General features: G+C 43.4%; 1 protein-coding gene across 2 annotated transcripts; it reads left to right on the top strand.

The window, feature by feature from the left end:
• The first annotated feature begins 19,647 nt into the window (after window positions 1–19,647).
• Window positions 19,648–46,672, top strand: HDHD5 (haloacid dehalogenase like hydrolase domain containing 5). 2 transcript variants are annotated; one of them, XM_087814393.1, is made up of 8 exons: window positions 19,648–19,764; window positions 36,062–36,265; window positions 37,868–37,980; window positions 39,787–39,880; window positions 41,420–41,453; window positions 43,098–43,272; window positions 45,438–45,626; window positions 45,818–46,672. In XM_087814393.1, the coding sequence occupies exons 1-8, from the start codon at window positions 19,648–19,650 to the stop codon at window positions 46,149–46,151; spliced, it is 1,260 nt and encodes a 419-aa protein (XP_087670519.1). In that variant the 3' UTR covers window positions 46,152–46,672. The 2 variants fall into 2 exon arrangements, with proteins under 2 accessions (XP_087670519.1, XP_016069289.2); XM_016213803.2 differs by lacking the exon at window positions 19,648–19,764 and adding an exon at window positions 33,888–34,198.
• The last annotated feature ends 5,582 nt before the right edge of the window (window positions 46,673–52,254 follow it).

Here is a 52,254-nt window from a genome sequence, read left to right as displayed (position 1 = left end):
GAGTTCTCAGTAGGAACCCCCCACAGCTGAGATATCCCTCTGGACTTTCATCTGCTGCCTGTGGGAACCCAGCCAGCCCTCTCTCACCTCTGCACTTCCTACCAGTCTCTGTGTGGTCTCCACTTTAGGTCCTGGGTTATGAGGGTGCTCTCCGGCTAGTCTTCAGTTGATTATTCAGGCTGGTTTTTCTATATTTTAGTTGTAATTCCAGTTTGGTCCTGGGAGAGTGTCAGTGTAGCTTCCACTAAATCTGCCGCCATCTTGAAATCTCTTCTTAACTGAGTTTTTGTAAACAAAATTGTGCTACACTTGGGGAGTTACTTCTTATTTAAGGACATCTGCAGTCAAGCCCTCTGTCAACAACGTCTTTTTGTCATTTTAATTCATGTACTTTATATTTATCTATTTATTTATTTTCTTTTTCTTTCTTTGTCAGATGAATTGTGTGGGCTGGAAAAACCTAAAGGCCAGGGACACCGAGAGTCCCTTACTTGTCAGGCTTATTGTACAGCGAGTCCCCATAATCTGGCCCATGATGGATGCCCTGGCTGGGCTCCTGCTCCTGGGTCCTTGAGCTTTTGCTTCAGTCTGCACAGCTCCTGTGGAATGTTCGGGCCTTCTGGAAATTCAGACTAAGGGAATGTTGTTGCAGATGCGAGTCATCCTGTTTCCCAGCAAGTTAGAAGTTGGGATCCAACCTCAGGGAAAACTATGAAATATTTATCTTATTATCTTGAATTAATGTGAAACCATCAGAGAATTTGCAAGAATAGTACAAAGAACTGTCTGCCCAGGTTACCCAGTTGCTAACCCTTTGAGCTTGCTATATCATTTTCTCTCTCTCTTTCTATATCTGTATATCTATATCTCAATGTCTCAAAGCCTATATCTATATATCCTATTTTTTCTAACCAATGAGACTTAAGATGCAGACATTATGCCCCATTACTCATAAACACTCCAGTGTACGTTGCCTAAAGATACTGCCAGTCTTCTATGTAACCACAGTACAACCTTCCAAATCAGGAAATTAACATTGTTAAGATACTATCAGCACCCGGCCGGGCGTGGCTCAGGGGTTGAGCATCGACCCAGAATCCAGGCAATTGGGGTTCGATTCCCGGTCAGGGCACATGCCTGATGTGTGGGCTCGATCAATGACTCTCTCATCATTGATGTTTCTATCTCTTTCTCCCTCTCCTTTCCTCTCTCTGAAATCAATAAAGATATATTAAAAAAAAAAAAAAAAAAGATACCATCATCTAGCCCTGGCCTTTCGAAGCATTTTTCTTTTCTTGTCCAGAACCCATCCAGATCACCCGTTACGGTTAGTTGTCATCTCTCGTTGTCTCTTTCAGCTTGGAAGAGTTCCTCAGTCTTTTCTTGTATTTTGTGACCTTGACATTTTTGAAGAGTATGGGCCAGTTATTTTGTAGAGTGTCCTTCATTTCGAGTTTTTTTGATATTTCCTTGTGAAGGGACTCCAGTGATGCATTTTTGAGAGGAATGCCTCAGAGCAATGCTTTATCTTTCTCAGTGCAGCACATGGGTGGCTGCACCAGCAAGCAACAGCTCATCTTCAGAATCTCAGCCTATTCTTAAACCAGTGGTAGTCTGAAATTGGTCATTGTGGGAGTTTTTACACAACAAAAATCAGCAAATGTTACAAATCAGTGCCCTCCCTGCCAGCCAGTTATTAAGCATTTATCAGCATATGATGTCTATTTGTCCCATTATGATGTTAACTTTGATCACTTTGTTAAGGTGATGTCTGCCAGGATTTGCCACTGTGATGGTTTTCCCTTTGTGATTAATAAATATTTAGTGGGGAAATTCTATGTAAACATCTTATTCCTCACCAAACCTTTACCCATTAGTTTTTGCATCCATTGAGGGCTAGTGTCTGAATTTACCATTACTAGAATGGTTGCTGTCCCAGTTACCTACTGCTATGTAACAAATTATCCTGAAACTTAGTGGCTTAAAACAATAATAAAAATGTATTATCTCTCACAGTTTCTGTGGGTCAGAGATTTAGGAAGGGCCCAACTAAGCAGTCTGGTTTTGGGTTTCTCATGAGGCTGCAGTTAAAGTGGTAATTTGAACTGGAGCAGCGGGGGCTGGCAACGTCCTTTTAGTAGAGAATAATATTTAGAAGCCTTGATTCGGACATTGGATATGCCCATTGCTACTGGTGTATGTATATATACACACAAATAAATATATTTTATATGTATATACATATAAATATAATTTACACATTAAAATACAAATATATATTTATATATATATTACTATCTATTTCCAAATTTTTCTATGTATATTTTAAATTTTTATTTTGCACACATACATCCAATTCCATTCAATACCATATGGTTTATTCTAGCCTCTGCCCTTCCCATATCTGTCACTCTGTCCCCAACAGTGAGAAATCTAGCTCCCACTATCCTCAATGCATCTTCATAATTTGCTGATTCCCTTTGTATATAGTCCATCTTCAACCTCCCCTTGCCACCTCTTTAGCTTCCCCCACAGGTCCCACTGGTCCTAGATGCCTCAAAGGAAGAGAAGGGAAGCAATAAAGAAAAGGGAAGGGAATGGAAGAGGAAAATATTTGGAAAAAGAGAAACTCATGCACTTTCTAGAGCTTGAAGTGACCTCTAGAATGGGAATAAACTTACTGGTGTTACTGAAGCTTCTCTTTTAGAGGCTTGCGCATGCATGTACCTCTTCTAAGAGAAATTGTGTATTAGTGATTTTGAACTCTTTTTTTTTTTTCTTTAAAAGAGGGCCCTTGCCCAGCCGGGCGTGGCTCAGCGGTTGAGCGTCGACCTAGGATCTAGGCGATCGGGGTTTGACTCCCGGTGAGGCCATGTGCCCGGGTTGCGGGCTCGATCCCCAGTCGAGGGTGTGCAGGAGGCAGCCAATCAATGACTCTCTCATCATTGATGTTTCTATCTCTCTCTCTCCCTCTTCTTTCTTCTCTCTGAAATCAATAAAGATATATTAAAAAAAAAAAAAAAAGAGGGTCCTTCAACTATGTGTAGCCTCAGAGGCCCAGAAAATCTGGATCTGGCCCTGCTCTAGTTTCGGTCTCTATTTGGAATAAGGAAAACAAACAGGAGGTACATTGGGTTGAAAAGACTAAGTGATATAAACATTATAGGGTCCTCGGCTAGAAGGCATCTTGAAAGCCTATCTAAACCATCTCTCACTTTCTGGAGGATCTGCCTGAAACTTCCTCAGGAAGATGTGCCTGTTGAATTTTTAAAGTTCACCAAAACAGGATTCTGAATCCCAGAATTTCCTTTTCCCAAGGCCAGGAGTTAGAAAGACTGATGTTGTCCTTGCCTCCTCACAAGAATTGATCACTTGAGGATTGGATACATACAAATGTATCTATAGACCAAAATTAAGTTAGCATATATGTTATAAATATTATTTTCACGTAATATATTTCACATAATATATGTTACTTTAAATAGCAATCAGCCTAAAAACAACATAATCTTCTTTGTCCTTTCTTCTGTCAGGGAAGGTGGGGCTGGAAGACTTCCTGAGGTATCTGGGAGGACGTTGGGGACTGGGAGTAATTTTGGATTGGCTTTGCCCTATGCAATATCTCTTTGCTTCAATGTTCACCTGTAACAAGCTGCCAGGGCAGAGCTGTCGATTTCATTGTGTCCAGGTTTTCTAGCCTCTTCATCCTCCACCTTCAGGGTGGCCTGGATTCAACCTTCCAAAAGGTCTTTTCCTAGGGACTGTCCACAGACCACACGTGAGGAGCATGAGGTCTGTTCTGGTCCAGCCAGAACTTCCTTGAGCTAAGCTCCTCTGGGGTGGGGAAGGGTGAGAGGACAGGAATTTTTAGATTCATAGGATACCAGAGTTGGAAGAGGCCTACAGGTCACCTTATCTAACCTTTTTGTGTTATAGAGGACTAAATTTAAGGCCCAGAGGGGGCAAATCACTTTTGCAGTGTCACACAGTAGATGACAGGTTGTTTCATGAGTGTAGCTCAGTACTCATACTATAACACAGATTCTTTCCTTGTCAGAAGGGCCTCTCCCGGGCCTTATTCAGGAAGGGGTTTCCCCTCCTGGTGGGCCCAGGTCAGAGGGAGGAGTCTGGGCAGCCTCAGTCGTTACCCTACCCTCTGACAATGCCCTCCATGACCTCCTTGCTTCTTCTTCTTCTTTTTTTTTTTTTTTAAATTCTCACCCAAGGATACGTTTAGAGAGAGGAAGGGAGAGAGGGAAAGAGAGAAACATTGATGTGGGAAAGAAACATTGCTTGGTTGCCTCCCATATGTTCCCGGGATTGAACCGGCAACTGAAGTATATGCCATGACTGGGAATGAAACCCACACCTTTTGGTGCAGGGGTGATGCTCCAACTGAACCATCGGGCCAGGGTCCTCTTTGCTTCAACCAGTAAGGCTTCAGCCCTACTGGGAGCAGTGATTTCCCTCCTGGGACAGGCTGACGCGTCCTGTGACCTTTGGGTCTCCTTTGGTGGGCTCCCAGTCCCAAAGCGGCCTCAGTTTCCTGTCCCCTGCCCTCCTTCCTGAGGAATGGATTCTTGGAACCCAGGGCCTCAGCCCAAAAGCTTTCCCTTTGTCCAGGGTCCCTGGGTGGAGCGCAGGTCCGGGGCATCTCCGCCAGCCTCCTGTTCCCCTGCCCCCATTCCTTCCTTCCCGCCTGCAGGTTGCTGTGGCCCTCCAAGACCCCAGTGACTGCCATTTAGTGGGAAATGGCTGGAGACAGAAGCATTTGGAAAGCAAACTGTGATTACTGTGAGACTGAGGATGGCAGGAAAGATCTCTCCCAGAGGGAGCCTCACCTAGTCGGGAGCCTGGCAGGCTGACTGTGCGGTGCTGCTGACTCCTGGTGGCCACTCGCGGTGCCACAGGAATGCCTCTAAGCATCTCCACGTTCTGTTTGCTTCCTGTGTCCTCTGCTGTCGCCTCTTGTCACTCCTGGGAATTACACTTAGTAATACTCTTATTGCAAAACATGTTTGTGCTAGCAAATTTGTAAACTTCAAACAGTGTAGATGAACAAAAAAAATTACCCATAATTTCATTACTGTTGATATTTTGCTTCCCACAGTGAATAGTTCTCAGGTCTCATTCCCGCCCCTTGCTTCTCTGCCTTGTCATTTGTCACTACCTCCCTTTCATGCTTCTGCTGTCACATAGCCCTTCCCAGGTAGAAAGGCCTGTTCTTGACTTTACACCATCTTGTTTGCTGCACAGATTTAGAGTACATGGTACAGGACAGGAGAATAGTGCTACCACAATTTTTAAATTTTACTTTAAAATTTAAATAAATATTTTAATAATATTTAAATACAAATTTTGAATAGCTATATAATCACATTTCAAAAATTAAAAAAAATTTTAAAGAAAAGAAAAGGAACACAATGGACAGTTTTATGTCCAGCCCTACATCCTCCCATCCCCAGTCATGTTTCTTAGTTTCCTGTGTTTCTTTATACAAAATAAACAGATACAAATATAAACATTCTGTTTTCCCCTTTCTGATATAACATACAGCATATTATCCATATTGTTCTGAACTCTGCTTTTTTTATTTAACAATATGCCCTGGGGATCTTTGCATTTTGGTACCAAATTGATAACATTTCACTGTGAACAAACTATAGTTTAATTAACAAGGCCCCTATAGGTTGGTACCTGGATTGTTTTCAAATATCTGTTATTGTAAACATTGTTGGAACTTAAGTGCTTAATTTATTCAGTTAATGAATAAGGGCCAGGTGACTAGAGCCCTGTGGGCGCTTCCCTGGGTTTATAGACTTGCCTCACCCTCACCCATTCTTCCATGACATCAAGGAGGCCTAGAGGAGTTGCTAAATAATCATATGTGTACCAGCTAACAGGAAGCAGGGTCTTTCTTTATAGGTCAAAGACCTGGTCCAGGCAGGTTAGAAGTAGAAATGAAAAAATAAAATAAAATAAATGAACAATATTTTGAAGGAAATAAATAAGAATCAAACATAATTTTCTGTAGTAGAGATGGGATTCCTGCAACATTGTCTGCTCTGAAGCAGGTGGGAGGGTTGAGCAGTCGATGCCTTAGTCTGTGAACTCTGGTAATGGCCTTTCCATGATCTCCCTCTTCCTTGCTTGCTGCAACCATCCCCTGAAACTGGGAGCTATATCTAGGGTACCAGACCTCTTTCAGAGAACCTTTGTTCTTTTTTACGCCTGAATAACTCATCGAAGGCCAAGTTCAACTAAGCAGACTAGAGAAAAGGAAAGCAGAATCTGCTCCCAAGGACGAAATGGCATGGCAGTGAATTCTGCTCCCAGACTGATTTCTACCCAGCTGGCTGGGAGGACCCTCCTAGAGGTAAGGAGTCAGGTGGCATTGGCTTTGGGGAGGCCAGTGTGGACCTAGGAGGTCTGAGCTCTGGCTTTTGCTCTGATACCATTCTTGTCTCTTGTATATTTACAGGGATGGGCAAAAGTAGGTTTATATAATACAAAAATTAATAAATAATTATATAATGCCCAGCCAGTGTGTCTCAGTGGTTGAGTTGACCCATGAACCAGGAGGTCACGGCTCGATTCCTGGTCAGGGCACATGCTCGGGTTGCGGGCTTCATCCCCAGTGGGGGGTGTGCAGAAGGCAGCCAATCACTGATTTTCTCTCATCACTGATGTTTCTATCTCTCTCTTTCTCTCCATCCCTCTTTCTGAAATCAATAAAGATATATATTTTTTAAAAATTACAAGCAATATCATAATTAATAAACTTGTGAGCAATTTAATGTGTTTCTGCCAGTTTACCTTTGGGATAGTCTCAGAAGTGGGATTGATAGACCAAGGAGTAAACACATATGCAGTTTTGTTAAATATTGACAAGTTTCCCTCTCTAGAGAGTCTCTTCCTAGAGTTCAATAATGTATGAGAATGACCATTTCTACCCAGTGTTTCCAACAGAGTATGTTATCAAACTTCTCAATTTTTGACAGAGTAATAACTGGAGAAAGAGTATCTCAGTACTATATTAAATTGCATTTCTCTTCTTATGAGTAAAGTGAATATCTTTTCATATGTTAAAAGGTCATTTTTTTTTCTTTTTCTATGACTTGTCTATATTTTGCACATTTTTTTGTAAGCTTTAGTTTTTGGCTTTTTCCTCTTGCTTTTCAGGAGTATTATAAATTAGAAATAATACCTTTTGAGCTGTGATATAAAGCAAAATAACTTTTCCCAGTTTCTCATTGTCTTTTGACTTTGTAGTGAAAGTGGTTTTGCTTTCCATGCCAAAGATTTTTAATGCTATGTAATTGAATGTATCAATCTTCCTTAAAATAAAAAAAATTCCTTCTAAATCTTGACTCATAGTTAGGAAGTTTCCCTACTCCTAGGTTATAAAGAAATTAAGATTTCCCTCATATACAAATCAGGGTGATATCAAGTGGTAACAAGATATGATTTTAAAGAAAATATAAGCATCTCCACTGCTGGGAAGGGGGTAAGGGTGGAAGGGGAAACCAGAGGGCAGTGTGAAGAGCTCAGCTTCTGCTCATGGGAACTTGTCTTGATTTGTGAAGCCTGGTGTTTAGGAACTGGGAATTCTGGTGCTCTAGTTATTCTCCCCGTCTAACTCAGGAGGTTAGTGGAATGTCTACCCCAGTGGGTCTCAACACCAGTGATTGTGCCCCCCAGGGGACGCTGGGTATGCGTGGAAACATTTTTGGCTGTTCCATCTGCAGGAGGGGGTGCTATTACCAGAAATGCTGCTAAACATCCTACTATGCTCAACAGCAGCCCACAACAAAGATTTGTCCTGCTCAAAATGTCAGTAGTGTAGAGGTGGAGGAATCCTGCTTTACTCTGCCCTTCAGACCCTCCTAGAGCTCTCTAGCAAAGCAGCAAAAGCGATTGGCGAGGGTGGATGTACACGTGGTTCTTTCTTCCCCTCCCTGTGGGACTGCAACCCTGCCTTCCACTTGGGAAGTCTCCACCTGAGCTGCTCACTGTTGCTCTCCAGGTCCTACAGGTGGGCTATGGCTGTAACTTCTAATAATGATAACTGAGTTCTATTTCAACAACACCCCTGGAGCTGTCATTGCTCTTTTTCTTTTTTCTTTTCTTTTCTTTTCTTTTCTTTTCTTTTCTTTTCTTTTCTTTTTTCTTTTCTTTTCTTTTTTCTTTTCTTTCTTTTCTTTTCTTTTCTCTTTTCTTTTCTTTTCTTTTCTTTTCTTTTCTTTTCTTTTCTTTTCTTTTCTTTTCTTTTCTTTTCTTTCTTCCTTCCTTCCTTCCTTCCTTCCTTCCTTCCTTCCTTCCTTCCTTCCTTCCTTCCTTCCTTCCTTCCTTCCTTTCTCTTTCTTTTTCTTCTTTCTTTCTTTCTTTCTTCTTTCTTTCTTTCTTTCTTTCTTTCTTTCTTTCTTTCTTTCTTTCTTTCTTTCTTTCTTTCTTTCTTCTCTCTTTCTCTCTTTTTCTCTTTCTCCCTTTCTTTCTTTCTTAAACATATCTTTATTGATTTCAGAGAGAGGAAAGGAGAGAGAGAGAGAGAGATAGAAACATCAATAATGAGAGAGTCATTGATCGGCTGCAGCCCACAACCCAGGCATGTGCCCTGACTGGGAATCGAACCCCGATCACCTGGATCCTAGGTCGATGTTCAACCACTGAGCCATGCCTGGCTGGGCTTCTTTTGTTTCTTAAAATTTACTTGGAGAAGAAACCAGGTTGGTTGTCAGTAGAGCAACCCCCAGTCTGGAACTCCCTGACTGTATTCTCATGGTATTCTTTAACATACTACTCTAGCCCCTGTATTTCCTGTGAATTGGTGGTTACACTTAAGAGTCTTGATAAGATTTAATCTGATTCTTTTGGCAGGGCTATTTCATAAGTGGTTGTATTTGCATACCAATGAAGAGCAGCTAGTTTAAGGTCTGTGACCTGCTCAGGGCTGAAGGCACATGGCAGAGCTAGATGAGGATCACACTCATCAGGGTGGGTGTCGGGCAGGGCTACACTCTGGAGGACAGTCAGACTTCCCAGGAGCCTTCTCTGCTGCCTGGTCCCCCGGATCCCATTCCCTCCTTGTGAGGGCCTGAGGCCCTCAGGATCTGAGGCCAACACCTGTGTGCTGGTCAGCCAGGTTGGAGCTTGCAGGATGGGCCCATTGGTTCTGTTCAGAGGCTCCCTGGGGGCCAGCAGCAGAGGGTGTTAGGGCTGGGCTTCAGTTCCCACAGGGCTGTGCAGGAGAGGAACTATATTTGAAGTGTGTTGGCACTGCCCTGACCTGGAGGTGTATTCTAGCCTGGGCCCCTGGCCTGGGGAAGCGCTGGTGGCTTAAAATGCCCAGAAGGGCAGGTAGTGGGGAGTTGGGGGAAAGGCTTGATGAAGGAAGAGTACACTACTTGTCCTGGCTAAGCTTCTGGCCCAGGGGTTCACTTGGATATCACCACTTCCAACGTGCTGAGAGCTGTCTTCTGTTGTTTCCTTCCTTCTTTCTCTTCACTCGGCTCTCTGTTGTGTCTTTTGAAATTTCCTTGATGAATCTTCTCTTGTCTCTTCCCTTTCTCTCCTCTCTAGCTTTCTCTCATTTCCTTTTTATTGTCCTTTTCCTCCCTCAGAAATCAATCCATGTTTAACATGGGCACTGACGGAGCAGAAGGCCTGGCAGAGGGAAGTGGGTTGGGTAGACCAGGCTGAGCTGCCAGCTCATTTCCTGAGTTGCCATGTGCAACCTCCTGATCACTTAAACTTGGAGTGCGACCAGCTCTGTCCTTAGGACAGCCAAACCCTCCCATGCCTGGGCCACATGGCTTCTCTCAGGCTGGAGTTCCCTGGAACCAGGTGGTGAGGTGCTGTGGAGCATGGACACTGAAAGGGAAAAGAACTCATGGCAAAGGCAGGAAAAACTGGGTGGGTCGGGGGACTGGAATGAGAGCAGGTGTATGGGGCTGTAAGGAGAGTGCATCAGGTTGACCAGATGGCTCCCTCAGTTCTCTTTTGTTTTAAATTGATTTTAAGGGGTGTGGGGTAGGGGGGGATTTTGTTTTCCACCTATTTATGCATTCATTGGTTAATTCTTGTATGTACCCTGACAGGATTGAACTTGCAACCTTGGCATATTGGGACGATGCTCTAACCAACTGAGCTATTTGGCCAGGGCTTCTTTATATTTTCTACAGATGAGTCAAGATATCAGAAAGTCACCCTCTTCCCACTGAGGTTAAGGAGTGCAAAGGTTGGGGGTGGGGCAGTTCGTGAAAGTACTTTAGCATAGGAGGGTTAAAGTTTTTTTGTTAATGTTACCTGGCTACAAATCAGGGTCACATAATCCATCTGAGACTGAGATACCACTCCAACTTGCTGACCATTCCTACCCCAACTGAATCACTGACCATGAGGAAGACCGGGCAGGTCCTTGAAAGTGCCTTGTCTCCTCCTTTTCCAGACCCTGGGTACAACCAGACTGAGGATTCTGACATTATTTAGGAATCAAACCAGATCCCTCTCAGCCCAGGATTAACATGGCCACATCCCCTGCCTGACTGGCTCTGAGAAGGTGAGACAGGCCTGAAGGAGTGAACTTGTGCAGGTAGCTCTGTTGAGTATTGGTATTCACTGCAGGCCCCCCTCTGGGCTGTGGCTTTGCCCTGGTCCTTAACATCTCCAGCTCTTTCTCTCCTTCCCAGTTGCAAAGCTTGCTTTCAGGATATAGGAGCAAGTGCCAGTTACTTCTACCATGGAGTGAATTATGCATTTCAATATTTTGTGTCCCTGTAGTCCCCTCTTAGGTCAAAGTTCTAATCATGGTATAGAAGATGCAATTCCTTGCTTTCAGAGGGGCTTGAGGGGTTTGGGAGCTGGCCTGGGCCCCTGAAATCTCACTACCACATTGGGGCCAATCATCCCACTATCCTGCAAGGTTTGGGAAGGCATGATGGAGGCTGCTAGTCTGGGGCCAGTGGGGAGGAGGCTGCTGGGGTTTGAAAGGTAAGTCAGTAAGTGCTGCCACTCACTTTTCTGCTTAAATCTAACTTTGTTGAAAAAATAGACATGGGACAGATGGAAATAAAAACACTAGATTTCTTACTGCTAAGCCTTTTGGAGTACATGGCTTATTTGGCAGACAAAATGGGGTTACTAATACAGTACCCTTGAATTACTTATCCAGGCATTATTAGCACAGGTGCAAACCCCAGCTCTCCACACTACTACAGGGACAGACTAGAATACCCAGGTTCACTTGATGGGCTGGCTCCCAGAGCAGGAAAGGAGCAAGTCACATAGGCTCAGTTGTTTCTCACAAGCTCACCTATCCGGTTGGTCACGTGTTGTTTGACATGGGTGGAGAGAGGCCAAAAGTTTTATTAATAGAAGTTTATTTTTTAGGGAAATAGGAGAAGGAGATGTATTCCTCCCCAAAAGAGATGAACTCCACCTTCTTCCCAGGATTCTCCCACAGCAAGACTGTGTGGGGCCTGGGAAAAGTCATGTGTGTGTAATAAACTCCCCTGTAGTCCCTTTACTAACCATCCACTAGGCCCACTCACCTGCCTGTTGTCTGTTACCCATTCTCTACTCTGTTTCTTCCAGCCACAGCATCCCTGCTATTCATCTACTGGCAACCTATGAACTCTGATTTTTTTCCTTTTCTACCTCTTCCTGGTATGATGCATAAAATGCCACTTTACCCCCAGTATTCTTTATTTCCTTCTTATGTGGAAAAGGAACCTCTGATTTTTAGCCAGGCATAAAGCTACATTAAAAAAAATTTTAGTTGATTTTTCGAGAGAGAGGAAGGGAGAGGGGGAGAGAGAAATATCGACGTGAGAGCAAAACATCAATCGGCTGCCTCCTGCACACCCTCCTCCAGGGATTAAGCCTGCAACCCAGGCATGTGCCCTGACTAAGAATCAAACTTTTGGTGCACAGGATGACACCCAACCAACTGAGCCACACTGGCCAGGGCAAGGCTACATTTTTCAGCTTTCCTTGCTGCTAGTTGTGGCCGTGTGAATAAGTTTTGGCCAATGAGGTACAAGCAGAACTGGTGTATGGGATATCTTGGCATTGTACCTATAAGATGATGGCATGCCCTTTTTTTGTCTTATTTCCTGATGACTGGAATGTGAACATAATAGCTGGAGCTTGAGCAGCTATCTTGGACATGAAGTGAAAGCTGTGCAATGAAGATGGCATAGGTACAAAATAGGAGCTTGGGCACCTAATAAGTTTGTGGAGCCATAATACCAAGCCTGTATTGCTCTCTCCCAACTTTGTTTATAGAGAAACAAATCTGTTGCTTTTTTAAGCCACTGGTCTTTGGAGGTTTCTGTTACTTGCAGCCAAACCGAACCCTAACTAATACAAAGTATGTGCACGGATGCAAGCAGTCTTATGCATACATGTGTATACACAAACATGTATAAGCAAATGCATAGGGAACGGAGGAGTATGGATATTCATCCATTTGCCTAGTCATGTTAATTGAGTACCCATCATGTGCAAGTAAGCATGATAGGAACTATGAGGGAGACAAAGATGAATCAGAGAGGGATCCTAGCTTCATGGATTTTTTTAGTTAGGGGATTGTTCTTCTGGTTTAAGAACCTGTATTGAATCTAAGAAAGCCTTATTATTATTTAAACACACAGAGTATTAATTGCAATACTCTTTCCTGAGGGTGTAGGGGGGAGACTCAGCCCATTTCTGATTCCTACCAGAGAAGGCTGCTGTTTTGTGGAGTTCAGTGCACAGCTGAGGCAGATTGAAAGCAAGGCAGACCCAGATAGGGAAAACACCTGACCCTGGCTGACAGCCTTTGGCGACAATTTTGATCACCAAGTGTCTTATCTATTGTTGTATCACAAATTAGCCCCCAAACTTAATGGCTTAAAACAACAAACACTGATTATCTCTCAGCTTCTGAGGGTTAGGAATTCAGAAGTGACTTAGCTGGGTAGTTCCATCCTGGGGTTATTTATGAGGTTTTGGCCAGGGTGTCTGCCAGAGCTGAAGGATCTGCTCCAATATGGTTCTCTCACTTGACTGTTGGCAGGAGGTTTCAGGTCCTCATGTGTGGGCCTCTCTAGAGAGTTGCTTGAGTGTCTTCATGAATACGGCATTTGACTTCCTTAGAATGAGTGATCCGAACTAGGGCAATGTGGAAGCCACAATAACTTTTACGACTTACCCTTAAAAATCACATACCATCACTTCTTTCCTATTTTATTTATTAAAAGTGAGTTATTAACTCCAGTCCACACTCAACAAGAGGGGAATTAAGACTCCACCTTTTAAAAAAAATGTTTTTATTGATGTTTTGAGAGAGAGAGAAAGAGAGAGACACTGATTGGCTGCCTCCTGCATGTCCCCTGCTGGGGATGGAGCCTGCAACCTGGGCATGTGCCCTGACTGGGAATCGAACCAGCAACCTTTTGGTGTATGGGATGACACTCAACCAACTGAGACATATTGGCCAGGGCTAGATGCCACCTTTTTGAGAAGAGGATTGTCAAGTAAATTGTGGATATATTTTAAAACCACAACACCAAGAGATCTGCTAATTACTAAAGCAATTTATAAGTAGCTTGATAGAAGGAAGAAATTAAGAACATTCCAATCCGGGAAAGCTTTACCCCTGGCAGGGTTTATGTATTAGGCTATGGTAGGTATGGCTAATATGAGTCAGTCTTCCTGCTCAACTGTAGGTGACCTGACATAATTAAGATCTTGGTATAATCAGAATCTTTTAAAATTTGTTAAGACTTACCCTGGCTCAGTTGATTGGGTGTCATCTCAGGCACCAAGAGGTTGCTGGTTGGATTCCTGGTCAGGGCACATGCCTGGGTTGCAGACTCGATTCCCAGTAAGGGGCTTGTAGGATTAATGTTTTGCTCTCATGTCAATGTTGCTCTCTCTCTCTCTAAAAAAAAAAAAAAAGCAATAAAAAAATATTTTTAAAAATTGTTAAGACTTGTTTGTGGCTTAACATATGATGTATCCTAGAGAATGTCCATGTGCCCTTGAGAAGAATATGTATTCCATTGCTTTTGGATGGAATGTTCAGTATATATCTGTTAAGTCCATCTGATCTAACATGTCATTTAAGGCTGATATTTCCTTATTGATTTTCTGTTTGGATGATCTATCCACTGATGGAAGAAATTGAAGAAGACACAAATAAATGGAAAGACATTTCATACCCATAGGTTAGAAGAATTAATATTGTTAAAATATCCATACTACCCAAAGCAATCTACAGATTCAATGCAATCCCTATGGAAATTCTGATTGCATTTTTCACAGAAATAGAACAAATGATCCTAAAACTTGTATGAAACAACAAAAGACCCCAATAGGCAAAGCAATCTTGAGAAAGAACAAAGCTGGAGGCATCAGTTCCCTGAGATCAAACTATATCACAAAGCTACAGTAATCAAAACAGTATGGTATTGGCATAAAAACACATAGACCAATGGAATAGAATGGAGAGCCCAGAAATAAACTGACATGTATATGGTGAGTTAATCTATGACATAGGAGCCAAGCATGTACAATGGGGAAAAGACAGTCTTTTCAATAAATGGTGCTTGGAAAATTGGATGGCTATATGCAAAAGGTGAAACTGGACCACTATCTTACACCATACACAAAAATTATCTAAAAATAGATTAAAGACCTGAAACCATAAAACTCCTAGAATAAAATATAGGCAGTAAGCTCCCTGACATTGGTGTTGGTGCTGATTCTTTGGATTTGACACCAAAACCAAAGGCAACAAAAGCAAAAATAAACAAGTGGGACTGCATCAAATGAAAAAGCTTCTGTACAACAAATGAAACCACCAACAAAATAAAAAGGCAACCTACTGAATGGGAGAAAATATTTGCAAATCACATATCTGATAAGGTGTTAATATCCAAAATATATAAAGAACTCATACAACTCAACAGCCCAAACCCAAACAATGTAATTTAAAAATGGGCAGAGGATCTGAATATATATTTTTCCAAAGAAGACATATAGATGGCCAACAGGTACATGAGAAGGTGCTCAATATTACTAATCATCAGGGCAATGCAAATCAAAACCACAATAAGATATCAACTCACATTTGTTAGTGGCTCTGTTATAAAAAAGAAGAGAAATAACATGTGTTGGTGAGCATGTGGAGAAAATAGGGAACACTTGTACATTGTTGGTGGGAATGTAAATTGGCGCTGCCACTATGGAAAATAGTATGAAGGTTTTCAAAAAACTAAATATAGAACTACCATATGATCCAACAATTTCTCTTCTGGGTATTTGTCTGAAGAAAAAGAAAATACTGACCTACCGGAAACAAGATGGTGACGTAGGTCACAGCTGCACCCGCAACCACATCAAAATGACAACTAAAATACAGAACCACCATCACTCAGAGCCTCCTGAAATCTGCCTGAACAGAAGTCCTACAACCAGGGAACTGAAGAATCACCGAGACCGATACAGTAGGAGGGGTGGAGATGCGGGCGGATCGGGCTGAATTGTGGAGTCGCAGCCGCGGTCCCACACCCAGTGCCCCGTTTGAAACCCTGGAGAGAATCTTGGCGGTGGAGGTTTCCTGGAGGAGCAAGGGGTCCCAGCCCCACAGCAGGCCCCAGCCCAGGGCTCCAGGGCTGGGAAGAGAAGTCCCCACAGCTTCAGGCTGTGAAACCAGTGGGGACTGTCCCTGAGGGTCACGGAGGGTGCGGGAGTCCCAGGCAGCTCCTCTTAAAGGGCCCATGCACAGACTCACTCAGACGCGCTCCCTCTGAGCCACAGCACTGGGCAGCAGCCTTAAAGGAACCTGGGACACTTGGGGAGGAACTAACCTGCCTGAAATTGGGGCGAGAGGTGGAGGGGTGGCTTCCTTCGAGGCAGAAGGGCTGACAGAGGCCATTGCTCCTTTGGCAAGTCCTCCCTACACAGCAGGCAGGCAGGTGCCATATTTGAATCGCCAGCACCTGACCCACACCTTTGGCCCCACCCCGTGATTCCCGGAGGCCCCTCCCCTCCCCACCTGCAGGCTCATCCAAGCCATTTCCAGGGGCTTTTCTGTGCAAGTGGCCTCTCGAGCCTCAAACTTAGGACTTCCCTAAAATCTCTCAAACAAGCGGGCCCCATACGGCTTGATAAGTGGCCCCAGGCCTGGCACTAGTGGCAGCCTGCATTGGCTCATAGCTTGGCCTCTCCTGGGCACCTCCAAGCCCAGCACAAATAGCAGCCAACTACAGTTTGCTGTGTAGCCCTGGGCAAGGCACCGGCAGAGGCTAACTTTGCACCTCCTGGGAGGCCCCAGAGACAGTGCACCTGGTGCTCAGACTCAACCACACTGGATTACAACCCTACCACATCCACGAGTGACACATGCAAGGGGTGCACTTGGTGAACACCAAAGGGCCATTGAAGTAAATCCTGTTCTATAGGGGTGTCTCCAGCACAGCAGCGCTTTGGCTATAGTTGCAGTGGGTCCTCACAGCTGATTGGCCAGGGGGCAATTCCTCCCAGTGATGCCACCAGCAACCAAGGCTCAACTACAACAGGACAGTGCACACAGCTCACACAGGGGAGCGCCTAGAGGGCCCAGCTCAGGTGACTGGGGAGGCTGAGTCACTGGACCCTAAAGGGCACCTACTACACAAAGCCACTCTACAAATTCCAGGAGATATAGCAGCTCTACCTAATACATAGAAACAAACACCAGGAAGCAGCCAAAATGTGGAGGCAAAGAAACATGTCACAAAGGAAAGAACAGCAGAAATCTCTAGAAGAGGAACTAGAAATAGATCCAAGCAAGCTAACAGATACAGAGTTCAGAATTTTGCTTATAAGGATGTTTAAGCATATTATTAGGGAAATAACTGAGAAAATCAATAACATAATAAAGTACCAATTTGAAATGAAGGCTACACAAACTGAAATGAAGAATAATTTACAGAGAATCAACAGTAGAGGACACTGAGAATCAAATCAGCAATTTGGAACATGAGGAAACAAAAAACACCCATCCAGAAGAGCAAAAAGTAAAAAGAATCCAGAAATATGAAGGTAGTATAAGGAGCCTCTGGGACAACTTCTGTATTTGTATTATTGGCCCAACGTTCATATTACTGGGATGCCAGAAGGAGAGGAAAGAGAGCAAGAAATTGAAAACCTATTTGAAAAAATAATTACAGAAAACATCACCTACCTGGGGAAAGAAATAGACTTAGAAGTCCAGGAAGCACTGAGGGTCCCAAACAAGAGGAACCCAAAGAGACCCAGAGCAAGAAACATCATAATTAAAATGCCAAAGGTTAAAGACAAAGAGAAAATCTTAAAAGCAAAAAGAGAAAAGCAGTTAGTTACCTACAAGGGAGCCCCCATATGACTGTCAGCTGATTTCTCAACAGAAACTTTGCAGGCCAAAAGGGAGTGGCAAGAAATATTCAAAGTGATGAAAAACATGGAACTACAACCAAGATTGCTCTACCCAGCAAAGCTATTATTTAGAATTGAAGGTCAGATAAAGAGCTTCACAGATAAGAAAAAGCTAAAGGAGTTCATCACAACCAAACTAGTGCTACAGGAAAGTTGAAGGGTCTTCTTTAGGAAGAAGCTAATGAACAAAAGAATGTGACAAACTAGATAGATCCAGAGACATTGACACATGCAACAGACGATCATATTTCAGAGGAAAGAGGGAAGGGGGGTGGAGGGTGAGAAGAGATTAGCTGACGAAGTTATATGCATATATGCATAGCCCATGGACACAGTCAATAACGGGGTGAAGGCCTGGTGAGGGGGTGGGAGTGAAGTGGGGGGAAAAAATGGGACACCTGTAATACTCTCAACAATAAAGATAAATTAAAAAAAGAAAAAGAAAATACTAACTGGAAAAGGTATATGCACTCCCATATTAATTGCAGCATTATTTACAATTGCCAAAATATGGAAACAATTTAAGTGCCAATGCATGGATGAATGGATAAAGAAAATGTGGTATATATACAACGTAATATTATTCAGCAGTAAAAAAGAATGAAATCTTGCCATTTGCAACATGATGGACATTGAGGGCATTATGCTAAGGCAGCAATTTTCAACCCTTTTCATCTCATGGCACACATAAACTAATTCTGTGGCACACCAAAAAATATATATTTTTGCCAATGTGACAAGAAAAATAGGTAAAATTTTGATTCATTCACACTGGACAGCTATTGTTGTGTTGGCTGTTGTTTTTTTAAAAATTTATTTCACAATCAAAGGGGGAAGAGGCCAGTTCCCCTGGCTAGTCAGGTATTGCATGTTTTAAACATTCTTGAGGCTCACTTGTTGAAAATGCTGTATTAGGAGAAACAGGAAATAAGACACAGAAAGATAAATACCATATGAACTCTCTTATATGCGGAATCAAAAACAAACACCCCCTCCAAACCAAGCTCATAGATACAGAGAACAAGAGACCAGATTGGTGGTTGCCAGAAACTGGGGTGGGTGTGAGTGAGATGGTGGAAGGGGGTCAAAAGGTACAAACATGCAGCTATAAATAAATAAATCCTGTGGATGTAAAGTACAGCATGGCGACTATAGTTAAGAGTAGATTGTTTATTTGAAAGTTGCTAAAAGAGTAGATCTTTTTTAAAAAAAAAACTCTTGGTCCCCCGGCCAGGCGTGGCTCAGCAGTTAAGCATCAACCTAGGATCCAGGCGATCGGGGTTCGATTCCCGGTCAGGGCACATGCCCGGGTTGCGGGCTGCGGCTGGTCAATGACACTCTCATCATTGATGTTTCTCTCTCTCTCCCCCTCTCCTTTCCTCTCTCTGAAATCAACAAAGATATATTTAAAAAAAAACAAAAAACTCTTGGTCTTCAAAGCTGAGGACCAAAGGGTATTGCTAACCCCTGAGTTAGCAGCATCCCTGTGTATACCTGATACCCAACTTTCTTCCTCCTCCTAAAGTTAGATACATTGTAGGTTCATCTGTTCTTAATATAACTATATCCATGAACAGATCAAAGGGACTGGAAGGGGGTATCCTACACATTTCAAATGGTGGGAACACACAGCTGTGCTTAGTTATCCAATCCCCTCTCAAGACAGTTACACTCTCAGGATCTTGTATTCTAGTCCTGTCTCAACCACCCTACAAAGTGAGTTTGGAGGGATTACTTAGGTAGTATATAGTTTTCCCAGGCAATAGCACAGGGCCCAGCAGAAAGGAACACTATAGCAAATACAAGAATGAAAAATTGGCATTCCTTGACTGACTGGGGACTTGAACATCAAAAGAAAGTTTTGCTCTTCCACCCCCTCCTCACAATCAAGGTTTAGTTCCCTCCCGCTACGTTCCCTCGCTTAACCTCATCAAGGGTTGAGGGGGCTGGGGCTTCGGCCTGAAACCTACGACCCAGGAAGTCAGCAGGTGCCTAGGCCGTGCCAACCAGGCACACCAGCCGGTGACCCCAAGTGCCCTTTACGAAGAGCAGGACCAGGCGCCTCCTCGCTGCCGCACTTGCTGCCGGGACACTCATGCCAGACTACAACTCCCGAGAGGCCTCGGGCGCCGCGGGCCGCTGATTGGCTGCGCTGCGAGGGTGGCCGCTGGCTGGACAGGCGCAGTGGGCGCAAGCGGCGGTCCGATGGCTGTTTTTGGTTTATTTGCGGCGGTCCGGGCGGCCCCGGGGCTCTGGCGGTGGGCGGCGTGCGGGTTCCGGGGCCGCTGCTCTGGAAAGGGTTACGCTGCGGGCCCAGAGCAGGTGAGAAGCGCGCAGGTGAGCGGGTCCTCAGCGCTTGTGGCGAGGCCGCGAGCGGCGGGAGGGAGGGCGAGCGGGGCGAGCTGCTCCTGCGTTCCCGGCCTCCTGGGAAATGGCCGTGACTAAGGCAACTGACTTCTGGTGCGCTTCGTTCTTGCCTTAAGCACTGATGTCCCCTGCGCGCCCTACCTCCCTCTGACTCGGGCGATTTGGCACGTCTTTGACCGGGCAGAAAAGTTACTCCGGCTAGAGCGTAAACAAAATACCCAAAACGTGCACCAAGATTGTCTCGTGGCCTCTTGCCACTCTTCGTCCCCAAATTTACTCGGCATTTTCCGTCTTCCTAGTTTTCTGGTCAGGGTATGATTCTTGCACTTCCTCTCTGATTTCCATGATCAGAACCTTTACGTTATGATTTTAAACTACATTTTAAAGAAATTCGGAGACTTGTGATAGGGTTCCCTGTGGAGCTGCACCTGTAAGGGAAGAGCCCCAGAGATGAATGTGGTTTTTGTGGGGCCTATTTACTTTTTAGTCCCTTTGGCTTGGTGGGCCTGCTTGTAATAGCAGCTGTTAAGTCGGGGATTGGTAGGTGGGAGTGGGGTTGGGGGAGGGAGGGGAAAACTGGCCAGGTACTTTAGCGATATCTAATTCTCTCAACCTTGGAAGTAGGCATGACCCTGGTGTTAGTTTGGAAGCTGAAGTTTGGAGTCAAGTTTTTAAGAACTTTTTTAAAAGGTTCTTAAAACCTTTTAAAAAACACCTGGTAGACTACCACGCCAGGACTCTAAGCCAGGTAGTCATATCTATCACCCTGAGCCATTTTGCCTTCTAAATTCACAATTTCTGTATGTAATAATGATAATATTTTACATTTATATAATGCCTTCACAGTAACTCTTTGATGTACAGTATTTTAAGTTAACTACTTATTTAAAAAAAGAGTACTTTGTGCCAGGCACTATTCTAAGTACTTCACAAGTATATCATTAATCTGTATAATTTTCATAACAACTCTGTGAGGTAAGTACTATTATTATTCCCACTTTACAGGTGGAGAAACTGAGTCACAGAGAGGTTAAGCGACTTGCCCAAGGGCACACAGCTGGTAAGTGGCAGAATCTGGAACCCAGGGCAGTCTTGTGCCAGAGTTCTAGCTCTTAACAGCTATATTATTGTAATCATTTTGAATACGGAGAAACTAAGATTCAAAGAAGTTAAGTGACTTGGCTAGTGTCATAGAGCTCAAAGTGCCCAAGCTGGAAGTATAGAATGATAATACATTGATAAAAGGACTGTAAACTGTAAAGACATAAGTATAAGGAATATTTGCCATTGTTTATAGTTTATTATATTGATTCTTGCGTCTTCATGGGTCCTAAATTATCCTTGAGTGACTTTTCTGATAGAGTCGAAAAAAGGAAGAAAGGGATGAAGTATGTCATAGAATTTAAGAGTATTAGCATTTGAGTTGAATTCTGCCTCTACTGTTTACTGGCTGTTTGACCTAAGGCAAATTACTCAGCTTTCTAAGCTTCAGTTTCCTAGTATATGTAATGGGTGTCTTGTTTACCATGCAGTGTTTTTTCGGGAATATATATATGGTACCTTTTATGATAAATGTGGAGTACTTTGCGCAGTGACTGGCACATAGTAAGTTATCTCAAATGTGGAAGGGATTGGAGGATACAGTGAAATGGACTGTAGTTGTAATGCTGTTGTTTAAAGCATACGAAACAATTCTAGGTAAGAAGCAAAGACAAAGGAACATCTAAGTAGTCCCTTCATTTCAAATTTACCTTAAACCACACATTTTATCACTGACACAATATGAACTCTAATTAGAGAATATGGCCTAATACCCAGGACTAGTTAAAAAATAAAATCAAGTGATATAGAAGAAAAATCAGAATACAGATTAGAGAATTAAGAGGAAAGTGAAAAGAAAAAAATTTATCCCTTTGTCCTTTTCTCTAGGTACTTTCACTTTTTTTCTTATATTTCTTTCTTTTTTCTTATAAAATAGACTATTTTTTAGAGCAGTTTTAGGTTTATAGAAAGTATAGAAAAGTCTCTCCCCCCAGTTTCTTCTGTTACTGACATCTTGCATTATTAGTGTGGCACTTTTGTTATAGTTGTGTATCTTTCTATGTTGCTCAGTGCCTGGTTCTCTCTACATTCATCATTCACCTGAGGGTTGGAGATGATGATTACTCACTATATAGTTACAGATGAGGGACCCTCAAGGATGTTGCTAAATTGTTCTGAAACCTTTCTGTTCTAAGTAGCAGGGATTGAGAATTCTTTTGTCTAAGAGAGCAAATCTTGTGACTATTTAGAATATGGTCACTAAGACCACTAAAACTGTTTTGTAGCCGTCAGCACAGATGAACTGTTTCATTTTATTTTTTTAAGTATGTAAGTTTTAGAAATCCAAAAACAATAATACAGCAGTTTCTTGAATAGTGTCATTTTGTTATAAGGTTGATGAGGTGCGGTAGGAACTTTTGTTAATATTAATTAGTTTTGGTAAAATTGGCTTCAAGTCATAAAACTTATTGATGATGTTAAGTGAGGACTTACTGTATTATGAAATCCATTGACCCATCTTCCAGATTCAGCAATTATTAACATTTTGCCACACTTGTTTTGCTTATCTCTTCCCCAACTACCCCTTTTTTGTGCCTATAATATTTTAAAACAAGTTTCTGATGGCTTGTCATTTCAACCCTAAATTCTTCTGTGTGTACCCATAAGAAAATAATCACAATGCTATTATCATACCTAACAACATTAGTAATTCCTTAATATTACAGTACTTAAAATCCAGTCCTTTAAAAATTTTCCCTGATTGTCTCAAAATTGTGGGCAAATTAGTTTTATATTTAGAGTTTCAGAACAGTATGCTCTGTGTCCATATGGTACAAGAAGGAGATAGACTGTGTGCTAGAAAGACACAGTCCTTCTAAGAGTCATCAACTCTGCCCTGGGTGGTGTGACTCAGTTGGATGTGCGTCATTCTGTGCACCGCAAGGTTGCTGGTTCGATTCTGGTCACGCCACATGCCTGGGTTGTGGGCTTGATCCCTGGTAGGGTGTGTGCAGGAGGCAGCTGATTGACGTTCCCCTCTCACATCAATGTTTCTTTCTCCCTCTCCTCCTTTCTCTTTCCCTCCTTCCCACTTTCCCCCACTCCTTTCCTCTCTCTAAAAAAAAAAATATATATATATATATTTTAAATTATTTTTATTTTTAATTCTCACCTGAGGATATTTTTCCATTGCTTTTCAGAGAGATTGGAAAAGAGAGGGAGAGAAACATCAATGTGAGAGTGACACATTGAGTGGTTGCCTCCTGCACATGCCTGGACCAGGGCCAGGGATTGAGCCTGCAACCAAGGTACATGTTCTTGGCCAGAATTGAACTCAGGACCCTTCAGTCTGTGGGCCAATGCTCTAACCACTGAGCCAAACTGGCTAGGGCAATAAAAATATTTTTTTTTCAAAAAGTTACCAACTCTTTTCCCTTGAGAGGGTATGGTGTAGTCAGAAAGTGCTTGAGGGGAAAGGTCTGCCTTATTTTGCTCTAATCCTTCATTTTTTGGGACATTGAACATTCAGTCAACCTTGATTGAGTACCTACAAAAGTCTAAGTATTGTGCCAGATTTGGGGGTTTGAAGGCAAATTACATCCTCTTTCCCTTTAGACTTGTGCAGTGATTATCTTTGAAAAGAATAAGGTGATGAAATTTGAAAAGGAGCTATGTTCCTTTTCCCAGGAAAAATCTATAGAATTTTAAGAGGTTTTATGGACATCCTGAAATCTGTCTATGGACCCCAGTTTGGACCCTGATTCTAGTGGGATTTGTTGAGGAAAAGGAAGGGGTTGCAGAGATCCTTGAGGGCCACTGGGTACATGAGTATATTGAGAACAGAGAAGAACTGGAACTCAGTGGCTGGAGGCTGGCAGGAGCTGCTGGATGATCTGGTACCTCCTGGATCCCTTCTTTGCTTAGAGGTGTTGCCGTGTGGGCTGCTGAAGAGCTCTGACTTTGCTGTGAGCTCAGTTTGAGGCTGAATTTTGAATCTAGCACTTGTGAACTGGGTCAATTTAACTATAATTCTCTCTGAATTTGGTTTCTTACTCATTTAGTCAGATTTTCCAGTGAATACATAATGAGCACCATATATAAACCAGGCTACTTTAGCTAAGTAATGTCAGTTGGAGGTAATGACACGCACCCCCAAAGTGTTGATGCAAGGATTCAATAAAAATATATAGCTCAGCCTGGCTGGTGTTGCTTAGTGGTTGAGCGTTGATCTATGGACCAGGAGGTCATGGTTCCATCCCTCCTAAGGGCACATGCCCGGGGTTTTGTGCTCGATCCCCAGTAGGGGACGTGTAGGAGGCAGCCCATCAATGACTCTCTCATCATTGATGTTTCTCTCTCTCCCTCTTCCTTCCTCTCTCTGAAATCAATAAAAACATATATTTTTTAAAAAGAGTAACATATACACACACACACACACATACATACATACATACATACATACATACATACATATATATATATATCAGTACAATCCACAGGTCTGGGGTGTAGGATCAGCCATTGGAATGGAGAGTTAGAGATGCTGTTTGTTCAGGTATTTCCTACATGGCATGTGGGACTTGACAAGTTTCTTCCCTGGCAGCTCTACTTGCTAGTGGTCAGAAGTGCTCTCTTGTTGGTTTGAATTTCTGCCTTCCTATTTTTCTTTTTTTAAAATTTTGTTTTATTTTTTTAAATAATTTTTATTTTTGTTTAAAGTATTACAGATGTCCCTTTTTCTCCCCAGTGACCCTTCCCCCCCCCCCCCCCCGTTCCTTCCCCCTCCCCAGTCACTCTCCCCACCATTGTCCGTGTCCTTGGGTTGTGCATATATGCATATAAATTCTTTGGTTACTCTCTCCCCCTCTACCCCCTCTCCCCCTTCCCTCTGACATTTTGTCAGTCTCAACTATGCTTCCATTGAATCTATTCTGCTCGTCAGTTTATTAAGTTCTTTAGATTCCACGTGTAAGGGAGAGCATGTGATATTTTTCTTTCGCTGCCTGGCTTATTTCACTTAGCATAATATTGTCCAGGACCATCCATACTGTCCCAAAGGGTACGAGATTCTTCTTCTTTATAGCTACGTAGTATTCCACGGTGTAAATGTCCCACAGCTTTTTAATCCACTCATCTACTGATGGGCACTTGGGCTGTTTCCAGATCTTAGCTATTGTAAACTGTGCTGCTATGAACATCAGGGTGCATATATCCTTTCTGATGAATGTTTCAGGATTCTTAGGATACATTCCTAGAAGTGGAATTACTGGGTCAAATGGCAGCTCCATTTTTAATTTTTTGAGGAACCTCCATACTGTTTTCCATAGTGGTTGCACCAGTCTGCATTCCCACCAGCAGTGTACTAGGGTTCCCCTTTCTCCACACCCTTGCCAGCACATGTCGTTTGTTGATTTGTTGATGGCAGCCATTCTGACAGTTGTGAAGTGATACCTCATTGTGGTTTTAATTTGCATCTCTCTGATGATTATCGACGTTGAGCATTTTCTCATGTGTCTCTTGGCCATCCGTATGTCCTCTTTGGAGAAGTGTCTATTTAAGTCCTTTGCCCATTTCTTAATTGGGTTGTTTGTCTTTCTCTTGATGAGTGCTATGAGTTCTTTGTACACTTTGGAAATTAGCCCCTTATCAGATTCATCCTTGGCAACTATGTTTTCTCAGACCGTGGGGTTCCTTTGTATTTTGAGGCTGTTTTCTTTTGCTGTGCAGAAGCTTTTTAGTTTGATGTAGTCCCATATGTTTATTTTCCTTTGTTTCTCTTGCCCTAGGAGTTGTATCAGTGAAAAGTCCACTGCGAAGGATGTCTGTGACGTTACTGCCTATGTTTTCTTCCAGGATTTTTATGGTTTCGTGACTTATATTTAAGTCTTTTATCCATTTTGAGTTTATTTTTGTGTATGGAGAAAGTTGGTGGTCTAGTTTCATTCTTTTGCATGTATCTGTCCAATTTTCCCAGCACCACTTATTGAAGAGACTGTCCTTACTCCATTGGATACTCTTGCCTCCTTTGTCAAATATTAACTGACCATAATGGCGTGGGTCTATTTCTGGGGTCTCTGTTCTGTTCCATTGATCTATATGCCTGTTGTTGTACCAATACCAGGCCGTTTTGATTACAGTAGCTTTGTAATACAGCTTCAAGTCTGGTAATGTGATCTCTCCCACTCCGTTCTTTTTTCTCAAGATGGCTGCAGCTATTCGGGGTCTTTTTTGGTTCCATATAAATTTTCGAAATGCTTGTTCTAGATCTGTGAAATATGCTGTTGGTATTTTCATAGGAATTGCATTAAATTTATAAATTGCTTTGGGTAGTATAGATATTTTAATGATATTAATTCTTCCAATCCATGAGCATGGTATATTCTTCCACCTGTTTAAATCTTCCTCTGCTTCTTTTTTCAGTGTCACGTAGTTTTCCGAGTACAGGTCTTTTACATCCTTGGTTAAGTTTATTCCTAGGTATCTTACTTTTTTAGTTGCATTGGTAAACGGTATTGCTTTTTTAGTTTCTCTCTCTGAAAGTTCATTGTTGGTGTATAAGAATGCCACTGATTTCCGGATGTTGATTTTGTATCCAGCTACCTTGCCAAATTCATTTATCAAATCTAGTAGTACTTTGATGGAGTCTCTGGGGTTTTCTATGTACAGTATCATGTCATCTGCAAATAATGATAGTTTTACTTCCTCCTTTCCAATTTGGATACCTTTTATGTTTTCTTCCTGTCTGATGGCTATGGCAAGGACTTCCAGTACTATGTTGAATAAGAGTGGTGAAAGTGGACATCCCTGTCTTGTTCTGGTTTTTAATGGAAATGGTTTTAGTTTTTGCCCATTGAGTATGATGTTAGCTGTAGGTCTGTCATATATGGCCTTTATTATGTTGAGGTATGATCCCTCTATTCCCACTTTGCTGAGAGTTTTTATCAGAAATGGGTGCTGGATTTTGTCGAATGCTTTTCCTGTGTCTATTGATATGATCATATGATTTTTGTGCTTCATTTTGTTTATGTGATGTATCACATTTATTGATTTGCAGATGTTGTACCAGCCTTGCATCCCTGGAATAAATCCCACTTGGTCATGATGTACGATCTTTTTAATGTATTGCTGGATCCAGTTTGCTAGTATCTTAGTGAGGATTTTAGTATCTATGTTCATCAGGGATATTGGCCTGTAATTTTCTTTCTTTGTAGTATCTTTATCTGGTTTTGGGATTAGGATGATGCTGGCCTCATAAAAAGAGTTTGGGAGTTTTCCCTCCTCTTGAATTTTCTGGAATAGTTTGAATAGAATAGGTGTTAATTCTTCTTTGAATGTTTGGTAGAACTCGCCTGTAAATCCATCTGGTCCAGGACTTTTGTTTACTGGGAGTTTTTTGATTACTGCTTCAATTTCATTAGTTGTTATTGGCCTATTTAGGTTTTCTGCCTCTTCTTGATTCAGCTTTGGAAGGTTGTATGCTTCTAGGAATTTGTCCATTTCCCTCATGTTGTCTAATTTGTTGGCATATAGTTGCTCATAATGTTTTCTTACAATGCTTTGTATTTCTGTTGGGTCAGTTGTTATATCGCCTCTTTCATTTCTGATTTTATTTATTTGGGTCTTCTCTTTTTGTTTCTTAGTGAGTCTGGCTAAAGTTGCATCAATCTTATTTACCTTTTCAAAGAACCAGCTCTTGGTTTCATTGATTTTTTTGTATTGTTTGTTTAGTCTCTATGTCATTAACTTCTGCTCTGATTTTTATTATTTCCTTCCTTCTGCTTCCTTGGGGCTTTTCTTGCTGTTCTCGTTCTGGTTCTTTTAGTTGTTGTGTTAGATGGTTCATTAGATCTTTTTCTTGTTTCTTGAGATGGGCCTGTAATGCTATGAATTTTCCTCTCAGGACTGCTTTCGCTGTGTCCCATAGGTTTTGGGTTGTTGTCTGTTCATTTTTGTTGCTTTCCATGAAGTGTTTGATTTCTTCCTTGATCTCCTTGGTAACCCATTCATTGTTTAATAACATGCTACTTAGCCTCCATGTGTTTGAATATTTTTGAGTTTTTTATTATTAAAATTGGTTGATTTCTAGCTTCATGGCATTGTGATCCGAGAAGATGCTTGATATGATTTCATTCTTCTTATATTTGTAGAGACTTGCGTTGTGCCCTAACATGTGGTCTATTTTTGAGAATGTTCCATGTGCACTTGAGAGGAATGTGTATTCTGTTGCTTTGGGGTGAAATGTTCTGTAAATGTCAATTAAATTCATTAGGTCTAGTGATTCATTTAAGGTCTGTGTTTCCCTGTTGATTTTTTGTCTTGATGATCTGTCCAATGCTGACAGTGGGGTGTTAAAGTCTCCCACTATGATTGTGTTGCTGTCAATTTCCCCTGTAAGGTCCCCCAAGAAATTTTTTATATATTTAGGTGCTCCAATATTGGGTGCATAAATGTTTATAAGGGTTATTTCCTCCTGATGGATTGATCCCTTTAGTAATATGTAGTGACCATCTTTGCCTCTCGTTATGGTCTTTATTTTGAAGTCTGTTTTGTCTGAAATAAGAATTGCTACTCCAGCTTTCCTTTCCTTTCCATTCCATTTGCATGGAATATTTTACTCCATCCCTTCACTTTTAGCCTGTGTGAGTCTTTTGCTCTCAGGTGGGTCTCTTGTTGACAGCATATATTTGGGTCCTGTTTTCTTATCCATTCAGCTACCCTATGTCTTTTGAATGGACCGTTTATTCCGTTTACATTTAAGGTTCCTATTGATATCAATTTATTTAATGCCATTTTTCCCCTTTATGCTGATGTACCTTTCTTTCACTATTCCTTCTTTTTCTTAAAGCAGTCCTTTTAGCATTTCTTGCAATGCTGGTTTCGTGGAACTGAACTCCTTTAGCCTTTTTTTGTCTGGGAAGCCTTTTATTTCACCTTCAAATTTAAATGATAGTCTTGCTGGATAAAGCAATCTTGGTTGCATGTTCCTGCTTTTCATTACTTGCAGAACTTCATGACACTCCCTTCTGGCCTGAAGAGTCTCTGTTGAGAAATCAGCTGTCAGCCTTATGGGGGTTTCCTTGTAGGTCACTGCTTGTCTCTCTCTTGCAGCCCTTAATATTTTCTCTTTGTCCTTGCCATTTGCCATTTTAATTACGATGTGTCTTGGAGTGGGTCTCTTTGGGTCCCTCTTGTTTGGAACCCTCTGTGCTTCCTGAGCTGGTGTGGCTTTCTCCTTCGACAGCCTAGGGAAGTTTTCTATAATTATTTCCTCCACCAAGTTCTCTATCCCTTGTTCTCTTTCCTCCCCCTCTGGTACTCCTATAATGCGAATGTTTTTTCGATTAATGTTATCCCAAAGTTCCCTTAGACTGTCCTCATGTTTTTTAAGTGATTTTGCTTTTTGCTGCTCTGATTGTGGGATTCGTTCTACCTTGTCTTCTAAGTCACTTATTCTATCTTCTGCTTCATTGAGCCTGCTTTTAATTCCTTCCAGTGCATTCTTGATATCAGATACAACATTCTTTATCTCTGTCTGAGTTTTATTTATGGTATGTATCTCCTTTTTCATATTTTCACTAAGGTCCTCGATCTTATCATCTAGTGTCTTCTTAAGTCCCTTGAACATCTTCATCATCCATACTCTGAACTCCGTTTCTGACAGCTTGCTAAACTCCATCTCATCAAAGTCTTTTTCGGGTGATGTTTCTTTGTCTTTAGTTTGGGGGTTGTTTCTTTGACTCCCCATTTTGGTAGGTCTTAGTGTTTGTATCTATATATTAGATATATTTGCTGACCCCCAGTCTTGTGGGGTGGGATTTTGTCTTGTGGGTCCAGTGGAGCCCAGAGGTGTGTTTCCCTTATACCTCTGAGCTTTTTGCTCTAGTCGTGACCCTCTTGTGGGTGCCCCTTTTGTGGTTTCTTTATGTTCTCCTGTTGTGGTTGGATCTAGATTGTTGTTGATCAGTCCTTGGGAGGACTCTTCTCTCAGGCTGGCTAACTGTGTCACAGCCCCAACCTCGACCTGTAAGCTGTTGTACGGGTGCTGCAAGGCAGGCCAATGCACAACTAAAATTCCAGTAAACAAGAGGTATTTTACAAAATATCTTGACAGTAACAATGAAAATAACTCACGTGAAAATAGAACTGGGAGAGTGAAGGGAGAACACAACACACACCCCGCACACACACACATACAGGAAAAAAAAAGAGAGAGAAAAAGAAAAGTATCGCTTAGAGAGAGAAAGATGTATATAGTTGTTGATACTGGTGAAAATTTAGAAACTAATAATAAACTAAAATGTAAAAAATAGAGAAGCTACTGGGAGGTAATAGAAGCAGAGAAAATATTCTGAAAGAAGGGCCAGCAAAGAATTAAGGGAGAGAATAGAAATAGGATAGTAGTTGAAAATGAGAAAACAAAAATACAATAAGGAGAATAGGAGAAACTAACAATCAGACAGGAAGACAGAGGGAGCCTAATGAAAGAATGAAAGAAAAGTAGAAAAAGAAAAAAGAAACGGAAGAAAAACGTTATGCCAATGGATTGAGAGGAGAGAGAGAGATAAAGCCCCTGCAGGGAGGGAGTCCAGTAACAGATTTGAGGGAAACTGTAGAGGGAAGCAGTAAACTTGGATATAATGATAAAGTCCCAGTTGTTGAGCAGGGATATCAAGAAAGTCTTGATATTAGAAGTAAGAATACAAGAAAACAAAGCAACTATCCAAAACAAAACTGAAAAACAAGCAAAGCAAAACAAAATTCTTTTATAAAAAGGTGAAAAGAAAAAAAAAATTAGTTTAAAAAAATGTAGAAAAAAAAATTATTATAAAATTTAAAAAAGAAGAAAAAACAGGTTTTCTCCCCTTTCTTTTCTTCCTAAGGAAAAAAGAGAAAAAATAAACAAGCCCACAAACAAAAAACAAACAAAAAAGTCCCCAAAACCAAAGAAACAAAACCATACAAAAGAAAAAAAAAACCCAGCAGAAAAAAAAAAAGAAAAAAAAAAGGTAGTCAATCAGGTGAGGCTTTTTTTTTCTGGGCAACTTATGTTGTCCGAGGGACACTGTTTTGTGTCCTGATTTCAGTTCTCCTGGTAGGTACTTGTGTATCACCCAGTGTGATGCGTCGTCTAGGTTTGGCTCTGGTGGCCTTAGGTAGATGGTTGATCTGAGTCTCTCCGTGGACCACCTCCTCTTGTCAGCTATTTTGCAATCTTGTAGTTGCCTGGTCTTACTCCAGAGTCTTCTGTAGAGTCTTTAGGGTGCAGGGTGGCTAGTGTAGCTCAGGGTATCACTGCCCCTAGAGGTGTTGCTGTCAGGCGCTCATTCTGCGGGGGTTAGTCTCTGCTTCACCGCCAACTCCTCAGTCCCTATCCTGTCCTCTGATTCTAGTTCCCCAGGCTTTGGTCTGCTGCAGCTTCAGATTGGTTTCAGCCTATTGCCTTTTCTGTCTGGGCCGTTTCAGCAGCCTGGGCTCAGTGGGTCCGATTAAAAACACCTTCTGGTGGGCCCTTTGCCTGCCCAGCCCCCTGCAGGGGTTTTCAGCATTTCCTCCAGTTCCCAAACAGTCCCTGAGAGTCTTATTCTTATAAATTCCTCCTGTTAGCTGCTCTCCCTTCCCCCTCAGGACTGTGCCCTGGGGGATGTCTGGGGCTTCCGTGAGCGGTACCTGTCCCTTTCCTGTTGGGAGGGGGTGCTCCTGACTGCTGAAGAGGTCGGTGGTCTCCACCCCTCCCTGCTCAGCTCTGGTTGGCTGGTTGCACCAGGCCCGCCCCTCAGACCGTCTCCAGTGCAGACTCCCGACCCCAGCCTACACTGGTCTGTCGGTGCAGTGCCAGCGGGGAAGGTGGGAACCGGTTCTGCGATCAAAATTGCAAATGCACAAAACAACACTCAGGCCGAGAGTCCGCTCTGCAGGGTCCCGCCGCCCTCGCTCCAAGGCACCCAGCGGGAGGGGACCCAAAGTCAGCTCCACACAGCTCCCTGCGCTGCTGGTCTCAGCAAAACTGGAGTGGCTTCACGTGCCACCACGGCGCCCCTCAGGGCTGGTCGCAGGTCCCAGCCTCCAGGCACCTTGAGCTCAGGGCGGGGAGGGCTCCTCCCCTCCCCCACACCTCGCAGATTCCGTGCTTCTGGGGCTCAACACAATGCCCCTCAGGGAGGCAGAGGGTCCCCGTGTGTGGCTACTCAGCGCAGTCCTCTGGTTCCTTACCACTTGAGTGCCACAGCCCTTGGGACAGTCTTCCCTATGGTCGGCACCCCGAGCGCCAGACGCTGGTCACAGCCGGGACTAGAGGCTTTGTTTCCTAGGAAGGTGTTATCCCATCTCAGACTCAACGCTCCCCTGAGATCCCCTGCCCTGTGCGCAGGGCGCTCCTTCCCCTCTTTGCTCTGAGTGTGGGGGTCCCCGCTCTTGGATGCCCTCCGCACTCTTGAGGGGAGGGAGCTTTGCAGCCTCCAAGCCTCTGGGCTCGGAGCCCAGCACAGGCTTCAGGGAGTCTCCCCCTTCCTACGCGCCCCCCCTCTTACCGGACTCCGTGATGTGTCTTTAGTGCTCCCCACTCGCACTCTGTCCACTCAGGTGTGTTTCTCTGGTTTTTTCAAGCTGGTTGTGTAGGGTTTTAGGAGTAAATCGAGTCCATGGCTGGGAGCGGGGGCACTCTGCTGCTTCTCACAGTGCCACCATCTTCAGGTCCTGCCCTCCTATTTTTCCAATGTCCCTTCCCACCTTCCAACTTTGCACTGAAGCTGTCATTGTCTAAGGCTGGGAGGCTCTGCTGACGCTAGTGTGAAAGAGCTAGAAGACCCTTCCCTGGGTGGTCTTTCCTGTTCAGAGGAGGGAAGATGGGACCATTGCTTTGCAGTCACTCTGGTTTTGGTAGAAGTGGGGTATCCCTTTCTCCACTGAGTGTTGGGGGTGGAGTTCTTATATCTCGAGAAAAAGAATTTTCTGAGACTCATACGTGGGGGTGGGGAATGAGTGATTTTTATTTGCATGGAATTACATCCCTGAGTTTCCAAAGTCCCATTTCCCTTAGTCCAATTATAGAAGAAGTGTAACTGGGGCTTCAGTAGAGCTAAAATCAAAGCCATTGTCCAGAGTTTCTGTTCCATGTTGCAGCTGGGTCCAGTTCAGCATCAGGCTAGTTACAGTCCATTAGTCCATTGCATGTGTGGGTCCACATGGCCATGGGCCTCACGGGAGAATGCCAGGAAACAGGAGCGATAGCCCCTCAAGCCAGGAATCAACCAAGAGAGCCCAAGAGAAATCAAAAGAGTGAACTTTGCTCAGGGAATTAAGTATCCCAAATCTTCCCACACTTGCAAGTGGCCATCGCCATTCTGGCCAGTGGCCTTTTCCCAGGTGTGACTGACAGGCAAGTACCTTCTCTAGTCCTCCCAACTTGACTGGGTGTGCATCTACCTACCCCCATCCAGTCTCTTTCCCCCGGCCATCTATGGGGAATGGACTGGTGCTCCCTGGAGAGTGTAAAGCTGCAACTTCCTGGTGAAGCTGCTCAAATGACATGCCTATAATATTTGGCTTTCCCTTTACTCCTTTCCTGTTATTAATAACTAGGTTAAATACAACTATATCAACTCCATTTTCTATTTTCCTTGTTCCAAAAACTCATGTCTCAGCTTCCTTGATCCCACACCCTTGTGATTTTCCTCCTCACGCTAATTGCTGCTCCTTGTTCTTTTGCTGGTGGCTCTTACATGGCCTGTCCTTAAATGGTAATGTTCTTCCTTGTTCTCTGTGAGCCGCACTTTTGCTCTCACTCTGCTTGTGCTTCTCAGGCTCTTCTGTTCCCTCCTAAGTTTCAGCTGTTCTCTGAAAACAAAGACCTTCCACATTTTCATCTCCTGGACTTTGTCAAGTGCTGATATCTCTTCTTGCCTGAGCTACAGGTCCAAAGTGGGACATATCTCCTGCCCTTCCTGGCCTCCCAGCTGCAGCTCCTCCAGAGTTCCTTGGGTCAGTGAGTGATACCAGCATCCACCCACCCAGCTTCCCAAGCCAAAAGGAGCATGGAGTGTCTTTGTCTCTGCCCTCCTCCCCTGCATCTGATTGTTACCAGGCCTGGCTGTTCTGCCTTCTATAATCTGCCTCATCCTTTCCATACCTATTGCCACCACCTAGTTAAAACTACCACCATCATCTCTGTCTTAGATTGCAGTGAGTCCCAGCTGGTGTCCTTCAACTTGACTCTCTTCAGCCCACTCATTCATTCTTCACTCTGCAGCCAAGATTTTTCAACAGCATAAGTCTGATGATGCCACTTTCCTGTTTCAGACTCCTTATGTTGGCCAGTCCTGTGATGGCCAATCCTCCCCACCCGCGATGGGTAAGGTACATCTTATGCAGGCTCTCAGGGTCTCTTCTGGGCTCTCAGGGTCTTCTCAGGGTCTCAGAGCTACTTCTGCCTGGTGCTGATGGGCTCTCAATAGATAAATGTTAAATGAATGCATATATTTAAATCTTTTGTTGCCTAGCTCAAAATTCTCTTCTAAGAACCTACCTCTGTTTAATTGTTTACTCAGAACTTAAATACTTAGGATTGATTTGCACTTGTGAAAATGCTTCAGTTTTAGTGAGTTTGTGTTTCCTAGACTAGTTGTTCGTTTTTTCACCCCAGCTAAAGTGAAGGGCCGGAATACAGTATGTCTGCTTTTGATTGATCCTCCCAGAGGAACCCTATGCACAAATAAGAATGGCATAACTTGGCACCAAAAAAAGGAGACTAGCAAACAGGTTAGGTTGGATTTCTTTTGGACAATTGAAAACATGTCATATGTTAACAGTTTATGAAATAAGAAATGAAATGATATTTTTAAGAATCCAAGAAATATAGATTGAGATGAGATACTGTTTTTTTAACTTTTAAATTAAGATGTTTGATAATTAACAAATTCTTTGATACATTTGATAGTCATTATTGGCAAGGGTAAAATGCATTACCAGTGGCCACATAAGTTGATGTATGTTTTTGGAAAACAGTTTGTCAGGATGTGTTACGTTGTTAAAATATTTGCACTTTTTTGACTTACTGCTCCTACTTTTAAGAATCTAGCTCAAGGAAAAGTTGATAATATGGAAAAACCAGTAAGCATAAAGAGGTTCCTTATAGCATTATTTATAGTAGTAAAAATGTAGAAAGCCTTAAATATCCAAAATAGGGGAAACATAGTGTTAGTGGATTATTCACTCAGTGTATTGTAGAGCCAGAAATGATGATTATGAGGTCGAGCTGTGTATTGATATGGAAAGATAACCAAAACATACAAGCTAAAAAAAGGAAAGATAGAAAATACATCATAATGCCATTTGTGCGTTAGTTAAACAATAAGAAATTGTTACTGTATATCCATAAAAAAGTTCCTGGAAAATATACAAGAGAGGGAATAGCAGTAGATGGAAGAAGGAGGCAAGAAATCTTATATCTGTAGTTAAAAAAAAACCTCTGTGTGTTATAATAAAAATTTTAAAAGATGATTATGAAGGCTATTATAATAGGCAAAAATGCTCGTATGTCAAGCAAAAAGAACAAGATGAAAAATTGCACATGTAAAGTATAGTTGTAGCTACATGATAAATAAGAATAGAAAAAGGAGATGAAAAGAAAATATTTGCCTGGCTGCAGTGGTTCATTTGGTTGGAGCATTGTCCTGTGCACTGAAAAGTTGCCAGTTTGACTCCCCGTCAGGGCACATACCTGAGTTGCGGGTTTGATTCCCAGCTGGGACACGTATGGAAGGCAACCAGTGGATGTTTCTCTCTTACATTGATGTCTCTCTCTTTCTGTGTCTCTCCCTCTTTCCCTCCCTCCCTCTTTTTAAGCATGTCCTTGGGTGAAGATTGAAAATAAATAAGTAAATAAAATTTTTAAAAAAAGGAAAATATTAATTAGTTGTGTTTAAAGTGCAAGGATTATGTTTTGAATTTCTATTTTCTAATTTAAAAAGTCCTTTATATTCATTATGGAAAAATACTTTTTAACAAAATAGTTATGTGCTTAAAAATACGTGAAAAAGGGCTACTTCTTTTATTATCGATGGGTTTGCTCTGTCAGAAATTCCATGTCCTCATTTTATGTTTCAGGCCCTGGGCAACCTGAGAATGATGTTGAGTCCCTCTTTTTAAGGGTCTTTTCCTTCCTCCCCTGTGCCTCTTCACTCAGGCAGTGGTGGCTCTCTTTTCCCCTCTGCAGAGCCAGCCTACCTTTGGGTTCCTATTGGACATCGATGGAGTGCTGGTGCGGGGCCATAGAGTGATCCCTGCAGCTCTGAAAGCCTTCCGCAGGCTGGTGAATGCCCAGGGGCAACTGCGGGTGCCTGTGGTCTTTGTCACGAATGCTGGGAACATCTTACAACAAGGTAAAGCCCAGGAGCTATCAGCCCTCCTGGGCTTCAAGGTAAGGAGACAGCTGGAGACATGGAAGCTCAAGGACCTGATTCCCAGTGGAACCTCCTCTCTAGCTCTGACTAAGCCTTTTCTCTTGGGGTGCAGTACACTATTGATAAGTCTAAGGGCATGGCCAGTTGCTTCAGTACAAATCTTTCTACCCTGCTGGAAAAATAACTTGAAGTTCAAGCCCACCCTCTTTAGTAGAGCCTCATCAACAGGGTCATTTTTTACATATACATACATGGTGAGCACAAAAATCCTGCCCATGGAATTGCCAGTTCAGCCTACTGTCTTTGTATCCATTTCTTTTCTTCTGGGCATCAGGGTTGTCTCTTTTGAATTGTTAGCCCCTTGAAAGCAAGGGTCACATTTTTCTTTTTTTTTAAATACGTTTTTTATTGACTTTAGAATAGAGGAAGGGAGAGAGAGAAACATCAATGAGAGAGAACCATTGATCGGCTGCTTCCTGCGTGCTCCCTACTGGGGATTGAGCCCACAACCCTGGGCATGTTCCCTGACCAGGAATTGAACCGGCAACCTCTTGGTGCATGGGATGGTGCTCAACCAACTGAGCCACACTGGCCAGGGTGAGGGTTGCATTTTCTAAATCTCCGTATACCAGGTGGGACTCTGAAGTAACCGCCCTTGTTTCTCATAAATAAGATGCATGCATGTGAATGAGCGCTGTCCCCCAAAAGCAGTCTCTTCACCCACTTGCAACTCCACATGTATCTCACATTGACACTCATTCTTTGTTGAGGGTAGATGTAGTTTTGGGAAAGAGTACTTGGAACCAAGAAAGTAAATAAAGTGGCTGATTGATGATGGGGTGACCCTACTTGAGTATGAATGCAGGGAGTAAAGGCATGAAACTGGTTCCCTTCCGTGGTTTTCAGAGAGGATTTTAAAAACATTCTGAGAAAAGGCTGCATTGTCGTAATTAGTATAAATGTTAAAAGGCTAAGTCTTTAAGTAGAACTGAGAGTTGAAAGTCAAAGTTGGAGGCAGAGCTCTGTGACAATGCTTTTCAAAGGGAAAGTTTAGCAGGACAGGATTGATGAGTGTCAGAACCCACCACTGATGGCATGTCCTGCTTGCTTGTTGTTTGTTGTTGTTAACCCTCACCCAAGGATATTTTTTCTATTGATTTTTAGTGAGAGTGGGAGGGAGGGACGGAGGGGGAGAGCGAGAGCGAGAGAGAGAGAGAGAGAGAGAGAGAGAGAGAGAGAGATCAACATCGATGTGAGAGAGACACACGCCCCAACTGGGCCCAGGGATTGAACCTGCAACCCAGGTACATGCCCTTGACTGGGAATTGCTGGGAATTGAATCGGAGACCCTTTGGTGCATGGGCTGACACTTTACCACTGAGCAACACTGGCCAGGGCACTGCTTGCTTGTTTTGTGTGGCAAGAGCCAAATTAGACTGGTGGTTCTTACATCTGTTTGGATAGATTCTAGGAGCTAGGAAGCGGGGCTTCCACTCCCCCCTACTTTTTCTGGGCAGTTTTTTTCCTTCCTGGGCGAAAGAAGCTGCCATTTATCTCCTATTATTTTCCTTCAACTATGTGTCTTTCTCGTCTCTCCTGTCTCTTGCCTGTCCCTACAGGTGGAGCCAGATCAAGTTATTCTTTCTCACAGCCCCTTGAAGCTCTTCTCAAAATATCATGGAAAGCGGATGCTAGTGTCCGGGCAGGGACCCGTGGTGGAAAATGCCCAAGTGTATCCTTTTGGTGCTTCTCCCTCTGACTGAAGAGGAAGGGGCAGGACTGGGGCCTTTCCTCCCATTGCTGAGGGGGGACCATCATGAGGCTTGCTGGGCCTTGGGTTCCAGGCCTTATTGAGTGTGTGGTGGAATCTTGAAGGAGGGAGTACAGCCCTCAGGTGTGGCCAGTCCTGGTGTCTGGTGCTTTCTAAAAGCCAGCCCACTGCATCAGAACCTTCTGGAAAGCTGAAAATACAGATTCCTGGAGAGTCTTATGTTACTAGGTCTGAGATAAAAATTAGCAATCTGTATTTTAAAAAAGGAAACTAGGTGATTCTGTAATTAGGTTTGGCTGTTCTTCATGGTCCTCAGTCAACTTATCTGAAATGTTAATTAAGTATCTACAATGAAGTCATCCTTTGGGCTATGTGCACATTCAAAAGACAGAAGATTGTCTCTGTTCTCAAGCAGCTTATTTATTTGCTGCTCTTGCAGACCTGTCCAGCACTCCCTGTGTACCAGCACTGTGCTGTAGGCTCAAAGGGGCAGGGGCCAGGAGAAGCACAGTGGGGACTGCGATTTAACCAAAGGGCTCATACTTGAGGCAGGAATAACACACCCATACACAATACAGGAATATTTCAGATGGTATGGGATTAAAGACTTAAACGAGCAGTATAAGTTCTGGGTATCACAGGTGGGGACAGGAACATCCTTGGAGCAGGATTTCTTGTGGCTTCATGGAGGGACATGGCTGTGCCACAGGAGAAGTTTCAGGTTTTCCATGCAGAGGCAGTAGCTAAGGAGGCTGTAAAGAGAAGGGATGGTGAGGATCCCTGAAACAGAAGATTGGAATGGGACAGGGTGGAAAATAAAGACCGGAAGGTTAGTGCTAGAGGTAGGAAACTGCAGAAGTAAATGCAGGAAGTAAGTGAATTTATTAAGAGGGTGGTGGGGAGTCTGCAGGTTTATTGCTAATGTGGTGATCTGATGGAAGCATCATTTTTGGAAAATTCATTTTGAGAGTAATCTGAAACCATGGCCAGTTAAGATTGCAAGTGGGAATTAAGGACAGGAAAATGGAGTCAGGTCTTAGAGAGCTAAGCTGAGCTGGCTTACCTCTCCCCATGGCCTCCCCATCCTGGTGGAATCCAATTCATTTTAAAGCTTCAACTGAAGTCTAGCTTCTCCAGGCCCTTTGCCCAACTATTGAGGCCACTGAGCAGTCGCCTTTTCTGAACTCCGTGGCACATAGTAGCAGCACTTCACAAGAGTGCTGGCTGTGATGGGCTTTGGGCAGGTGGTGAGCTTCTTGAGGACAGAGGTTCTTGTATGCCTTGTACCCTGGTATTGCCCAGTGTAGGATCTGGCACCTAGAGTATGCCCAGGTGTATTGCTTTGGAGGGACACAACCCTGCTCTGCCGGTCAGCACTTTCAGGATTGGTGTTGGCCCTGCTGGGGTCTGTCTGGACTTATTGGTTCACTCCTGTCTGGGGATTGGGTAGACTAGTTTGATCAGCTCTGGGTTTGTTCCCCTCCCTTTATTTATTTATTTTTAATTTTATTTTTAAAAAATATATCTTTATTGATTTCAGAGAGAGGAAAGATGAGGGAGAGAGAGAGATAGAAACATCAATGATGAAAGAGTCATTGATCGAGCCCACAACCCAGGCATGTGCCCTGACCAGGAATCAAACCCTGATCGCCTGGATCCTAGGTCGACCCTCAACCGCTGAGCCACGCCCGGCCGGGCTGTTCCTCTCCCTTTAAAGAAATCTTCTCCCCAGAACTGTCCAGCTTTGTTTCCCTGATCTTGCTCTAGACTGGGCTTCAAGAATGTGGTTACTGTGGACGAGCTGCGGATGGCCTTCCCTGTGCTTGACATGGTGGATCTCCAGCGGCGGCCAAAGACCACGGTAATAAGGAGAACACACCTGGGGTCTCGTGTTTAATTATGTCCTCTTCCTTACTCCTTCGTGGGCTCCTCTTGCTGATCCCGCAACCTCTCCCCCTTAGAGCTGCAACTTGTCTGTGTTTTGCAGAGCTGCCTTCTTAGAGAGGCACATCTGGCAAGGATTTGTTCCCCACATATACAGAATGGCTCAGAGGAGCCACGTACTCCTAAGGATTTTTCTTTCTGCCTTGTTTGTGATTAGCTGAGAACCCTTTCAGAGCCCTGGCATCTCCTCCAGTTAGTAGCTTTGTATTTTACCAGCTGGCTTTCCCAGTATTGTCTGGGAGAATCATTAACCTTTGTTAAATTCTTCACTGTTCTACTTTATCCTGATGCAATATCCTTGTGAGAAGCAGCCTGCTTATAAAAGTAACTGGCAGTTCTAAGTGTCTGCTGTGTTTCCTTTGGGTTCAGCTCATATTTGAACCACTGGTTTGATTATCTTTTCTGATCAGTAGTCACAGGGTCTCTCATTGATCCTCCATAGTGTGTGACTGACCCTGGCCCTCTTTTTTATGTCAACTCTATATATTTATATCATATAGCCTATTTTTTAAGTCAGATCACTATCAAAATGTGATGAAATGTGTTATAAACAGATAAACTTTATTTACTTTTATAGCTTTAGTCCTTCCTCCAGAGCTTTCCAATTAAAATAGAGCCCTTTATTGCCTTTGAGAGCTGTCTCCTAGAACCATGTGGAGAACCAGAATGTCAGGATTGAAACAGATCTTAGAACAACTCAGAGACTGAGCCTCACACAGGGGAAGTGACTTACTCCAGGTCACATAGCTGATTAGTGGCAGGCACAAGACTATAATAGTCTGGAGAAGGAATGGAAGTGGTTCGCAGCATGAAAGCTCCTGCCTCCTAATCCAACATTGAGAGAAATGGTCCATCACACCCTGATGGCCTCCTTTTTCTCCATAGGCTCACCTTCCTCTTTAGCTATCTGATTCTAGACTCTTGCTTGGCCCATGTCTTGTTTCCTGTCCTTGCTGGAGAAAGACAGCTGACCAGCCTTTCTTCGTAGCTGACTTTTTTTTTTTATATTATATATCTTTATTGATTTCAGAGAGAGAGGGAGAGAGTGATAGAAACATCAATGATGAGAGAGTCATTGATCAGCTGCCTCCTGCATGCCCCACATTGGGGATCGAGCCCGCAACCTGGGCATGTGCCCTGACTAGGAATTGAACTGCGATCTCCTGGATCTTAGGTCGATGCTCAACCACTGAGCCATGCCCAGCGGGGCCTAGCTGATCTTTGTATGTGGTATTCCTCAACCTGTTCTGTGACCAGCCTGGTCATTCTCTCTTCATGAATCTTCTTCCTCATTCCTATTTGGCTTCTCCTCAGCTTGGGCTACACCATGGGGGTAGTCTTTGATCCTGTCTGGAATGTATCTTTCCTCCCACCCACCCTTGGAAACCAGTGTGTGATTGTCTGGTAATGGAAAGTAATCATTGCATTGATAGGCTTGTTCTTTGTCTCTTGGCAGCCCCTTCCAAGGAATGACTTCCCCACCATTGAAGGTAATGAGGTCCTCTCCTTGTGTGGGCATGGGGCTAGGTGGTTCTTTCTCCTTTCAGTCCCTCCAGGCTCTTGTAGCCAGGGGGCATTGAACATTAGGTCACCTGGGTTCTGGTGTTGGATCTGCCACTCATTACCTCTGAGATATGTGTTGTTAATCTTTCCTTCTCCATATCACTTGTGTTATTATTCCAGAAAAATCATAAGCTTAGAAAATCTTAGAGTAGAAAGGTACCTAGGGGTAATCCAGTCAGTGTTCCTTAGCCCCATTAAACCCAGTTCTCTCCTTGTATAACGAAAATATTTTAGTGTCTCCTTTACTAACCTGAAGTGAAATTCATAGATAAATATCTTTCTATACACATATGTTAAAATTAATTAGTTTAATATAATTGTAATAGGGAGAAATAAAGGGAAAAATTTTAGTAAGGTAATATGTATTTCAATATGTAATAATTATCCAAAAAGACATAATGAAGTAGTGAATTGATTGAACCAAATATAGAATCATCATGAATATTACAGCTATAAACACAGTTTATAGGTGTGATATAGGTGTGCTTTACTGGTGACTCAGAAATTAGGGGCAGTATTGTCACTGGCGAAGTGATTTTGCAAAATAGGCACTAAACTCCTGGTAAAATTTTGAAAACAAATAAAGTACAGCCTTCTCTTGATTTATGTGATAGTTACATATTTTGGAAAAATCAGTGTTTATTATAACTACCAAAAAATACTTTGTGTTTACATGTGGAATGGAATTAGGGTTTAGGCTCATTAATTATTAACAGGTTGTTTACCTACATGAATACCAGATCGGGGACTCAAATGTTTATAGAAATTAGCAGTTTTTTATTGAACAGGACTGTCCTGAGTGTCTAGCATCCCTGGCCATCTCCTACAGTCTTCACCACTAAGTGTCAGTCATTGTGATGATTAAAAAATATCCTCCAGCTTCCAGAACACCTCCCTAGGGGGCAGTGATTCAACTCATTGGTCTCATAGCTGATATTGGAGCTTCCATTTGTTGAGTACTATGTGTCCAGCTCGGGTTAAGTGCTTTATTATATCTCATTTTTATTTTCATAACAATAGTAGGTGTTGTTATTGTGTAGTTGAAGAAGCTGAGGCTTATAGAAGGTAAATAACTTGCCCACAATCAAAGGAAAATTGGCACAGTCAGCCTTGGAATTCAGGTCTCTATCACTCTGTATCCCACTCTCTTAGCTGTTAGGTTTATTGGCTCCTGGGGCGCAGAGAGAAGTGGCTGAGGAAGGTGAGCACTTTGCCAAGTATCTATGGGTGAGGTGGTGGGGAGAATATCAGTCAGCAGGAGGAAATGGGCCTGAGACTTGCTATTGCTTGTCTTGTTTTTAACTTCTGTGAAGTTTGGTGGACACAATGATATTGGGAGCCCTTAGGAGGTACTTTCCTGGGCCCTGGGCTTTGTTCACCTTGGGTAAATAAATGAGTGGCTCTTTCAAGGCTGTTCAGGAAACCATGCCCTTGCCAGGGTGAGTGTACTGTGGAGGAAGAGCTTGTGGTTGGGTGGCCTCAGCTGGTCTTCTGAGGGCCTTCCTCCCACCCACCATAGAGGGCAGGCTGAGTGCTCTGCACCCTTACCCCTTCGCCTTTGCTCTTTAAAGGGGTGCTCCTCCTTGGGGAGCCAGTACGCTGGGAGACAAGCTTGCAGCTGATCATGGATGTCCTTCTCAGCAATGGGAACCCTGGGACGGGTCTGGCGACGGCTCCCTATCCCCATCTCCCTGTCCTGGCCAGTAACATGGATCTTCTTTGGATGGCTGAAGCCAAGATGCCCAGGTGAGGACATAGTCCCTGGCCTTGACCGTGGTGGTCCATTTTCAGGTGTTGCCTGAGCAGTCCTGCTGACAGTTTCCCACTGTCATTTCATATTTGGGGACTCTCAGACCTGTACCTGGGTAGGCCCTGTAGTTGCCATAGTATCTTGGCCTTCTGGGTGGTGGTGGTCAAGAGTCACTTTATATACTAATTATCAAATGAAAACTGCAGCTTACTGTTCACTGAAGATGTATTGAGATGATTTTTAACAAACAACCTTTGCCCTCCAGAATCTTAACAGAATATGTTCATTTTGACTAGAGGAACACAAACTGTCAGCTTCTGAGGTGTATCAGTGCAAATTGTTCAACTGCTCTTCCTTCCTTGCCTTCACCTTGTACATTGATTATTTCACATCTTTGTTTCCTTTTGCCCTTAAAACGTAGGGGCAGGGGAAAGAAAGAATTGTTCTGATGTTTGTATAGACCAGAGAACAGAGACCCAGTGGATAAGTTACTTTCTCAAAGGTACCCGGGTAGTGAGCAGCTCACACATTACCTGCGCAACTGTGTATAGAGCTCACCTGTCCTGTCCTTTTCTTAGGTTGGGCACAGGATAGGCAGTCCTTTTTCTGGCCCTGAAGGTGCCTTACTGGAAGGGCAGCTGACTGCTGCTGTGTACTGTTTGGGTGCTCTTATCTGCAAGGCCAAAGTCTAGAGTTTTCTTCCCTGCCCATGACTCCCAGTGATCTGGGTGTGTTATCTATCAATAGGGCAGCAGGGCCCAACACTGCCTCAAGTCACACCACTCAATAGCCATAAGAGATGGGGATTACAGTGTTCTCTCTCATTACTTTTCAAGTATTTTTCTGTAGCTTGAAGTTAGGTGTTTTTCCTGAATTATTTTTCCTAGAGTTAGGGTATGCTGACACTAGGTGAAGGGGGTTTGGTTATATAGGCTGTGAATTGAATAGTAAGAGGCAAATTTCAATTTATAAACCAGATTTTTAAAAAAATACATATCTTTATTGATTTCAGAGGGAGGAAGGGAGAGCGAAAGGGAAAGATAGAAACATCAATGTTGAGAGAATCATTGATTGGCTGCCTCTTATGCGCCCCCTACTGGGGATTCAGCGCGAATCCTGGGCATGTGCCCTGACTGGGAATTGAACCGCGATCGCCTGGATCATAGTTTGATGCTCGGTTGCTGAGCCGTGCTGGCTGAGCTATAAACCAGATTTGAGATTAATCTTTCATTCAGTAACTTAAAAATTGAAAATAGAATTTATTGCATAAATGAATGACACAAATATAACTTTAATATATTGTGCAATACCCGTTCAGATTTGGTTTAGTGGCAAGGGATGAAAACCCAAAACAAAAGTATCTTAAAGAAGATAGAAGTTTCTTTCTCATGTAAAATAAGTTTGGAGTAGGCAGTCCAAGTCTTGTATGGAAGCTCCATCTGTCAGGGACACAGACATCTACCTCTGTCTTCCTGCTGTGCAATCCTTAGCCCTTTACTGTATAATGCAAAATGGCTGCCTGAACGTCAGCCATCGTATCAGCATTCCAGGCAGCAGGAAGGAACAGGGGAGGGTAAAGAAGAGCATTGCCTCCCTAATTTAAGGATACTTCCTAGAAGTTTAGCCCAGCACTTCTAATTTCATTCACTCTGGCTATAGCGCAGTCACATGGCTGTACACCCAGCTTCAGAGGAGGAAGGGAATATAGTTTTACACCTGGTAGCACTATGCTTAGCTAAAAATTGGCACCAAGAAAGAAGGGGAGAATGACAACCAGTAGTCTGCCACAAATCTAAAACAGAATTTAAACTTTTTGGAGTCCTAATGCCTGGGGTATAATCCTAATGCTACCATCTTGGGCAAGTTACTTAATCTCTTTATGCCTCAGTTTCCTCATTTGTAAAATGAGAACAATAATCTCATAGAGTTTTTCTGAGAATTAAATGTGATATGCATCTTCAGTGTTAGAACAGTGCTCAATAAATGTTATTAGATAACAGCAGGGCATAAATGTATGCAATAAATGTAGTTCTTACTAGAAGTAATTTCATTTTGACCTGTCACCACTGGGGGAGTGGAAGGGTGCTGCTTAGAGAATGGCAGGTGGCCTGGAAGAGCCCAGGGAGGGAAGACTGAGCTGCTGAGCTGTCTTCTCTGGCAGGTTTGGCCACGGCACCTTTCTGTTGTGCCTGGAAACCATTTACCACAAAGTGACAGGCAAAGAGCTGAGATACAAGGGCCTGATGGGCAAACCCAGCATCCTCACTTACCAATATGCGGAGGAACTGATCAGGCAGCAGGCAGAGAGGCGGGGCTGGGCTGCCCCCATCCAGAAGCTGTATGCTGTAGGGTAAGCTCTTTCCATCTCCTCAACCCTTTCACAACCTCCCCTTCCCTCTCTCCCTACCCCTCCCATCCGCCTTGTCTCCCTGTGTTTAATGCACTCCCCTTGCCCCACAATTGTCCTGTGCTCTCTGTGCCTTACAACACTAAACTTGGGTTTTTTCCTCTTTCCTTTTCCGGTATGGCTGCCCCTGCCAGTGATAACCCTATGTCTGATGTCTACGGTGCCAACCTGTTCAACCAGTACCTGCAGATGGTGAAGCATGAGGGGGCAGAGGAGCTGGAGGCCAGTGGTCTGTGGAAGCAGCAGCCCTCAGCAACCCAGAGCTGTGCCTCCATCCTGGTGTGCACTGGCGTGTACAGTCCCAAGGCCCCAGGGTCCACAGAGCCTGCCCAGGGAGGAGAGGAGCCTCCCTTCCATGGGCACCGGGACTTCAGCTTTAGTCCAGGGCTTATGGAGGCGTCCCACATTGTGAATGATGTGGACGAGGCTGTGGAGCTGGTTTTCCACAAGGAGGGTTGGACTTTGTAGTGAGGACTGTGCGTTTGAGGCAGGGGGAGGGAGGGTGCCATTTGCTGGCTTCTGGCCTGGATCACAGGGCGTCATGTCAGCTCCTGCTCCCCGTGATGCTCTTTCTGCTGCCCCACAGATGTGACACTACTGGTTACTTGGAAGAAGATACTGACTTTTTCTCTTGTGGGGCAGTAACCACAGAACTGTACCCTGGGTAGCATTATGGGTAGAACTATCCGGATTTCCTGAGTCCAATTCCTGTCTGCTTCTTCTGGCAGTCTGACCTCAGCCCAGTCCCTTTACCTGTGTGCCTCAGTTTCCTCCTCATTTCAGTAGGGAGTTCTGGGAAAAGGGGAGGCGATATTTAATAATGTGGAAATTTCTGCAGGACGTTTGCCTGCATTAAGGGAACCACTGCATGCCAGCAAGGTGTCTAACACTCAGATACTACTTTTTATTGTATTTCAGCTTATCACCCAGAGACTTTTGAGCTTATTTTTTTAATTAAAATAATCATAATAAATATTCATTATGCCATATCTTGTGAAGCTCTATCTGGAATATACTTAAAAGTCCTGTGGGGCAAGGCTAGTGAGTGAGTGGTGTGGGTGACCTTCAGGCAAAGAGATTGGTGGCATTTCACTCCCAGAAGGAATTGATGTCTCCTTTTTCACCTTTACTCCCTCTCACCTTGTCTATTTAGGAATGAGTTACGCCCAGGCTTTGGCATATACTTAGCAACTTCCCTGATACGGAGAAGAAAAAGGATCTTGCCTATGGTTTGTTCTAAAGGAAGGAGCTTTTCCTACAATGATTCTAGACAGTATGTGTTTCCTTTATTCTTCCCACTAGGAGTAATCCAATTCCATTTTTCCATGATCTGTGTCACCCGTGACCTTGCATTTGCCAAATCCCCTTGTCGGTTCTTACCCTTATCTTTCTACAGCTGTCATTTGCTGTGACACAAGCTGATTGCTCCCCCCCCTCTTCTCAAAATACTCTGTACTTGGCTATATCTGACTTCTTGACACCTCTGTTTAGATACCTGGTAGTCATTTAGAGTAGAGGGAGCAAAGGAGGTTGAGAAAGTGGCCAGTGAAATAGGAGGGAACTTGAGAGGTTGGTGTCTTGGAGGCTGAATGAAGAATATATATCATGGAGGAGGTAGTGCTCACTCTGTAAGTACCAGAGCTTAAACCTGTCCAAAACTAAATGCAACCTGATCCTACTCTAGCACCCAAATAATCTAGGTCCAGCTGCAGTCCTCCCCACTTCAGACAATAGCAGCTCCTTGTTTAGCTGAAGGCTTGGACTCATGCTTGTCTTCACTTTCTCTCCCATTTCCCACGTCTAGTCCATCAACAAATCCTGTCAGCTTTGCCTTCAAAATGGATTCAGTGTATGAGCACTTTCCAACTTTGAACACCAGTCTGGTCCAGGCTCCTGGCTTCTCTTGCCTGGATTGTTTCAGCATCCTCTTATCTGGCCTCCCTGTCTCACCTCTACCCTCCCTCCTTGTTCTTCTCCCCTCATTGGCCTAGAAGTCAAATCATAAGTTTGATCTGTTCTCTGAACAAAACCCTCCTGTGACTTCTTGTCTCACTCAGATTAAAAGCCCAAATTCCTTACCACAGCACAAATCCTGTTCTACCACTTTCCCTTCAATCATTTCATACCAGCCACACTGGCTGCCTGCCGGTCCACCAAACACACTGCTGCCTCTGGGGCTCTGCACTTGCCCTTCCGTCTGCCTCATTTCCAATATCCACAAGGCTTGCTTGATCCTTTTATTTTCTCTTTCTCATCATCACTTAAAGATGGGGGAGAAAATGGTGGATATGTCACCTCATAGACTCCTTCAACTTCCTATTAAAAAATTTCTTATCCTGCCCAGCCAGGCGTGGCTCAGCGGTTGAGCATCAACCTAGGATCCAGGAGATCGAGGTTTGATTCCCGGTCAGGGCGCATGCCCGGGTTGCGGGCTCGATCCCCAGCCGGGGGTGTGCAGGAGGCAGCCGGTCAATGACTCATCGTTGATGTTTCTATCTCTCTCTCTTCCTTTCCTTTCCTCTCTCTGAAATCAATAAAGATAGATTAAAAAAAAAGAAAATTCCTCATCCTGCTTAATTTTCCCTATTCCTTATCACCCCCTGACTTGTATTTACTCCTTATTCTATGTCTTCTAAAATAAGCTCCTCGGACTTTGTTCATATTGATTCACTCTTATATCCCCACACCTACCTGCTTGGCACTTGGTAGGATTACAAACCCTCTAAATCCTCCTGCAGGGTCCTTAGAGAGAAACATGACTTTTGTTCCTTTTTTCTCCCTTGGGGAGTATGGCAAAAGTGAAAGACTACGGTCTTGGAGTCAGACAGGCCTGGAATCAAATCCCAGGTCTGTCACTCAGCCATATGGCCTTGGACAGTTTCCTTCACTTATAGCTTCCATGTTCTCATCTGTAAAATTGGCAATGTGTATTTCATAAATGAGCTATTTTAAGTACAGTATTGTGTCATTTAGGATTTTGTTCAGCTGCTTATTACAGAAATCTGACTATAGTGCTTGAACAAATAGGTGGTTATTTTCCTAAACAACAGGAAGTTCAGAGATAGGCATTTCAGGCTGGGGAAGTAGCTCAGGGTTTCATCTAGGACTCAGGTGCTTGCCCACCATCCTTAGCGTGTATGTTTGTTCAGTTGCAAGATATAGTGGTACACTTTTAGGCCTCTCACTGTATTCCAAGGAAGAGGAGGAAAAGGCAAAGATCTTTTAAACAATTTTCCCGGAAGTTCCACCTTTGGACTTGCAGTTCTATGTGATTGACTACAGCTGGGTGGTACAAGCAACAGTAGCTGTAAGGAGGCAGGGGTGGGGCACATTGTTGCTCAAACAAAAGCAGGGTCTGTTTGTAAGGAATGCTGGTGGAATGGATATTGGATAGGCAACCTGCAGTACAGCTCCAGCACCTGGGACCCAGAAGGCATTTAACTGTAATCATTTCTTTAAGAGCTCTAAGGAAATGAGTGAAGCCCTGACCTCTGAAGTACCTTGTCTGTTATCTGAGTTGGGTTGGGTAACAATCTTGATGGTTTACATTTGCTTATTAGGTAAATAGCCTTTCCCTAAACATTTAAAACAGACATCCGTCCATACTTTGTTAGAGCCTCACAAAACCCCTAATGGAAAGAGACAATTCTTACCTATCCATTTTTATAAATGAGGGCATCAAGGCAGAGATCATTCATTTTAGAAACATTTATTGACAATCTATGTGCCAAGCACCATTCTAAGCACCATAGTGACCAGTCATTGGCAACACTGCCTGCCCTCATGGAGTTCACCTTTTAGTGATGATGTGTCCAAAGTCAGTAAATGAAGGGGCTGGACCTGAAGTTGGGTCTCCTAACTGTGACCCCAGGTTTTTCCCTGAGATATGCACCAAAGACCCCCATCCTTAGCCAGTCCTCTGCCCTTCGTCCAAGCATTGCTTAATGTCCTGGAGCAGCTGCTGTTGTGGATGGAAACCAGGTAAGCTCTTGGTGGACCAGATAGGTTGAGCTTACCAAATGGAATGACAGGTGAGTGCACAAGTAAGGTGGAAAATAAAGCCCAAGTGTGGCTACTTGAGAAGTCTTGCAGAGCTGAGAACCTTAGCTCCAGACTGAAGTGACAGAAAACAGCATGCATCTCTCTCTCTCTCTCTCTCTCTCTCTCTCTCTCTCTCTCTCTCTCTCTCCCTCTTCCCCTCTCCCCCCCTCCTCTCTCCTCTTTCCTCTTCTCTTCTCTCTTCTTTCTCCTCTCTCCTCTCTCCTCTCTCCTCTCTCCTCTCTCCTCTCTCCTCTCTCCTCTCTCCTCTCTTCTCTCCTCTTCTCTTCTCTCCTCTCTTCTCTCTCCTCTCTCCTCTCTCCTCTTCCCTCTTCTCTCTTCTCTCTCCTCTCTCCTCTCTCTCTCCTTTTGGCTGTCTCTCTGGCTGGCAGTTGTTTTGGCTCTGTGGCCATCTCTCTCCCTTGTTTGGGTTTCCTAAAGACACCAGAAGCTCTTCCAAATCCATGTCAGAGGGCAAGGCCAGCCACTTAGCTCCAGTGCAATCTTGTCTATTAGGGGTTTGTCTGAACCTGTGGAGCAAAGACTCATAACTGCTTTATTAGCTCAGCCTGAAACTGAATGAAAATGTTACCTTTCTGTGCTTTGATGGAGCCAAGTGAGTACAAAACAGATTTTGTAAGCCAATTTGACTAAGAAGTAAGCTCATATTTATAATAAAATTATTAACCTGGAACAAAACTATACCATCAGGCAGTCACATTGAACAGAGAGAATCACCTCGGGCCTCTCTAGTTAGTCATTGCTTTGGAGTTGGAACATAGGGGTAGTCCCCTTAGTGGCAGCAGCTTCTGGCCTCCTGAGGACCCTTCTTGGCTGCCTGAGGTAGGTAGAGGGAGCAAACTGGTAATCTGGATTCCCAGCAGAGTTAGAGCTAGGGTTGCTGTAGCAACTGGATCCTGCCTTGAGGGTGGAATTTTAAAATAGCTATGATAGTTATTCCCCCCCCCTCCCCCCCCAATCACTCTGTTACTTCCCCATTGCTGTGTGGTGCTGCTGAGGCTGGTCCATGCTGGGATGCCTGTTTCTCTGCTTGGGGCTCTTGGCAGCTTTTTGGGGGCTTGGAGGTGGGAGGATAAACTGCTGGGGAGTTGACAGAGTTTCAGCTTTTGCTTCCAGGCTCCTCTAGCACTTGGTTCCAAAAGCCTTATGTCATTTTTTTTTTTTTTCTTTTATGGGAGGCAGAGAAGAGGGGTCTAGTTTGAAACTCCCTTCTTCCTCCCACTCTGACTTGAGCCTTCTTGCTTATATCCTACCAGAGCAGCCTTAGCATTCCTGGGACCTCTCTTTGGAGAGGAGAAGGGAATGTCTGTTCTTGTCTGCTTTTCCTTTGGTCTTTCTAACTTCTGCTTTTGGCTTCATTCATTTGTTTTACAAATGACTACTGGGCACCTACTAAGCCCCAGGATAAGAAATGAGAAACTGCTCTTGTCTTGGAGGAGTTCATAAGTCTCTTGACACTGAACTTGGCCCTATCAGATTTCAAACATTTTTATAAAGTTACGGTAATTTAGTGTTCTGTTGGCAAACCATGGGACAAAACAGCACTCAGAAGCACATATATGAAATACGTGAAAGTATGACTTTACTAAAATGTTTATTTCTTGCTCATTTCATACTCTGATGTGGGATAGGTGGCTATTCTCAGCCTTTCCCCTCTGGGTGGTGATTCAGGGATCCGGGCACCTTCCATTTTTGTGGTGCTGTCATCTTCAGCACATGGTCCCCAAGGTCTCTGGAAGAGGGAGAGCAAATGGATGACTGAAGCAATTCATGGCCAGACCGGGTAGTGGTATACATCACTTCTGTCCATATCCATTGGCCAGCCACATGGTTCAGTGCAACTCCTGAGAGAATGGGAAATGTGGTCTTCCTCTATGCCTAGGAAAAGGAAACAGGATTAGTTGGCATCTAGCCTGTCTGTTGCCATATTTCATTTTACTAGGACAAATAAATTCTGTTTTGCTTAGTCTTTAATTTTTATGAAGAACTCAAGATGAATAAAAAATGTATTCTAATTGTTATTTTTTGTACAATTAAGTCTTTAACCTATATAATTTTATTTTTATTTTTTTGTATTCCCATCATCCCCTCCCCTTTGGCTTGTTCTCTATATCTCTGTGTGTTTCTTTTCCCTCTCTTTCTTTTTTTTTAGATTTTCCACATGTAAGTGAAATCATATGGTATTTGTCTTTAACTTATTTCACTTGGCATAGTACCTCAAGGTCCATTCATGTTGTTGCAAATGGCAAGATTTCATTCTTTTTTTAATTGCTGATTAATACTCTGTTATGTATATATGTATATCTTCTTATCCATTCATTTTATAAAATATATATTTCTGTTGATTTCAGAGAGAGGGAGAGAGAGATAGAAGCATCACTGATGAGGGAGAGTCATTGATTGGCTGCCTCTTGCACGCTCCCCACTGGGGACTGAGCTCACAACCTGGGCATGTGCCCTGACCAGGAATCGAACTGCGATCTCCTGGATCATAGGTTGATGCTCAACCACT

This window comes from Miniopterus natalensis, chromosome 2 (genome assembly GCF_054644295.1).
Source record: "Miniopterus natalensis isolate mMinNat1 chromosome 2, mMinNat1.hap1, whole genome shotgun sequence".
NCBI classification, from domain to species: Eukaryota; Metazoa; Chordata; class Mammalia; order Chiroptera; family Miniopteridae; genus Miniopterus; species Miniopterus natalensis.
Note: the sequence above shows the minus strand (reverse complement) of the source record. Positions and strands in the feature narration are given on the sequence as shown.

Coding starts and splice junctions, on each gene's coding strand:
- HDHD5 (XM_087814393.1), top strand. CDS start 19,648: ATGGCTGTTTTTGGTTTATTTGCGGCGGTCCGGGCGGCCCCGGGGCTC. Junction 36,266..37,867: donor CAGCCCTCCTGGGCTTCAAG/GTAAGGAGACAG, acceptor CTGTCCCTACAG/GTGGAGCCAGATCAAGTTAT. Junction 41,454..43,097: donor TGACTTCCCCACCATTGAAG/GTAATGAGGTCC, acceptor TGCTCTTTAAAG/GGGTGCTCCTCCTTGGGGAG.